The sequence below is a fragment of the Anopheles ziemanni genome, chromosome 2, assembly GCF_943734765.1.
Source record: "Anopheles ziemanni chromosome 2, idAnoZiCoDA_A2_x.2, whole genome shotgun sequence".
Classification (NCBI taxonomy): Eukaryota; Metazoa; Arthropoda; class Insecta; order Diptera; family Culicidae; genus Anopheles; species Anopheles ziemanni.
This window is the reverse complement of record NC_080705.1, coordinates 49993017-50065105: the sequence shown is the minus strand read 5'-3', so window position 1 is coordinate 50065105 and position 72089 is coordinate 49993017. Positions and strand designations below refer to the sequence as shown.

The 72089-nt window shown below is 42.9% G+C and overlaps 1 protein-coding gene across 1 annotated transcript; it reads right to left on the bottom strand.

Moving 5' to 3' along the window:
* Positions 1 to 38088: 38088 nt before the first annotated feature.
* Positions 38089 to 64527, bottom strand: LOC131293770 (uncharacterized). The gene is made up of 4 exons (XM_058321831.1): positions 59898 to 64527; positions 46051 to 46489; positions 38453 to 38669; positions 38089 to 38394 (listed from the first exon to the last, which is right to left on the bottom strand). Exons 1-4 carry the CDS (start codon positions 64525 to 64527, stop codon positions 38089 to 38091), a joined length of 5592 nt encoding a protein of 1863 aa, XP_058177814.1.
* Positions 64528 to 72089: the final 7562 nt, after the last annotated feature.

Genomic DNA, 72089 nt, shown 5'->3' with positions numbered 1-72089 from the left:
AACACGCGATCGCACACTATTTGAGGTATCCAACACAGAACATAGGATACCTACAGAATTTTTAGAGGGAATAATTTTGCTAGTGCCAAAAGGTAGTAAAAACACTAGAAATGCAACAACCATAGAAAATATTCGACCAATCACTCTGCTAAAATGTGATTACAAAATATTGAAGTGCGCGAATAACAAACGTAACATATTGCAGGCGCTTCTATCAATAAAATATAGAATTCTGCAACTGAACAATAAGAAAGTAAAAGGAAAATTCATCTCCTTTGATATAGAAAAGGCCTTTGATAGAGTGAACCATGACTTCTTAAATAATACCCTCATCGCTATGGGATTCAATGCAAGATTAATAGAGCTCTTAAAAACCATTCAGACACGTTCATTTTCAAAAGTGTATTTTAACGGTTGTCTCCAACCAGCCCTGCAAATCAAACGCTCCGTAAGGCAAGGTGACCCACTAGCAATGTTGCTCTTTAACATATACATACATCCACTGATAATTAAACTAGAAGAGATATGCCAAGGCCAAGACGACTTGATAAATGCATATGCTGATGACTTTTCAATAATAACTACGTGTCCGCGAAAAATTGAAAGCATCAAACAAACGTTTATAGAATTTGAATTGAACTGAGGAGCAAAACTTAACTTAAAAAAATGCGTATCCATAGATATAGGATTCATATCGGCAAGAAACAGAATGACAGTAGATTGGATAGAAAACTAAAACGCAATTAAAATTTTAGGATTGATTTTCACGAACTCTTTACGGCTAATGATCAAATTAAACTGGGAAGCGATAACCCATAAATTTGCGTATATTACATGACAACACAAGGCTAGGGAACTCAACATCCAGCAGAAAGTAATACTAGCCAACACATATATAACATCCAACTGTTTGTTCATAGGATCAATTATTTCTAAAGGAAAAAAAAAAACACTAGGCAAACTAACTTCAATGCTAGGGAGATTCATATGGTCGAAAGGAGGACCAAGGGTGTCAATGGAACAATTAGCGTTACCAAAAGCCAAAGGAGGATTCAATTTGTTAAACCTAAATTTAAAACTAAAATAACTGCTAGTAAATAGACACCTTAAAGAGTTGGAACACATTCCATACTCCAAGGCAATACTATTGAACGGGGGAAATCCACCCAACATAGCTGACATACCTTCAACCTATCCATGTATGATCATAATAAAAACTGAATTAGCATACCTTCCAAGAATGACTGTTCAACGGCCTTCAGCAAAAAAACATTTATAGCTCCATTTTGAATTCAATTGGGCAAGCTCCTATAGCAAAACAGCATATCACTCTAAAGTGGAACAGATATAATACGGATGTGAATAGCAATATGGGTAAAACAGAGTTACGACAAATGATATTGTAAAAATAGTTAGAAATAAGCGATGTAAATATAAAAAAACGGTCACGACTCAGACGGGCTCTAGTCCAACAAGGAGCAATCATAAAAAAAAATAGATCTGCAGCTTCATGGAAATTTGTAGTTTCCCTCTGTAGACCCAAAGTGACTGCCTGACAAAGACCCTCTTTAGAGTACCTATTCCAGCATTTAACTTGTTTTTGAACTGTCCTGAAACGTTCATCATTCAAGTTTAAAAGCAATGTTTCATGATCAGATATTTTTGCACAAGCATCTGTTATCACGCTAATTGAGTCTGTGTTGCAGTACACATGGTCAATCAATGTCCTGCTATTATTCGTAATACGAGTAGCTGCACTAACCTTCTGCTTCAGGCACACCGAGTCCATAAGTTTCTTCAATTTTTCGGACCTCACATCATTGAACCAATCAATGTTGAAGTCCCCAACCAAGACATTACACTTGCCAAAATCTAGAAATCTGTCTAACCAGTCCTCCAGAATTTCGACAAATCGTGAGTCACTTGAACTAGGTGAGTGATACAGAACGCCATAGTTTGCAGCCGCCATGCCTCAAGTCACAGTGAACCCCAAAAACCAGTTGCCTTCCAGCGACTCGTTTAGAATCACCTTCAAAGCAACCGAGTTCCCAGCATAAATTGCAACCCCTCCTGTGTGTCGTGAGTGAGACAAACAGGACACGGCCCTGTACCCCAGTATACTAAGCTGATCAAATGCTTCGCACTCCGTTATATGCGTCTGAGAAAGAAGGACCAACGCGGGTTGCATCCTTTCTACCGAGTCGCGTAACAGAACATAGCTTGACGATAGGCCAGCGACATTGCAATACATGATTTCATATCGCTGTCCCATCCCCAGCAATCTCTGATATTGGAAATGCTTAGCAATCTTCGATGCCTGTCTCTTGTATACGGGGCACCCGCTACTAGAAGCAGCATGTTCCGTGCTCCCCCTTGAACCCGCCAACACCCAGTTCACACATTTTAAGGCCGCCGACTTACATTCCGACGTCCTGTGTGCACCACTGCACCTAGAGCATATATTGATAGATTTGATATCGATTTACTGTCTGGCTAACTTCGTGTTTACTTAATTATGATTGGTAAGTTTGGTTAATATGATCCTAAACGTGCCTATCATGATTGAACATGTTCGATTGCGGAACTTGAGGTTCATTATTTTACCTGAAAGTGTGGGAATCCATACATTGTATTTGATATGTTTATAAACGTTCTTTTGCTCTTGAACTTAATATGCTGTTTATTGGCGCGATTGCATGTGCACCCGAAATCGCGAGAATTATCTCGCGGTGTCATATTGAGACGAGTCGTATGCTACCTAAGGGCGTATGCTCTTTTAGGCGTGGGAACACGCATTCCCAACTACGCATGCATTGCTTCTTTAACATTTGGTTTATTGCGCAAATTAATTTTGGTTTTTTCGTGGTTGAATTTGTTAGCGGTAAACAATATCAGGTTACATTATGCGTACATGCCTGTTTGGCTTTGATTGTGAATACGTTGTCCCTTTGCGTTTTATCTTGCCTTTCATTTGTTTTGCATTCCATATTGCATTCTACATTGTATGCTACTTAGAACTTGCTTGGAAGATTAAGCTCTGCAATGGAGCTTGAAATGTTAATTGTTTTAAGCTTATGTTGATCTGTACTTTTGGAAATTGCGCCTGCGTATGTGCTTGGTACAGCACAGTTGGAGCAAAAAGTTGACGTTTTAGCGAGGCGGTTCAACTTTAGAAACTGCATCCAAAAAAATCAGCCGGTGGCAGAATACATAGTCGAACTCATAGCGTTCGCACAATTAGGCGAATTTAAGTGCTGTTTGGGGGAGGCTTCGCGTGGCCAACTGGTTGCGGGTGTTCGCGATGATGGCCTGAGGAAGCGTCTTTTGCGTGAGACGGGTCTTACATTCGAAGAGCAGAAACCATTGGGAGGACATGGGAAGCAGCGGACGAGCAGAACGAAGCCTTTAAGAAAGGAGAAACCAGGAGAAATGGCGGCGATTAGATTTTCAGCCATGTTCGCTGAAAGGACGTCTGCGTTAGCCATTGTTGCTAGGAAACGACGAGCTGTTAAGAACGACGACCGGAAGAAAATTGTTCGTGCGTATGAGAACAAAGTTTCTGTAGCAACGATCTCGGCCAAGATGGATATGTCTGCATCCACAGTCTTTCCACAAAGTGGAAGCAGCTAAGCGCGGTGGGTCTAAGGAAAAGAAGATATCAGCAACACTGTCCCTACAAATCCAGACTTAGATGGATGAACATTGCTGCATTACGATCAAGACTATTTGTGAAAAGTTGCAAATAGTGTATAGGATAACAGTTAGTCAAAGAACAGTAGCAAGAGAAATATGCGGAATGAACTACACATTTAAGCGTTTAAAATTGGTTCCCGAACGCAGAGTTAACGAAGAAGCATTGCAGATACGTAAAGCCTATGCAATTGAATTTCTTGATCATCTTAACGCATTTTCTAGAGAAAAGATTATTTTGATTGATGAAGTCGGGTTTAATGCAAGAATGAGACCTACTAGAGGCCGAACAGCAGCCGTGAAAGTTGTAAAAAAATTACGTTCAAGAAATATTTCTGTTATATGCGCGATGAACAAAAAGGTATTTTGCATTACGCACTGCATAAGCGCTCAGTGAACAGATCCTTATTTCTTCAATTTGTAGTTGAACTCAAAGAAATATTGAGGCAACAAAACTTAAAGCGCACAGTCATGATCATGGGCAATGTTCCTTTCCATCGTTCCATAGAAGTACGAGAAAAAATGGAAAGTGACGATCAATTAATGTAGTTACCTCCATATCCACCGATTCTGAACCCAATTGAAAATATGTTCAATAAGTAGAAAAAAAACAGTAAGAAGAGCTTATGTTCAAGATGAAAACAGTATTGTACAAGCCGTACAATTTGCTTCTAAGTCAATTACCGAAGAAGATTGAGAGGGTTATTTGAACAATATGTTAAGGAATGTGCAAATGTGCATTAGGGAAGAACAGATAATGGATTGAACTAACAATGTTATTTTGAATAAAGTTGGTTTAAATAAAAACATCTAATTAGCCAGTAATGAATGATTTATCTATTTTATTGAATCACAAAACAAGAACCGAATCTTTTAGTCTCCATCGACCATCAACAATAACATCAACGCGTTCAATTCATGTACACGAAACCTCTACAATTTATGCAAAATTCATTTCCATTCGATTTAAACTGATATTACACCTTCGAACTTCGTACGTTCCTGATTTGATAGTCAGAATCAGCAAAACATTTTCTTGAAGGTAATACCTCCAATAAAAACGTTGCATTTATATGCAGAAACGAAAGACCCCATTTGAAAAACCCTACTTTAATTGATGAATAAAAACCAAAACAACAGCGCGCGCGTAATAGTCTTGCGAGAAAACGAAATCAATTTACACCGATCTCAAAAAACGATACGAGTACGCATGCAAGTAATAAACAGAATTTTCATCCTTCTGTTCTGCTCTTCTTCTTCTTGGCGTAACGACCTGTTGGTCATATGCCTGCTTGTTAAGGGCTTACGAGACTTGTTTCCCTGTTGTACGTGGATAGTCAGTCCTCTCGTACAGGGGAGGGTCCGGTCTCGGTTGGGATTCGAACCCACGCCGTCGAGGTGGTGAGTCCCGGCGCTCATGGGCCGATTTTCTTACCGGCGCTACCGCTCGGTTGTCGCGGACCCCCTATTCTGTTATGAAATTCTATACCCGATGGCCTGCAAGTCATATGTTAGAACGAGATCTATCTGTGCCGAATTGTCATTACGTTGACCGATGCTTGCAAGTCGTTGTTGACATTGACATGTATTTGAGCAAAAACGATAAATGGGTGTTCGCGAGCGCCAAACGATGCCGTTTCCTGTAATACAGGTATGACTACAGGTACGGGAAAAGGTAAAAGTTTTCATGTATTCAGTCTCATTAAAAATATTTTACAGAGTTGTTATTACAGAGCCCACATCTTCCAATGTCAATGAACTTATTAAATATGATCAAAGTTCAAATTCGGAAGCCGAGAATGAAAGAAACGAGAACGCAAAATTCACTGATCACAAGGATGCAATTTATGATAAATCGTCATGATGAATTCCTATTTTTCCTCCACAGATACGACGTGAGAAGTGTATCAACCCTCAAACTATTTTTTTTGTTATTAATGTACTTCCTGGTTTTCAAAGTAGCGGCGTATGTTTATGGCCAATATTGATGACAATTCATGGTATACCCGAAGTTCATCCAATGGTTGTTGCCGCTTACTGCGGTACTTCAAAACCTTACCCCAATTCCTTTTAAATTGGGGGATGAGCTGAATATACTATCGGAAAAAGGGTTTAGATCAAGGGACGTGCTGCTAGGAGTTTCCTTATTTTACATAGTAGCGGACGCTCCTGCGAGGGCTTTTAAAGGCAACTATTATTTGGTCGATCTTATGTCAACATATCTTCATAGTTTCACCTTTTTATTCATAGGAGTGGTTGGGCACAATGCCATCCATGGATGTCTTAAATGTACGTCGGTTGGCCAGCATCTCCCGGCTTCACGAACGGTGACGTATTCACATGTGACGGGTGTTCTTAGAACACATGAACTATTACGCTTGCAAGGCTATGGCCAACACCACTAATATCCGTCTCCGTTATTAAATTTAAGAAACTTTAATATTATTCAAGATATTATTGTAGCAGATAGGCTCCATTTAGTTGATTTAGGTCTAGTACGTAGAATAATTAGGAGTTGTATTTTTGGAGAGTGGGGTGTTCAAAATTGGACTACTGATGAATCCGCTTGTATAATGAAGCACATGAAAAAAAAAAAAATAATACTGCCGTCGGAAATTCATCGCCCCTTAGAAGGTTTCAAAGACGAAAAAAGTTCTATATTCTGATGAACTTAGACATCAGAATATAGAAGAAGAAGGCATCAGAATATAGAACTTTTCTGCATTATGCTGCCATTACGGCGTTTAAAAATGTGCTTAATCAAAGAGCATATAACCATGTTATATTACTATCTACTAGAATAACAATTTTATCGACAGAGTTTCATAGAAAATACTGGGAGCATGCCGGTAAAATGCTAGAACAATTTGTCAGTGACTACGCAGAGATCTATGAATCCGCGTATATTAGTTGTAATATTCATAATTTACTACACTTATACGATGATGTTAAAATATTTGGATCACTTGACGACATCTCTGCATACCACTTAGAAAATGCATTACAACATATCAAGGGTATGATTAGAAATGGCAATCATGTGCTTAAACAATTATGGAACAGAATTTCTGAATATGATCGTTTTCAAGCAATGATTGGAATACCAATGCCGGTAAATGACATTTTTTTAAGTGTACGGTGGTATAGTATACTATTATTGCACAAATTTTGTTTTAAAAAAAGGACTGCACGGCGGATGGTTTTTATCTGACAAAGGCGAGGCATAGGCGATCTCTCCGACGAACCACTTTTGTTCACGGCTTCTTGCTTACTACTTATACTTGCTTGTATGTTTGAAATATTAAATAGTTTTGTTTGAAATATTAAATTGATTGCATAACTCATGCGACACATCAAGACGGTTAAATGCGAATTGGTCTTACATTGCCTTGTTGAGAGAGAAAATATGCGCAATTATCTTTACAAGAAGGATTCTTCAAACCAACATATTGATATACCATAATAACTACATTTACTCAATAATTTAATGAATAATCTGAATTATTTTGTCACAAAAGTTGTAACTTGTATAACTTTCAAAGACTAATTGAACAACTCAAATCGTATTGAACAAAACTCACTGCACAAACTAAAACTGAGACAAATGGCTAGACGGACAGACCGATGGACGACTCCCAAAAGATTTGAAGAATACCACTCCAGTCGTATGAAGTTCCGCGAAAAATGGAAATACACGCATAACATGTACCCACAGTGTACCCACAGTGTGTCACACGGAATAGACGGGAGCGACCGACGTATGCTATGCCGACGTTCAGGACTTGAAAAAAAATGAAACAAAACGACAAGCAAAGACAAAATCGACAAAGCATGGGAGAAAAGAAATACAAGGGGGAATAGAGAGAAACGGGATTAAAAAGCCCGTATCGGAACGTAAATGTAAATCTGCTCCTTTCAATATAAAACTGAAGATCATTAGTGAGTAGAAAGTAAATTAAATAATTTACATAAAACAAATGAATTGCAAAATAAACTTCAAATTGAGCTATGCTTAAAAAAACTGTTCTTATGAACACCAAGTAGTAACAAAACTGAAAATCAACAATACTCACCATGTTTAGATTGATAGATTTTGAAGAAGCTCCTCCCACACCGTTTCACTCTTATGTCTGCGACAATAACAAGCCACACTCATGTTGGAATGAATTCTGAAATAGTTATGAAATAGTAAATTAGTAGAAACGTTTATCAAACTGAGAGAATATTTAAAATTAAAAATTAAACTTTAAAAAAGACTTATCAAAAATAACTCACGACACTTTGTGTGGGCCTCTGCATCCATTTCCTCACGAACATCACTAAAATACACTGGAATGATGAAACGGATACATAAATGAATTAGAAAACTATCTTCACATATTATTAACAAACATTAAACATTATTAAATGCTTATGAGTACCTTCAGCTATCTTTACAGCTTCAAATACCATGCATTAATTGTCAGTTGTTGACAAAATTGATCAATCATATAATACTACTGCGCAATCCAACAAACCGATTATCATATCACTTCTCCACAAATATGCTCCCAAACAAAACGTTCCTTGAAGCGTGTTACACAGCTTACTTACAATTGATCAGAAGACTTATTAAGCATTACGTTCAAACAGATTAATTCTACACAACTTACCACACTATACACTTTCTTCTTTAATGAAGTATTCATGTCTACTTGATCACAAAATACAGCTCCGTTTAATCACTTGTATCATGTAAGTACTTGTTTCGTGCAATGGGTGTTAAATAGGTTTTCAAGTATTCATTTCTGCAGATATCTTCATTTTAACTTGTTAGCTCTTTTACCCTGCACCCACAATCTCTCTATGCTAGAAATAGAAGAAAAAACACACAATTGAAAATGATACGTTAATTTATACATAACGAAATTCTACTACAAGTTGCTGCATCATTCGTTGTTTTTACAAGGCCTACAGAGAAGTCATGCAGTGAACGGGAACACTCATCTACATACCGTTGTCTGTCTCATGTTCGACGTGGCAGATTTATTTTGGTTTGAATCAACGACATTCCATCGCCTGGCAATACAGAATAAAAATATTATCTGAGCAGTTCGCATTTACTAAACACCATCAATTGGCATCTGTTTCACAACCGGAAATCTTCCAAGCTAACAACTTGACAGCTCTCGAGGATTCTATTTCTACTGCGACATTTCATTTCATGAAAAGGCGTTACACAAATGAACAATATGACATGTGGTTGTAGAGTTCTGTACTAAAGTCATATCCCATCCGCACCTACCCAACAAACATTAACACGTTGCGTACCAAGCGTTTTACACACTTGCGTACACACTTTTCAGTACAATTTTTTAAATTACAATTTTTTTTATAATATTTGTTAAATCGATTGTTTTCGAAGGCCAAGCAAAAACTTAGCTTAACAAAAAATGTATATAAAATATTAAAATAATTTTCATGTTGCATTTTCATTTATTTATGGGTCAACAACTTTCTAGAACTAAAACTGCCGTCACCCATATTTGGATGACGCGGTACGGAACGTGTTAAATCAAATTTTAACCGGTACCCGTTCAACCGCCTACCCGGGAAGTTTTTGGAATTTTGTTTTCAAATAACTTTTGATTGGATTGACATTTACATTTACACTTCATAACCTACCAAAGCGTATTCGGTACAATCGCCGAACGAAAGGACATGTGGCTTCGATTGCCAAAATTTGTTTTCTTTTTAATGAAATCGAAGCAACTTGTTCGGGAGCGCGAGTTAATAATAGCGCTTTCGCGGGTTTGAGTGTCGGAATCGGAGTGAAGTTATAGAACAAGTTTTCAAACAACATCATGGAACATGGTAGGAAAAGGGCAGGAAAGGAAACAGGATGAGACGATGACCCTTAGCGACAGGCTAAGTTAATAGTTGTTCGGTGGCGTTTGGACATCGCGGCGATCATCGGTTGTTACCGGGTGTAACATACCCTACCGCCAAAAGCTTCGGGTCGAGGTAGGAAATCAATGGGCAAATTAACATACTTCATGAATTTTTAAATTTATAAAAATTATACAATATTTTTGGAAACACCCTCAAGTATCTTTACTGAAAATTTCATATCGATCTGACGTCTAGATAAAAAATTATTAAGTCTTAAGTACAGGAAAACGGAATCTCCCATACAAAATGTATGGACTACCCGGGTAGTCCGGTTGAACGTTTGAGGGGTATCAACCGAAAATCGCAAATAATTTTTTTTTAATTCCTTGGAAAATTTATTTTCTTTAGCATAACGATAGAAAATGAGTTTTTCTAGGCATTCTAAAAATTTCTTGCCGATACGTCAATCCAATCAAAAGTTAGAACAAAACAAAACTCCCAAAACTACCCGGGTAGGCGGTTGAACGGGTGACGGTTAAAGTAAACATCAACGCGTTCTACGTGTTTTCACTGGCCATGACAGAGTGGTGCTGCACATCGTACATCGAAGGAGCCTGCTACGATCCGTGGTCGCTGTTTGCCAGCACGAACCAGAGGAGGAGTCGGACCATTTCTGGATATTTCGCCTGATCGCCTTCCGAACCGGACGATAGATATTTATTATTATTATCGAAATATTAGAATAATAAAACAAACAAAAATATTTTCCTGCATGAAAATAATTATTATGGGAAAGAAAAGATATCCTGAACTCAGCTCATATAATCTATTACGAATGGGTATACGTTTTGCCACGTATAGTCTGTAATAAACGCACAGTCACGTCAAAAGCGTTCTCTTTTGAGGCGTCCCGCAAGTACAAAGAGAATTGGCGGAAACACTTCTTTTCAGAAGTCGGTTTACGCCTAGATTGCATAGGAAATCTGCTTCAAAAGAAGGGGTAAGAGAATTCTGAAAAGAATTCAGTTGTGAAGAGAATTCTTTTACCAAAAAATAACGCCAACATTTCTTGTTGGGAACTCAAGCAATGCTATGAGCGGTCAGATGTAAAAAATCGCGTATTCGTGTATATCGAGTATAGCGTACAGCGGGGACCAACTGCACTTGACTTTTTTTGGGAAGTTACATAAGAAATTGTAAAAATAAATAAACTTTCAGTCGTTTCTTGCTTTCTTCATGCTTCAACTGGGAACAAAGTTTTGTCCGTTATTAAGTTCGTTTTTCGTCGGAAATGCTGTTCTTAGTAATCTTCTCTATCTCTTCTTTTCTTCTTCTTCTCTATATCTATAAACATGGATGTTTGTATGCTCGTGATGCTAAAACTCAAAATCGGCTGAACCAATCTTGATGACGTCTTCGTATGGTTTGTTTCTTTTTACCCAAGGAAGGTTTAGGAGAAAAGAGCACGTGAAAATTCCCAAAAAAAGCCGGAAAATGGTAAAATTCGGTAAAAATGGCTTTTATCGGTTATCGGCATTTGTTCGTTTTTATTCATGGAAGGTTCAAAGAAAAGAAAACTTTTAAATTCCCTAAGGAAAAGTCGGAAAATTTCCCACACGATTTCCAAATATACGATTTATAACTAAAACTAAGAAACCGCTTGTCCAACCTTAACGAAGTTTTGGGATGATTTTTTCTTCCTGACCCAGCGATTAAAATTGTGATAAATCACGAGTCCGAATTCACAGATAATCGAATTATTTCATCTCGGTTAGTCAACAAGCGATCGCCTAGATCACGTGTATTTGGTTTTGATAGGAGTTGACTGTATTTTGTTGAGTGGCAGAAAAAAGCTTTGTTGCATGTACACATTTTTCTATGGAAGGTGAACAAGATTCCGTCAGATCAAATAGCGAACATTTTTTATCCAATGGTGCATTGAGCTTGCGGACTTTACAATTCCTCTTCGTTAGTATGTTTTGTTCAGTGAATTTATTAAAAGCTCTCCATATGCATTATTTTGGAAAACACCAACTTCATATCATATTGGCCTTTTTTGTGTAAGGCATGCTAAACACATATGAATATTGAGTACAGGCTGGCCCCGGTTTTCGTCACCAAACGGGACTTTGACAGCGACGAAAACCGAGGCTAGCGGACTACACTTCTTACGTTTATAATACCTACTCAAGAATTGACTGGCACAAAACAAAAGTTGGATGTGTACACTCTTCTCGTCTGAATATTCAGTTGTTGATATGAAGGTGTTCTTGAAACTATAACAAAGTTTGTGTATTTAATCATCAAATCAATGGCCATCAACCGTTTTATATTCCGTTTTACTTCTTTGGTTTCCATGCCGTGTAGGTTTACAATAATACTTTTCAGTGCTTCAATTGGAAGATATTTTTGATTGAGCAAAGTAGTCTGAACCAGAAAACCTGTACCACTCGTTTATGAGTCCATGTTAATTCTTCTGTCATACAAAATGAATTGAATCATATGAGTAAAGAACAAAGCACGCTACTATAAACCAGCTTCGAACGATTTGTCAAACGACGAAAACCAAGGCCAAGATGATTAAGTACTGAATAGGTGACTTTTTAGGAGGTATTTTTTTAGAAAATGGCCTGCGTGGCTTTTGCCAGCATGGTGATAAACAGCATAGAATGTAAACAACTATGCGCGTAAAGAGAAGGTACGTGAGGTGAAACTTCGATACATTTCGTCGAAAAATCGGTGACCCACTACGGCCGACGGCTTCTTAAACATTTTCCATTCGAACAAAACAAAAGCAATTGAAGAATCGGTTTGTTTGGTTCTCGAGGGTTGTTGTTTGTTTATCTTCTAAGGATGATTCCCGCCAAATTTGAGTATCAGCATACTGTCAAAAGCTATTTTTCGATTTTTTGCAGTGTAGACGTCAAAATGCTCTACATTCCGCTACCTTATATAGTGTGTATTTATCTTCACCGAGGCTGACGAAAACCGGGGCCAGCCTTTATTTAAGTTCAGGGAAATCTATCAAACAAGTTTACAAGTACATCGCCGGAAGGAATATGGCGGTTTTTGGCATTGAAGGAGATGAAATAAGTATCAAATGAACCGATACGTTGTTGTGCGTTCCACAGGTTTTGTTTTTTATTTCAATGTTTAGTTTATTTGAAGAATGGTTAAAGAATTCACCAAGAGCTCTTGAGTCAGGATAACAGGAAGCAAAAAAAACATAATATACAAGATTCCAACTTGAAGCAGCGATTCTATTCCGAGATTATTGCTTGACGCTACCCAGGTGACAAAATTGACGGTTATTTTTGAAAAATGCAGTGAAATTGCCCTAAATCCCACCGATGTTTGAATGTATGGGTGCGGAATTTCGTATCGCCGTGTACATACACGGACTGATGAATGTTTTCTTCTTGAACATTTTTCTAAGCTGGCTGTGCATCAGTTTTGAGCTGTCATTGGTGTTTTCATTTGGTAATGCGACTGTGCATCGTGCGGACTTGTTCAGCGTAAATAAAAGATGATAATCTTTATTAACCACACATGTTTTCACGGAATAACAAGAAAAGCGGTAAGAGAAGCCTTTTTCCAGAAACATATTTAGCATCATCATCAACGTCGGTCGAATGTAGGTGTTCAATGAAAAAACGTCAACAAACCAGAGGTTTGTATCAAAACTTGTTGACACGGCGGGAGTGAATAAATCACAACCGTTGAAGGAAGTTTTGTTTAAAATGTTTCATCTCTTGAACTTCATATTCGATATAGGGTTTTTTGAGAAGTAGAGCTTCGCAAAACGAACTTGGTGGCTTCGGGAATTCTCTACAAACTCGCAACAAACAAGGAGAATGTGCTGATGAACGATGTGATCGCCATCGTCAGTTCGCTGCTGCAATAGTGTATGCTGCAATAGCAACGATTATCAAGGACGATCGGAAGTACTGTCGGCGTCACGTCAGTAGATGTTGGACGTGGTACAGGAGAATTTCGCGATAGGTACGACACTTCCGCCGCAGGATACCAAAATGGTACTGGAGTCACTGTTGCCAAACGTGAAGTGTTACATCCGAAAAGAGTTTAACATTGAAAAGGTTCGTAAGATTCAGGGGACAAGCTTATTCATTTTCCTATTTTTCTCGTTTTGGATTTCACTCGGGCTCACCATTACCACCACAACGAAGCACGAGGCTACGGTTGATGACACTTTGGCGCCGAGGAAGCTGATCAAGTTCATTACCAATATGCTAACCACGAAGCGAAATTCGAGCAAAAAAATGCTGTCCTGCGATTCTACGATCCATCACTTGAGTGCCACAACCTTTAATCGGGGTTGTTTTCCTTCACGCTGCCGTTCGAGCTGGAGCCGCACGCTATTTTGGGATTGCGGGATCTCGACCTTGGGTCCGACACCGAGATGGGATACGCCAGGGCACTCTGTTTGATTTATCACACCAATCTGGCCAAACTGTCACTGAAGCTTGCAAATGCGCGACGGTTGATGACCAACACTTTTACCAAACCGAAAGCTCCGCACATGATCGCGAAACAGATTGGCTGGCAGGAGTCGACTGCTCGATTGTTGAACAAAAAGCGGATGGAAAACCGCGTCCACGGAGGTGCGTGGGAGCAAAAGTAGAGTAATATTTTGATCGACATGGATGAGGTGGTCAAACGTGAAAGTGAATCGTCGGCGATCAATGGTGCTGGCGGCGATTTGTCATGGTACTCCTGCAGAGCATCAGCAATGACTGGACTGAAATGTCCTACCTGCGTCTCGGTCTACGAATAACATATTTCCACATCTCTCTCGATTCAGCCGTTTGCACTGTACCAAAAACAACATTGTGGTTCGAAGATAAACAGGGATGTGACTCTAATTTTCTCGATCAGAAGGCGGATTAAACAGCGAGTAGATCAACAGTATGAAAGCCAACAACACGTTTACCCAGGGCCAAGCAAGATTGTGATGAGGCAGTTTATCGATTATGGTAAGTTTATTGATTTATTTGCGTTATTGCTTCAGCACTCGATAATTTTTATTTGGAAAGTGTTATTTGCAACCGTCCAGCAGGTTTCAACAACAAAGGCCGGAAGGTTTCTGCATTGCTCGTATTGACCGTGGTGGAGCGTTTGCTGCTTGTAGAGGCTATGATTTCGGAAACGAGACAGGACATACAAGCCAAAATAATGCTGGAAAGCCAGGGTAGGCCAATATTTCCAGTGACTTTATCGACAAGGGATGAACTTTATGCAATGATGATGCAGACGCTCTGTTCGCCGCAAGATGCAGCTGACCCTGTGATACAGGACGAGCAGCAAGCTAGGAAGCAGGTTTACTCCATGGTAGCTCGATACATGCAGTGTTTGCGATTTTGTTGCATTCGAGTTCGTCGGGGAAGATTATCCTGTTTGCAAGCAAGGTAAATGTAAAAGGGTATTTTTTTGTATATTTGTACTTTTCTATATTTACCTTTTCGTCTTTTTCGTTTCATGACTACGAATTGTAACTAGACGGTTTTTGGAACACGCGAAGAAAATATTCCAGAACAACTGCTGAAATTGTTAAAATAAATCCTCTGTTCGAATTCGAATTTATATTTTGTTTTGATTTGATGGCTTTGAGCTGTCAGTTCCGGTTTTGGGATGGAAGGGTTCAATTTATAATAGTAAGGATCGGATCAGTGCACTCACGGTGGGTTCATTTTTCACGCACACACTTGCAATTTTGGCTTAATAAAACTGCTATTAATCTTCTATGCAGCCCCTTTCTAAGCCTGGCAAAAATTATCTAAATCGTGTTTTCTGTCACTTGGGTAACGGCTCCAACTGGATCATTGCTCTCATATGAATTGATTAATCGCATTGAAAATAAAAACTTTACTGGAATTTTTGAATTATTTGTTTCACATAATTGAACAGAAGCGGCTTAGTGCTGGTGCTTTTCGCGAACATTTTATCAACAACAATATCTGTAGCGCACTTTATTTAATATTATATATTAATAATTCCTGGAAATTTTTTTTTCTTCAGCAAAACGATGGAAAATTTGTGTTTCTAGGAATTCTAAAAGTTTAATGTCGGTACGTCAATCCAATCAAAAGTTATTTGAAAACAAAATTCCAAAAACTTCCCGGGTACGCGGTTGAACGGGTACCGGTTAAAATTTAATTTAATGTTTGTTGGGTAGGTGCGGATGGGATATGACTTTAGTACAGAACTCTACAACCACATGTCATATTGTTTATTTGTGTAATGCCTTTTCATGAAATGAAATGTCGCAGTAGAAATAGAATCCTCGAGAGCTGTCAAGTTGTTAGCTTGGAAGATTTCCGGTTGTGAAACAGATGCCAATTGATGGTGTTGACTAAATGCGAACTGCTAGGATAATATTTTTATTCTGTATTGCCAGGCGATGGAATGTCGTTGATTCAAACCAAAATAAATCTGCCACGTCGAACATGAGACAGACAACGGTATGTAGATGAGTTTTCCCGATCACTGCATGACTTCTCTGTAGGCCTTGTAAAAACAACGAATGATGCAGCAACTTGTAGTAGAATTTCGTTATGTATAAATTAACGTATCATTTTCAATTGTGTGTTTTTTCTTCTATTTCTAGCGTAGAGAGATTGTTGGTGCAGGGTAAAAGAGCTAACAAGTTTAAATGAAGATATCTGCAAAAATGAATACTTGAAAACCTATTTAACACCCATTGCACGAAACAAGTACTTACATGATACAAGTGATTAAACGGAGCTGTATTTTGTGATCAAGTAGACATGAATACTTCATTAAAGAAGAAAGTGTATAGTGTGGTAAGTTGTGTAGAATTAATCTGTTTGAACGTAATGCTTAATAAGTCTTCTGATCAATTGTAAGTAAGCTGTGTAACACGCTTCAAGGAACGTTTTGTTTGGGAGCATATTTGTGGAGAAGTGATATGATAATCGGTTTGTTGGATTGCGCAGTAGTATTATATGATTGATCAATTTTGTCAACAACTGACAATTAATGCATGGTATTTGAAGCTGTAAAGATAGCTGAAGGTACTCATAAGCATTTAATAATGTTTAATGTTTGTTAATAATATGTGAAGATAGTTTTCTAATTTATTTATGTATCAGTTTCATCATTTCAGTGTATTTTAGTGATGTTCGTGAGGAAATGGATGCAGAGGCCCACACAAAGTGTCGTGAGTTATTTTTGCTCAGTCTTTTTTAAAGTTTAATTTGTAATTTTAAATATTCTCTCAGTTTGATAAACGTTTCTACTAATTTACTATTTCATAACTATTTCAGAATTCATTCCAACATGAGTGTGGCTTGTTATTGTCGCAGACATAAGAGTGAAACGGTGTGGGAGGAGCTTCTTCAAAATCTATCAATCTAAACATGGTGAGTATTGTTGATTTTCAGTTTTGTTACTACTTGGTGTTCATAAGAACAGTTTTTTTAAGCATAGCTCAATTTGAAGTTTATTTTGCAATTCATTTGTTTTATGTAAATTATTTAATTTACTTTCTACTAATAAACGTTCTTCAGTTTTATATTGAAAGGAGCAGATTTACATTTACGTTCCGATACGGGCTCTTTACTCCCGTTTCTCTCTATTCCCCCTTGTATTTCGTTTCTTCCATGCTTTGTCGATTTTGTCTTTGCTTGTCGTTTTGTCTCATTTTTTTTCAAGTCCTGAACGTCGGCATAGCATACGTCGGTCGCTCCCGTCTGTTCCGTGTGACACACTGTGGGTACACTGTGGGTACATGTTATGCGTGTATTTCCATTTTTCGCGGAACTTCATACTACTGGAGTGGTATTCTTCAGATCTTTTGGGAGTCGTCCATCGGTCTGTCCGTCTAGCCATTTGTCACAGTTGTAGTTTGTGCAGTGAGTTTTGTTCAATACGATTTGAGTTGTTCAATTAGTCTTTGAAAGTTATAAAAGTTACAACTTTTGTGACGAAAATAATTCAGAAAATTAAATTATTGAGTAAATGTAGTTATTATGGTATATCACTATGTTGGTTTGAAGAATCCTTCTTGTAAGGCCGCGTCCACACGGCATCGTAGCGTAGCGATTTTGACACTCCGTCGTAGTGTCAACTATTTTTTATGGCCGTGACTAAGGCCTCTCGACCAACATTTACACTACGACGGAGTGTCAAAATCGCTACGCTACTATCCCGTGTGGACGCGGGGTAAAGATAATTGCGCATATTTTCTCTCTCAACAAGGCAATGTAAGACCAATTCGCATTTAACCGTCTTGATGAGTCGCATGAGTTATGCCATCTATTTAATTTTTCATACAAAACTATGTAATATTTCAAACATACAAGCAAGTATGTTTGAAGCCGTGAACAAAAGTGGTTCGTCGGAGAGATCGCCTATGCCTCGCCTTTGTCAGATAAAAACCATCCGCCGTGCAGTCCTTTTTTTAAAACAAAATTTGTGCAATAATAGTATACTATACCACCGTACACTTAAAAAAATGTCATTTATCGGCATTGGTATTCCAATCATTGCTTGAAAACGATCATATTCAGAAATTCTGTTTCATAATTGTTTAAGCACATGATTGCCATTTCTAATCATACCCTTGATATGTTGTAATGCATTTTGTAAGTGGTATGCAGAGATGTCGTCAAGTGATCCAAATTTTTTAACATCGTATAAGTGTAGTAAATTATGAATATTACAACTAATATACGCGGATTCATAGATCTCTGCGTAGTCACTGACAAATTGTTCTAGCATTTTACCGGCATGCTCCCAGTATTTTCTATGAAACTCAGTCGATAAAATTGTTATTCTAGTAGATAGTAATATAACATGGTTATATGCTCTTTGATTAAGCACATTTTTAAACGCCGTTATGGCAGCATACTGCAGAAAAGTTCTATGTTCTGATGCCTTCTTCTTCTATATTCTGATGTCTAAGTTCATCAGAATATAGAACTTTTTTCGTCTTTGAAACCTCCTAAGGGGCGATGAATTTCCGACGGCAGTATTATTTTTTTTTTCATGTGCTTCATTATACAAGCGGATTCATCAGTAGTCCATTTTTGAACACCCCACTCTCCAAAAATACAACTCCTAATTATTCTACGTACTAGACCTAAATCAACTAAATGGAGCCTATCTGCTACAATAATATCCTGAATAATGTTAAAGTTTCTTAAATTTAATAACGGAGACGGATATTAGTGGTGTTGGCCATAGCCTTGCAAGCGTTATAGTTCATGTGTTCTAAGAACACCCGTCACATGTGAATACGTCACCGTTCGTGAAGCCGGGAGATGCTGGCCAACCGACGTACATTTAAGACATCCATGGATGGCATTGTGCCCAACCACTCCTATGAATAAAAAGGTGAAACTATGAAGATATGTTGACATAAGATCGACCAAATAATAGTTGCCTTTAAAAGCCCTCGCAGGAGCGTCCGCTACTATGTAAAATAAGGAAACTCCTAGCAGCACGTCCCTTGATCTAAACCCTTTTTCCGATAGTATATTCAGCTCATCCCCCAATTTAAAAGGAATAGGGCTAAGGGTTTGAAGTACCGCAATAGTATTAAGCGGCAACAATCATTGGATGAACTTCGGGTATACCATGAATTGTCATCAATATTGGCCATAACCATACGCCGCTACTTTAAAACCAGGAAGTACATCAATAACAAAAAAAATAGTTTGAGGGTTGATACACTTCTCACGTCGTATCTGTAGAGGAAAAAAAAAGAATTTTTAATTTCATCATGACGATTTATCATAAATTGCATCCCTGTGATCAGTGAATTTTGCGTTCTCGTTTTTTTCATTGTCGGCTTCCGAATTTGAACTTTGATCATATTTAATAAGTTCATTGACATTGGAAGATGTGGGCTCTGTAATAACAACTCTCCAAAATATTTTTAATGAGACTGAATACATGAAAACTTTTACCTTTTTCCCGTACCTGTAGTCATACCTGTATTACAGGAAACGGCATCGTTTGGCGCTCGCAAACACCCATTTATCGTGTTTGCTCAAATACATGTCAATGCCAACAATGACTTGCAAGCGTCGGTCAACGGAATGACAATTCGACGCAGAAAGATCTCGTTTTAACATATGACTTGCAGGCCATCGGGTATAGAATTTCATAACATAACAGAAGGATGACAATTCTGTTTATTACTTGTATGCATACTCGTATCGTTTTTGAGATCGGTGCAAATTGATTTCGTTTTCTCGCAAGACTATTACGCGCGCGCTGTTGTTTTGGTTTTTATTCATTAATTAAAGTAGGGGTTTTCAAATGGGGTCTTTCGTTTCTGCATATGAATGCAACGTTTTTACTGGAGGTATTACCTTCAAGAAAATGTTTTGCTGATTCTGACTATCAAACCAGGAGCGTACGAAGTTCGAAGGTGTAATATCGTTTTAAATCGAATGGAAATGAATTTAGCATAAATTGTAGAGGTTTCGTGTACATGAATTGAACGCGTTGATGTTATTGTTGATGGTCGATGGAGACTAAAAGATTCGGTTCTTGTTTTGTGATTCAATAAAATAGATAAATCATTCATTACTGGCTAATTAGATGTTTTTATTTAAACCAACTTTACTCAAAATAACATTGTTAGTTCAATCTATTATCTGTTCTTCCCTAATACACATTTGCCCATTCCTTAACATATTGTTCATATAACCCTCACAATCTTCTTCGGTAATTGACCTAGCAGCAAATTGTATGGCTTGTACAAGACTGTTTTCATCTTGAACATAAGCTCTTCTTACTGGTTTTTTTCTATTTACTTAACATATTTTCAATTGGGTTCAGAAACGGTGAATATGGAGGTAACTACATTAATTGATCGTCACTTTCCATTTTTTCTCGTACTTCTATGGAACGATGGATAGGAACATTGTCCATGACCATGACTGTACGCATAAAGTTTTGTTGCTTCAATATTTCTTTGAGTTCAACTACAAATTGAAGAAATAAGGATCTGTTCACTGAGCGCTTATGCAGTGCGTAATGCAAAATACCTTTTTTGTTCATCGCGCATATAACAGAAATATTTCTAGAACGTAATTTGTTAACAACTTTCACGGCTGCTGTTCGGCCTCTAGTAGGTCTCATTCTTGCATTAAACCCGATATTTGAACCCCGATATCATTTAGAAATGGGGCACTTTGTATTGCGTGTATCTTTCATACCATTAATCCAATTGAAAAACTTTGTTTGAATGAATCATAATTTTTGATTTAATATATAACGTAAAAAAATTACGTTCTAGTTTTACGAAGAAATTCTCCAACTTTTTTGTTGATACCGCCCATCAACCAGCGCACAACAGTTTTAGTCACTGTTCTGGCCAGTAAATTAAAAAAAAACTCTTCATTTTTATTATGTCCTTTGTTACTGCTCTCTTCTTTAATTTTTGTTTCATTACTGCCCATTATCGCTCTATTGGGCGGATCTGGAGGCAATTCGGTGGATTCATCATTTTTAAATGAATTTCACAGCAGTATCGTTGTACCATGATAGCACGTCCTTGCTATAGTGGCAGCTTGCTAGATCAGGCCAAAACATAACTGGACCATCATGAGACCTAACAAATGGCAAAATTTATTTCATAAGGCACTCCTTCTTATACAAGTCCGAATTTATGTTCTTATTCGTCACAAACACGGCGGTCTTTTTGCCACATGTGCAGAATCCTTGCCAAATCGTTTTTTTTAGCGAATTTATCGGCGAAATAAAGTTTGAACCTCTTGGTGACGTTGCCACGAGCATAATTAAGAAATTTAATGCTCGGAATTTGTTTTAAATCGACTTTCATATAGGTTCCATGGGGTCCGCGACAGTCGAGCGGTAGCGCCGGTTAGAAAATCGGTCCATGAGCGCCGGGGCTCACCACCTCGACGGCGTGAGTTTGAATCCCAACCTAGACTGGACCCTCCTCTGTACGAAAGGACTGACTATCCACGTACAACAGGGAAACAAGTCTCGTAAGCCCTTAACGGGCAGGCATGACCAAGAGGTCGTTACGCCAAGAAAAAGTGTGCATGTAACGTGTCCATGTTGGGTAAGCCAATCGAACTCATAGCATCGAGAAATGGACTACAACCCCGATATACGGGCGTCGGTTGAATGCGATCCGGTATATTGGTGCCGTCAAAGCTCCATAGCAGCGAGGAATAATTGAAGTCGTCATATACAGCATACAACTGATCATCAGTGCCAATCATACTGTCCAGCGCGTTGGCTAGGGCAAGCGAAAGTTTGGCATATTAAAAAACAAATTTCGATGTATCTTGGGAGCTAGGCAGCTTCATTACGCACTAGAAAAATGCGAGCGAATTATAAATGTTTGTTGTGCTCTTCACAAAATGTGCGTTTTGAATGGATTGCTAACTGGTGTTTTAGACGAGCAAAAATATGCGGTATAAGAAATATTCACAAACAAACCCTTCGACTTGAGGAAGTTTGTACGAATTATGCAAAAATAAAATTAATTTTTCAAATGATATTACAAATACTAATCAATTGGTGAAATCATCTACAAGTATTTATTGAATCATTCTTTTCACATATTTTTGAGTTGTTCTTCATGATAGCGGATGGTGCTTTCGACAAACATTTTCCCATAATTTACACATTCCTGTAGCAAAGCAATTATGTGTGTTTTAATCCACAATGGTTTTTTTTTATAATTTATATTGTGGGGGAGAACTTTCGGCTTTTGGACGTCTTGCGGTGTTGTTTGTATTTCAGCTGATGCCGATATTACGTCCGATTCGAAATCCAAATTTATCGAATGCGTTCGTTTTCTCGGATTAGATGGTCTCTCTTTTCTTGGCTCCTCTAATGATTTATCGTTGGCCTCATCGGTGCTAGGAGCTTCCTCTGTTACTAATTCATTCTGTTCCGATGTTTCTTTTTCTTGGGGTTCTGTTCCCTCTTCCTCTTGGCATTCCAGTTAGGAATGGCGGCAACAGTCTCATTCAACTTCATTAAATGGATAATAATTTCGTCCATAATATATAAAATTTTCAATTTTGCTCTGCCTCCACCCGTCTTGTTCTGTTCTCGTTGGTTGTGGGAGAGTTTTTTTGCTCCTGATTTTTTTTCGGTCCATGTCTATACAAATATAAAATATATATAATAAAAAGTAAAATATAAAACAAAAACATAAATTTCTTCAAAATACTTACTCGTTTCCATCCCCCTGCTTCTTTACTAGGGCCTAACACATTCAGTTCAGCTGCTACCTCTTTCCAGGATGCACCAGGGTTGGACGAACTACTTTTTGCAACAGCTGGATTCTCTTACATGATGTCCAGCAGTTTGTCCAACTGGATGCGAGTAGCACAGCATTTCCTGTGACAAACAGTTTTGTTATATACATTATGCACACATACATTTTATGAAAAACAATTACTCGATCTCTGCACCCTTTTGATTCATGATGTCGGATATTCACTCTTTTCGCACTGAACTGTTTCGCTTCAGATTTCTATATGGGTGTAACGATAATCTTTTGAGAATATAACTAAGGAATCGAACCTTACCAGATGAAGTTCCCATCGCATTGCTCGATACCTTAGCAACCAGTTTGATTGACGTTTGATTTGACCAGATTTTGAGCAAACGAATACCTATTCCAACTCATGAAGGTCTTACTAGACTTTTTAAAAAGTTTTTATGCATTCACCTTCCCGGATGTCGCAAAATATGAATCGGACAGAGATAAACGATAGAAGATCAGTAATGAAAGAGTGTGCTAGCAATACCCGCATTTTTCGCTCCCAGATTATGACTGTGCGTTGGCGATCCCGTTCTGGCCCACTTGAACTGATAGCGTGCTGGTCTCCTTTAGCAGCTCTCCCGGGAGAGCGCTGTGCGACATTGAGAGATCTCATGTTGCGTTCTCTCGCAGCAGTGCAGTAGAACGAGAGTACTTCTTCAGTACTCATAGCAAACGTTAAAACAGAATGCAGTCCTACTCTTACTCCTTGATAATTGGTACTAGGACATCGCGATCCTGTTCACAGCAAAGTAAAACGAGTTGCGCCAGATCCTGCAGTAACAGGCAGTGGATTTCTACTCCTTCCTTAAGTTTGATAATGAATACTCTACGACTCTACTAACTTAATGACAATTTTCATATAAAAGAATCATTCCTGTTTTCTCTGTTCATGTAATACAGTTCAATGTAAAAAAGTATAAAATAAATTAAATGAAAAAATAAATTTCAAAACAAAAGTTTTTCCCTAAACGTACTAAAAAATAAAAAATAATGTATGTTAAATGACATATGTATCTATGTATCAGTTTTTCGTTTTTGTCGTTATTCGCATAGCATCGTAGATGGCGATCGAACTGAGAGCAATCTCGATGTAATGCGAGTAACGATAAAGACGAAAAACTGATACATAGATACATATGTCATTTAACATACATTATTTTTTATTTTTTAGTACGTTTAGGGAAAAACTTTTGTTTTGAAATTTATTTTTTCATTTAATTTATTCCCTTTGTGTACGTGGATAGCCAATCCTCTCGTACAGGGGAAGGCCCAGTCTCGGGTGGGATTCGCATCCACGCCGGCAAGTTTGTGAGCCCTAGTGGACACGTGTTGATTTTCTAACCGGCGACCCACCTTTTCAGTACAGCATCATCCAGTGTTAATCCGTACGCCACATGCGGTGCGTATAATTTTTTACAGATTACCCTTGAAAAATGAACCTTTTTTTTGGGACTTGAGTTTTTTTTAATCTATTCCATTCTATTATTTATTTCAGATATACTTTAAAAATTAAAATATATTTTAATATACAGTGACCGGCAGGAAAAAGTGCCCACTTCGAATTCTGTTGATTTTCGCTCAATATTTTTTTCTCAATCCAACTAAATATACTGCGAGTATTTTTCGTATATTGATTTACATATTTCATATAAGATCCACTAACGAGTAGGCGAAAACATACATATTTTGATTTAGAGAAAAAAATAATGAAAAAAAGTATCTAAAAAAACAGTGACAAGAAAAAGTGCCCACTTTGAAATTTTGAGTTTTGCATAAAGTTTTGCATTGAGGGCTAACCAATTTATTGCGTTTGATATCTTTTAAGTTTGTTAGCACTATTTCTGACATTTATACACGTATGATCACGTGTTTAATTCATGATTGGTTGTAAATATACAATTTGTTTATATTGGGTTTAGGTGTCTCATTAATTTGAGTGTTACAAGAAATTAAATAGCATAAAATTTGTTTTATGGCACTTATCTACATTAAAGTAACTTATTCAAAGCAGGAAATCCACAACGCAGCGGTAGGAAAATTAATAGTTACATTTTAAACGCAACGATCGGTGGAGGATCGCCCTCGTAGAGGAGACAAGCGCAAAACCGATGCGCGCATGGACGCTAAGATCATTCGTGAGGTCAAGAAAAATGCAAAAGTAACTGTCAGGGAGATCTTGGAAATACTTCAGCCATCAGTTTTTGAAAGAATTATTCGTCGTCGGCTTGTTGCATACGGGTTACAGAGCAGACTTGCTAGGAGGCTTCTTTAGATGAGCATGACCAATAAGGCCAAGCGTCTTAAGCTCGCTGAGGAACATGCTGCTATGCCTCTAGAGTACTGAAAAACGGTTCGGTGGTCTAACGAATCAAAATTTGAACTTTTTAATCGAAGATGGCCTGAACGTATACAGTGCAAATCGAAGGAGGCAATGCTGCAGGTTCGCCACATCCAGGGCACAGTATGCCATGAAGGAGGCAACATGGTAGTCTGGGGTTGTCCAGTGGAGTGGGGAGCCTTGGGAATATTAACGGTGTTAAGACTGCAGATTACAACATAAACATAAACATCCTGCAACAAAATCTGGAGATTTCACTGATCCTGACGGGCCTTGAAGAGAAGTTCGTTCTCCCGGCGGGGGCAAGTTCGACATACTACCAAGAAGACGAAGTCTTTCTTCCCGTCTTGTCGGACAAAACTGTTGAAATGGCCTCCTCAGAGCCCGGAGATTATGCATTTGTGGGCAGTTCTCGATGCTAGGGTGGACAAAACTGATGAATCGAATAAAAACGACAATTTGAAGCTCTAATGCGCGCTTCAGAAGAATAAAATCCCCAAAAACTAAAAATCCTAGTAGAAAGTATGCCAAAGCGCCTTCAGCAGGTTCTAAAAGCTCAAAGAGAACACATAAAATATCAAAATGCATTTATTATTTCTTATTTTTATGGATAATAATGAATAACTGAAGTGGGCACTTTTTCTTGTCACTGTTTTTTTAGACACTTTTTTTTATTATTTTTTTCTCAAAATCAAAATATGTTTGTTTTCACTTATTAATTAGTGGATCTTATATGAAATATGTAAATCAGTATACGAAAAATACTCGCAGTATATTTAGTTGGATTGAGAAAAAAATATTGAGCGAAAATCAACAAAATTCGAAGTGGGCACTTTTTCCTGCCGGTCACTGTATATAATATTTTGGCTTCTTATTTATTTTTGTAAATCCTGACCAAAATATTTAAAATGGGCAGTGGAAACTTCGGACTGCAGTGGACATAGAAATTAAATTAATTTTTGATATATTTTGCATAATTAGTTTTCATAACTTTTTATTCGGTAATATATCAATCATGGGGGTGCCCATGGCGCAGCGGTAGCGCGAGGAAACACCACACCACAGGTGTGGGATCGAATCTCGAGTCTGGCACCCTCCGGTATTACGAACGGCTGACCACCGATCTATAATATATCGTCTTTCGGTCACACAAACTCTCTTCGGAGAGAGGCCTTGTCCCACTATGGGACGTCGTGCCACATAAAAAATATATTTATATATATATATATATCAATAAATACCATGATTTTTCAGTTTTTCTTAATTGTGCATCATTTTTTCATAATTTAATTGAATACACCACTGTTGTGAAAACAACGGTCCGATAGGGCCAGCTCGAATTGAACCGGTTGGAGCCGTCAACAGAGGGCAGTAGTTGTGGTGAAGGGCCGCGTCCGCTAGCTGGTCCATATCCGTAGGGTCTATTGTTCGGAAGAAAGAGACAACCAGCTGACGGACGCGGCTGATAAGATGATAAAAGGGGCTCCAGCCGGGACAATGGCGTCTTTTCGGTTCAGAACAAAGAAAGGAAAAAACACTTGCAACTTGTTTACATTCATTGTCGCTTGAAATAAAAATAAATTAGAGTAGAGAATAAGTGTTTAAAAAACGTGTTCGTGAAGAATAAAGAGAAAGAAAGTAGGAATCGAACCGAAAACTGTTGCAGGACGCAACATCAAAAATGAGCTTTTAACTCGCTATCGACTGGTCCATAGCAGTGGATCGATATATCGATCGATCGGTATATCGATCGATAGGGTTCATCTTTGAGCGTTCGCGATAGCAATATCTATCGACATAGCAGCTGCTCGATCAATTTGTTCGCGTATGACAGCCGTTTTATCCACTGATATATCAATAGATAACTTTCAACGTTCGCGATTGCTCAGTGAACCAAGTATCCCGAAAAAGAACACTTGTCGGTCGATATACCATATCAGAAGACGTCTCTACGATCCCCGCTCCTAGATTTGAATCAGTTCCATTATCAAAGATATGGTCGTAGCTGACCAGCTGCATCTTATCGATCACGGAGCCACTCGACGAATACTGAAAGGACGCTTTGTTGGAAAATGGAGATTCCGCAGCTGGCCCTCGGATATCAGCAAAAAAATTTCAACTAGACTGTTGGAGATCACATTGCCGTTGGAAATCAATCGTAAGATTGAGATTGACAGACAACTTTGGGCAAAAGCTACAATGTTTCGTTCGGCAATATGGTGAAAAATTTGGCAGGGATTTCATTTCCAGCATCGTCCACAATCTACTGCATATTTTTGAGGATGTAACCAGATTCGGGCCTCGGGATAAAATTTCCGCTTATCCGTTTGAGAATGCAGCACCCGTTGAAACGACGTTTGTGACATGGAAACAAATGTCGAACCGTCAGTGCGGAGTGCGATCAAATTCGAATGCCACATTATCAGCTGCGTAGAACTGGACCGTATCTCATTCCACGAGGCGATAGGGTTGGATTGAGAATGAACGACTTTGAGCTTTGGGATAAACAGTATCAACGGATGGGTTTTGACCAAAGATCTTCGAGTTGTGCGCTATAGCAGCGTTTATTCCATTGATTCATACCTTGGTGCCATCGGAAATAAACACTTTACTTATTAAGGTATAACAAACTCTTTGTATTTCATTATTTCATTATCACAACTTTCTGCTAGATTCGTTTTTCGAATTTTCTCTGCTCTGAAAAATAAAAAAAATAATCGGCCTCGCAACACATTTTTCACGAAATCACTGGCAGCCGGATTTCGATTAGCGGCAACCCGAGCGATGAAACTGAAAATATGTTGATATTGGGCAAAAGGAATTTTACTGTTAGAACGCCCAGCACCTGTCTAGCTGCATGCCGCGAAGAGACAGCGACTAAAGAGGGAATCTATCACTCTTCTTCGGATCGAGAGATAAGATCCCCTGCTTTGGATGCGCCACCATCTCTGCGAATGGAGCGTCCATACTCAAGCTTGACAAAATTTGAGGGTCTTGTGGCAAAACGTTGCACCGTCATTAACTCGCCGGTTTGCTCTAATGCCACCTGAAGTTTGATCACGGCCTTTCGGAGGACGCGAACTTCTTCTCTCAGTTCCCTTTGGCATGAACACTCCACAACTGGACGAAGGGGTGGGTTAGAAGCAGGATCGGGGAGAGGAAGAGGATAGGAAATTTCAATAGTTGGAGAAGCAAGGCGTCTTCTGGAAGGGGGCCCAAAATTAAAAGGATCTGGATCAGCTTCGAGCCTCGCTAAACTGTCCGGAAACGGTGTTGGTGATGTTCCATGACTGAGCGACGGTGAAGCAGCGGTGAAGCGTGTGTGGGGTGGTGGCGATCTCGGTGATTGTATGGCACTACGGGATAAAGCAGGCGGCGCAGGACTAGGCGACGGCGATGTAGCGGTGAATCGTGTAAGGGATGGTAGCGATCTCGGTCGTGTTATGGCACTACGGGATAAAGCAGGCGGCGCAGGAATAGGCGACGGTTGATGGAGTGGTGAAGAGTGCTAGGGGTGGTGGCGATCTCGGTAGTTGTGTGGTTGATGGTGAGACGGAAAAGGGCTGGAACCAACCGCTTTTGATGATCCATGGCACCGGAAACACGCTAAAATAAGCTTTCAACGTAGGTATCCATGGCAGGAGCCATGGTGCAAAGAGTAGCGGCAAGTCTCACATCTTCCAAAGTATGCCCGCACAACTACGATGTTCAATACAAACTGGCTGCCAGCGAGAAAAAATTGTCTCAAAGCACCCTCTACTGAAAAACGAAAAACGTAAGTAACAAAATTCATACTAATTGTCACGAATGGAAACGAGGTAGGGTTGAAATCGCTGACATTTGTCAACAAACTGGCGCCAACTACGGTGTAGTTACGCCGATCACGCCGATTAAGGATTACGCCTACCCAAGGTAGGAGTATAAAAGCGACAGCACAGCACCGGGTCTATGTGCCCGGGGGTCCACCTACCGGGATAAAACGTAGAGAGAAAAAAAGAACAATCGTACTACTGGTAGTAGTCGATGCTGACTATTATTTTATATACGCTATAGGCAAGGGTAGGATATCCGACGGGGGAATATTTAAAAACACACGGCTGTACCAGAGGTTGGAAAACAAACAGCTTAATATTCCACCTCCATAACCGTTGCGGGTACCCTACCGAACCGCAATTCCGTATTTTCTCCTCGGTGACAAGGCATTTGCCTTTACCGATTACTGCATACGTCAGTATGGTGGCGTGCATAGTCCTGACTCCATTGAACGAGCGTTCAATAAACGATACTTAAGAGCTCGTATGCCAGTGGACAACTCCCTTGGCATATTAACTAGTCGCTTCCTGGCCATCTAGAGCCCGAAAAATGTTATTTTAATAACAATTTTTTTCATAATTTTTTGCGTAAGCGGGCCTCAAGAAATACATATACACCCTTATCTGCTTTTGCTAGAGTCGTAGATGGACGACTAGTGGAAGCCGAATCGAGGAGTGGAGAGCCTATGCACGGTCTCCAGCCTGTTTCTGTGAGAACTGCAAATGGCCTACTGGACATACACATGGCTCACGATTTTAAATTTAATAATGTAGTTTGGGTTTATGTTAGAAACGAATTATTATTCAAAACTAATAAAAAGAGAAACTTCAAATGTATGATACTTTCTAAATATTTACACCTGTGAGTAACACTAGACTAACCATGCTAAACAAATGGTAGGTTTCAGCCACTCAGCGTTCCTAGCAAGTTAATGAGTAATAATCGATAATCCTAAATATTAACATACTCTCAACTTCAAATACATTACATACCTACATTTAAATTAACATTATTAGTTCAAACAAATAATAAAACTCAAACTGACCGTGTCAACATGCTCGGCGTCTTGAGTAGCTTCACCGAAGAAAGGCATCGCAGAATATCCAAACCATTTGGGGGTGTAAACTTCGTCATGGGCTGAAAAATATATGTGTTCTTGCGCGAGTTTCTTTCGGGATAATTTCGGATTGTTCGTGCTACGATCAATAGTTACCCGGGTGGTTTTTTGGTAGAAAAGGGAGATTTTTTATTCTTACTATAAAGGCTAGTAAGAATGAAAAATCTCCCTTTTCTACCAAAAAACCACCCGGGTTTTTTTTTCATTTCATAATTTTTCTTACTCTTTTTAATTACTCTTTTTTATCATGACGGGTTCGGTCCCATAAATTAATTATGGCCGTAATTGCCATGATGGCTTATGCAGTGTTTTTGTTTACAAGTGTAAATTCCTGCCTCATATCAATATGGTTTCAACATTTATTGGAAATAAAGTAAAAATTTAAGCACCTTACAAACATACCTGCACCACTTTTAAGGCTATTTCGAACTTTTTGGCTATTTTTTTATGTTCAAATTTTTGTACGCCTTGTGCTTTTATTACCACAAAACGAGCCGCTTCTGCACTTCGTCAATTAAACGAAGGCTTTTTTCTGCATCCTGCAATAAAACAAACCATTTGTATATGAAACAGACTATTTGAACACCACGAAGAACTCCCGCACTCGATTTGGTTATGATTTAATCACACGCGTGGCAAACGTATGGATCTAGCTGTACTTACCAACTTTTCGTAACTTCGTCGATTTTATTGGCTCATTGTTTAAATCTTTTAAAATAGCCAAGCAATAGTTAAAAACAATGCAACGCAACAAAATAGCTTCTACTCGTACAACACAATCGAAACAACTGCTTTGTTTGTTTACGTTTTTTTTTTTTTTTTAGTGATCGATCGCCTTCTGGCGATCGCACGTACCCTGTTCCCTATGCGCATGTGCACCGTCGTGGTAGAGCGATCATTCGGGGGGGGTTTGGAAAGGAGAAAAATCTCTCTTTACGGACGCTGTGGCACCCCCAGACCCTTGAAGAGGGTAAGGGGATGTTCCTGAGGGACTGTCGGGCTCCTTACCAAGGTAAGGGGTACCACGCCCTGGGGAACGGACTCTGTGAGATACAGCAGACGGGTTGCCCCCGCTGATTGACTCCCACCACTACCTCCTAAAAACCTTTCCGAGCTGGTTGTTCCGTGTGCTTTGGTGCGCGTCTTGCTCCCATGTTTGGCTCAGTTTACCCCTGCCTTCTTTCTGCTGTCATCGGGATGTCCTCACGGTGTCATCGCTGATGACGTCGTTGTCGGGACCGATTTTCCTGCTGTGACAGTCTCCGTTGGTCCCTTCGGATTTCTACGAGCTCTGCTTCCGCTGCTACGAGGTCTCGCTGTGCGTCTTGCAGTTCCTGCTGGTTCGTAGCCTCGTGTCGCCTCAGCATTGCGAGCGCGTGGTGCGTAGCTCGCTGGACAGTCCTGTTCCTCAGGCGACGGATTCGCTCACGGATGTTGCGCAACTCCCGAAGCCAGTTTGATCTGTCCACGGGCGTCATGGCGTTGAGTCTGGCGGTGACTGCCGGGCGACGGCGCGAGTATCCGCCCGGTCGACGCAGCCTGTTTCTCACTCGCCTCGCTTCTGCTGCCGCAGCATCCGCTCTCGTTTCCGCTGCTGCCGCCGTTGATCGGTGCTGTTGCTCCGCTCGCCAGGAGCGCTGCAGCTCCCTGGTGATGCTGTGTACTGCCTCGTTTGCTCTGTCCCAGTTTCGGCGACTACTGAGAAGGTGGCTCACCAGCGTTTCGGCAGTGAGTACGAGGTCCTGTTGGTCAGTAAGGAGTCGTTGCCGTACATCTGCGAACCGCGGGCAGGAAAACAGCACGTGCTCCACGTTCTCTACTACGCCTACGCAATGGGTGCAGTCCGGGGATAGGGTGAACCCCTTAAGGAACTCTCGGAAGAATCCGTGTCCCGTAAGAGCCTGCGACAAATGGAAGTTCACCCTTCCATGTTTCCGTGCGATCCATGGCGTTATTTGCGGGATCACTCGATGTGCCCACCTCACATACCTGCTGGCGTTAGGCTGCTCGGCTAAGTTGTCCCACTCGTCCTGCCATCTCCGCATGGTCTCCGATCGCTGATCTTTCCTTATCTTGCCAGGAGCAACGTTGGTGGTTCTCCGCTGCTCGTGGCAGCGATGGTCCTCTTCTATCAATGCACATATCGGGGGCATGCTGGCTACTACACTGGCCACTTCGTATCGAACCGTCCTGAACGTGCTTGCCACCATCTTTGCGGAGGTGCGATCAACTTGCTTCAGCAACCGACGGTTTACTTGCCGCTTCAGCGCCCCGTGCCACACAGGTGCTGCGTATCGCATAGCCGATGTCGCCACACTGGCCAGCATTCGTCGCCGTGCACTCGACGGTCCCGTGTGATTCCTCATCAGAATTCGGAGTGCTTTAACCTTTACGTTTTGATCATATGTTTACAACCTTTTATACAGATTACGTATGGATGAGCCAAGATTATTATGACAAATCACGAGAGGGGGAGAGGGATGGATTACATGTGAGAGTTGTTAAGACGTGAACGAAAGGAAGGGATGGAGACGTTGAAGTCAAACAGGTGTTTATTGCTATTGAAGGAAGACATGGCGCGAATAAATGAATCGTTCTGGGAGAAACGCGTACGGCGCGAGGGAATAAGGAGAGGAGGCCTTTCCCGAAGGTTATGGGAAGGGACATATAGCAGGATATGAGAGAGAAGTTCCGGAGCGTCAGTGGAGTGCGGGAGAAGTTGGGCGATGAAAATAGCCTGAGCGTTCCGTTGACGGGTCTGAATCCCCCGTTGACAGAGTCTCTTACGCTCTCTCGATTTCATCACGTCATCCCTTTCCAACACTCGAAAAAAATTGTCTTTCTCCCTTTTCTGGGTGTTAGTTTTTGGACACGATCAGTTTTGCTCTAGTACACCAAGTGCACTCTCGGTTGCAAGTCAACTTTGAGCGAATCTGTCAAAGCAGCCAGCGCACATCTTCAAAGGTATTGTTTTGTATTGTTAAAAGTGTATTCAAGTAGTGAAGTGTGAAAGAAGTGATTGTCAGCCGGTACAGACAGCAGTTGATGTATGAATTGGACCACGGCGAAGATGCGGCTTCGAAGCAGAATGAAGGCCTAACTGCACCACCAGGGACGGATTGGTGATCGTGGTAAAACTAACGGATAAGTATTTAAACAATATTGGCAGTAAAATATTGTATCAATATTGTATTGTATTTGATTGTTTTAATAAATTATCATCCTCGCGATTTTATAAGAAACCAAAAACACATGCATTTATTTGACAAGAAAGAAATGGGGTGGGAGAAGAAACAGCAGAGAGCAAGCGAAGCGTGAGCGAGGAAGCACAGAGACCGATGACGTCACAGCGTGCATTCTCTTCTGGCTTATACTTTGACTGTATACAAGCCGAGTAAAAGCCGAGTTAAAGCCTTTTTTTATATGGACTTCTGTCAGCGGGGTTGTGGATAGCCCCAACAATTGACACCGCGACTCGTAAGGCGGGAAGGAGCAGGCATTGTAGCCGAGAAGACGCCTCACCGCTAGACGCGTGAAGCGTCTCGTCACCGCTTTGGGATATTTGGAGGGGGTGCAATCAGTTGGGATCCATACCACGGAAACATACTCGAGGATCGGTCTGACCCAGCAACAGTACAGCGCTATTAGGCAGCGCGGCTTCCGCACCTCCGATGCCAGGCGAGAAATAAGCCCCAACATACGGTTGGCCTTGTATACCACCCGGTCAATATGCACACAGAAGGACAAGGTGGCGTCAAGCCACACCCCTAGGTCCTCGAAAACCGACACCCGCGACAAAGCAACGCCACTAATACAGTAGTCGTAGTGGGTCACCCCAGCGGAGCGATTGAAGGATATGACACAACACTTGGATGTGCAGAGAGTCAATTCATTCGCGGAGCACTAGTCGGAGAAGCGGTGGAGGGATTCTTGAAGGAGTAAGAAGTCGGAAGAAGAGGATATGGGAAGGAAAAATTTGACATGGTCAGCATACAGCAAGTGCCCGGTACGTGGCAGCACAGTGACAACACCTGATACACCGAAGTACGGATCAGAGAGGACACCCCCCCACCCCCACTGAGTAAGATCATCCGCTAAGGAACGATCACATTCAGGAGTAAAGAGGCCCCCCCACCAGGCAGCCGACTGAGTCGGGTCAACGAAAACGCTAGAGAAGTGCTTTGCGAAAAGTTTGCAGACCCCATGAGGAGTGGAACCGGTCTCTCCATTGAGCGACATGGAATGTGGAATGCAGGAGGAACCGCACCGAGGGTTCATCAATCGCTAAAAAGAGCATCAGTTCGTCGCCGGGTACCATCCGCTCGGAGATACGCGAGACGCTCTCAATCACACCTTTTTCAGATATGGGACCGATGAGATACGATCCGGTGGCACGTAGCAAACACCGATGTCGATCGAGGACCGTGGACATTGCACACGAATCCACATGAGCTCCAACGACGGGGGAGTGTGTGGCATACGGGACGACGCCAGGTGACTTGCGCAAGCGACAAGGACGCCACCGCCACGAGATTGCGTACTGATACACCGCTAAGCTATCCTCGAAAAGCAACGAAGAGGGCAACGAGTCGTCCAGCCAGGTTTCCGTGGCGATAATGACGTCATACAGCGCGCCGGAGACTGACTGACGAAAGTCGCTTGTTTTGGTGCGTAGCCCTCTCACGTTCTGGTACAATACCTGCAACGAGGAGCGGGCCAGCGGAGCGACTGAAGCAATAGGACAGCGGCATCGGGCGAGCGCGTAGCATCAAGCGCACGAGATCCGGCGGTCGACAAGCCGGCGGATGAAGAGCAGGTGGATGCAGGCAAGCAGGAAACAGCCGGCGAACTCGAAAGCAGGAACTGAGCAGTAGTGGTGAGTTCTCGGAACCGCACCCACCGCCCGGAACCGCTTCCGTGCATCTTTAAACCGGCTCCGATTCCGGCTTAGTAAAACCCACGATTCCGTCCGGAACCGTCCGGAGCCGCTAGTGGGCAGATGGAGCCGGCTCCGAACGGCTCCGGCTCCGGTCGGTTCCGGACGGTTCCGGACGGTTCTGGACGGTTCCGGACGGTTCCGGACGGTTCCGGACGGTTCCGGACGGTTCCGGACGGTTCTGGACGGCTTCGAACGGCTCCGGACGGTTCCGACGGCTCCAACCGCTCCGACGGCTCCGGCTGCCGACTAGCGGCTCCGGACGGTTCTGGACGGCTCCGGGCGGTTCCGAGCTCGGAGTATTGCACCCACCTCTCAAAGCCGCTTCTGTGATTGGTGGAGTCCATTCGGAAGCGGTTCCGATTTTTTGTTGAATTTACCCATCACTACTGAGCAGGAGCGTGCGATACGGCGAGCGTGCTGGTGTGAACAGGTGCAGGATCGATGGAAGTCGTTGATATTACGGCAAATGGGGGCCGGTAGACGAGTGGACGGCATCGATTGGCGTGTGAACCCCAAACTATGCGTCTGTGCAAGACGGAGATGTAGGATTATTGGCCAATCGGCAGTCCTTGCGCATCCGCTTTCTGGGTGGGGCTGGTGTAGGCTGCAGCATCGCCATTAAATTAGCCGGTAGTGTGGTGAGCGTCAAATCGTCATCCGGAGTGGAAATAAACTCGTGGAAAATCAACGCAGGCGGCAAAGTGCCAGGTGATGGGGCAACACTCTGCATTGATGCAGGCAGCCCAACTTTGAACGACACAAAGTTGAGGGTGTTGCAGTCGGTGGCACGTTTCACAAGTTTGCGCACAATGATATCCTCTTCTTTGAGCGAGTGGCGGCTGCAGACCATGGCTGAGATGTCATCTTCCGTTACGGATGGTTCAAGCCGGGTAATGAAGAGCCAGAATTTTGGTGAATTTAGTGGGATGCATTTAGGATCCTGTGCATCTGGTGCTCCCGTGCCTCGGCGGTGTGTTAGTCGGATAGAATAGGAGCTTTCAGCCTTGAGAGGTGACATTATGAATTACTGGCAACACTGATGAAATGTCAAATAAATCTATCTTCTTGCCTAGAACGTCCAAGCGTAAGCACGGGTGTTTTAATTGAGTTGTACACGGTGGTGATAGATGATCAGCAATGGCGGTGTTTACCGGGCGGGTAAAACGCCCGGTTGCTTTTTGTGTTGGTATCAGTGAGATGCGATCATTAGTTCCGTTATTCGAACCTGTAATAGTCGGGGCTCGAGAAATGAGTGAGCGAAAGCATATCCACTCTCATATCAGTCACTGAGAGTGCCAGTTTGTTTATGGTTTGTTAGCATTTCAAGGCGACTGGCGCTTGAACTTTTCTTTGGGCCAGCTGATCCTTGAAAGATGGTAAGCAAGCCTGGCACAGCCAAAACACTCCTACTTCCTTGGCAAGCTCCCTAATCAACGAAGTAGAAAGGCCCGTGCATTTGCGATGAATACTCCCCTCGCAGTGCCCAGAACACAGCATTGGGTTGGCGTCAATTTCTAGGGAGCACAAACGGCAGGGCACAGCACAGCCAAAAGGCACAGGACAACAAGAAATACGCGTTCAGGCGAAAAAATATAGCACACAGATTCGCGGGGTCCAAAACATTACTACAAAATTATTTCTATAACATTTTTTAATCCGCTCTCCAAACCTTAATGTTTTGTTTCATAAACATTATCCATCTTGTCTACTTCGTCTTCGTCTTAGACTTTCCCCAACCAACTCGCCATAAAAGCTTTGATATGTTCGTAAATTTGAAAAAATAAATTAAATGAAAAAATAAATTTTCAAAACAAAAGTTTTTCCCTAAACGTACTAAAAAATAAAAAAATAATACATGTTAAATGACATATGCATTTATGTATCAGTTTTTCGTCTTTATCGTTATTCGCATTACATCGAGATTGCTCTCAGTTCGATCGCCATCTACGATGCTATGCGAATAACGACAAAAACGAAAAACTGATACATAAATGCATATGTCATTTAACATGTATTATTTTTTTATTTTTTAGTACGTTTAGGGAAAAACTTTTGTTTTGAAAATTTATTTTTTCATTTAATTTATTTTATACTTTTACGTATTACATGAACAGAGAAAACAGGAATGATTCTTTTATATGAAAATTGTCATTAAGTTAGTTGAGTCGGAGTGTTATAATTCATTATCAAACTTAAGGAAGGAGTAGAAATACACTGCCTGTTACTGCAGGATCTGACGCAACTCGTTTTGCTTTGCTGTGAACAGGATCGCGATGTCCGAGTACCAATTATCAAGGAGTAAGAGTAGGACTGCATTCTGTTTTAACGTTTGCTATGAGTACTGAAGAAGTACTCTCGTTCTACTGCACTGCTGCGAGAGAACACAACATGCGATCTCTGAATGTCACACAGCGCTCTCCCGGGAGAGCTGCTAAAGGAGACCAGCACGCTATTAGTTCAAGTGGGCCAGAACGGGATCGCCAACGCACAGTCATAATCTGGGAGCGAAAAATGTGGGTATTGCTAGCACAATCTTTCATTACTGATCTTCTATCGTTTATCTCTGTCCGATTCATATTTTGCGACATCCAGGAAGGTGAATGCATAAAAACTTTTTAAAAAGAATGAAATCGTTGGTTTCCAGGAATTTGATCAGTCTTTCGGCATCGCTGCACATCCCAATAACAAATCGAATTATAGATTTGATACCTCCTATGGACAATATCCTGACAATAGCCTCCTCATGGTAACTTAAATTTTTCTTTCCTGAATGAATCATCACGATCGAGTTATTGGTGTGTTTAATACTAAAAGAAAATAAATAACTGATTACAAATGAAATGGAGTTACAACTATTTTCAACTTACATTTTGCCACTTTGATTCATTTTCCCTTCCATTATTAGAATCAACGCAGTTATGATTTTGCGTGGAATATCGTACGATGCATACCAGGGAATGGGGAAATTCCATGAAAATATCAAGGAGCTACAATCAAGGTTGCCTTAAACGTATTTATTGTTTTGAATTTTGTATGTAGCTTTTGTATGAAAAGTGAAAGATACAAAACGGAGTAGAAGATTGCTGAACCGTTCCTGGAATAGCTGATTGTCCCGCGTCGGAACCAACAGCATCGACCGTTCCTGGAATAGCTGATTGTCCCGCGTCGGAACCAACAGCATCTGCAGGTACGCCGTTCACGCCTTGCGCTTGCGGAGCTTCGGAACCAACAGCATCTGCAGATAAGCCGTTCACCGGAGCTTCGTCAGAATTACCGGATTGCTGATCGTCATCGTCATCGAAGCTGCCAGACGAATCAGTCTGCAAAGACGTCCAGAACATTAGCATCCGGTGCTTGTACATTTCGGGGCAGCAATACTTTATCGGTGTATGCGAAGACAGATGGTTCATCATCATCATCATCCGGAGCTGCTGCCTCAGATCCCATCTGAGGCTCCAGTTCGTCCGGGGGTGCTACGGCAATCCGCTGCTGATACATTGCAAAGGAGGAATTGTCATCGGCCGGAGAATAACGCAAGCGTCGGTTACACTGCCACAGCACTGTCGAGCCGCAATCGCAAAGACACTTACTCATCCTATCGGTTGGGAAAAGAAAAAAAAGAAATGTAACGCACGAAGGTTGAAAAACAAAACACCTGGCAACACTTACTTCCGCGAAAAAGCAAACTATTTTCTTCTCTCAAAAAAACAAAAAAACCCAAAAACAAAAAACGCCCTAAAACGTGTCACACGTCTGTCTGGCTAGCTAGGACGAAATGAACAGCCGATATCGAACCGGTGCGCGATTGTTCTACGCCACCCAAAAATTTGCGCACGCACACCAACGCACTTGTACACGCGTTGCAGTGCTGGCACTTGTGTGTGTTGTTTTGCAAGTGACTTGTCAACGTTGAAACAAAAAGTGCATCCTGAATTATCGTGTTCTTGGTAAATACCGAGTGTTTTTTTTGGCAAAATAGCAGGCTTAAAATATTCTTGCAGACGAAAAATACCGTCTCGTTCGGGTACGTTTTGAGCAGCGGTTTGGTGAGCGAAAAAAAGCGCCGTCGGTGGCGGTCGTGATTTCTCACGCTCTCTCGCACCGCACCACGCGTTGGAGAGAGACTCAGAGGAGGGAGCTGGTTCTGTTCTTCTGCGGGTTCTAGATGTAGAGTTCTGTGATTCCATATTTATACATCAGGTTTCAGGTTTGTGAAAAGTTTCTAGTGGTAGCCGTTCTACCAGTAAGGTTACGGGACAGTTGCATGTGGCGCGCTCTAAGTTGTTCATAAAAACAATGGATCGTGCAATTACACTTTTTTCCCCAGCTTATTTACGTTTCTCTCGCATTTCTATATTGCTCCATTTTTTCTATCATAGCGTTTGGTGCAGCTCTTGGCAATTGTTTTAACCATGAAAGCATGCATTTCAGTTCTAAGCGTCCGTGCGCGTGGATTCAAATATTTGATTACTCAGTGAATGTAAATTCATACAAAATTAAAATATCGTTAAATGATCAATATTATAAAATATTGTTTTAAAAATATTTTTAGCAATAAATAGCTATTTTAATCATTTCTAGCAATCGTGGAATGCAGATTTTTGTCCACCAGTAATTGAATATTTTTGTTCGAAATGGTTTAAGCCCAGGGGCAGAATGCACCACGTTAATTATTGTTCGATTTGCTGTTCATTGTTCCAGGAATATGCAATTAATGAAAGTTATTTTATGTTTAATAGTTTTTGAGAATCTGATATGATGTTACACAGTCGGCATTTTACTTCCGCTCACGCCTCGCGCCCCCTCTCATTCATTTTCGGATAGGAAATGGTGTGGGCTACAATATTATTCAATGTATTGGAAGCACATGTAACTGGCAACTGATCTTAAGTTGGGGTTTTCAAAGAGCATTCATAAATATTCTTCTCCAAATAACGTAGAAACACGCTCGTGCAAGAAGTTCAATGCATCGGGCGATAGTTCTTCAGAAGGGCTACAGATGCGGATAGTGTTGAACCTGCTCGACGATAACAACGCGCGTCGTTTCGTATCCACGCATCGTCTCGACACGTAGGTGGCGTCGTTTTGAATCGTCGAGCCATTTTTTCGATTTTTTCAAAGTGTTGTTTACATTTTGTTTTGGACATCGTCGAGAAGTCTGGCAGTTTGTGTCGTTTCCGTCCTCCCAATTGTAATACCCTCAATTTTTCATCTCAATGTGCCTGGCGCAGCTGTCACTTGACAGCCCCACCTCTGGTACCATAAAAAAAAACACATGGAAAGTGGAATGTGTGCAGTGCAGTGAAATTATCAATTCTAACTAGGTTTTTTAGGCGAGGTACCGGGCCCTTCGGCTCCCCGACCGCCCCATAGAAGGCTTCATGCAGGCCAGGTTACACTTTCTAGGTTTTCTGTAGAAGGTCTATTGTGCTCGCAATTGTCGAACGACGGTAAGCGAAATAAGATACGAAACAATCTGGCTCGGGTAGTAGGAGGTTTTTCACAGGCAGCCCTTTGCACCGTAAAATAATTTTAAACTTTGCAAACGGAAAAATGCTAATAGTTGGTCAGTCAACTGTAAAAATGTGCGCAAATTAGTTTTTCGGTCGGCGAAGCGATTAAAAGACAAAAATCTACGCACCGGGTATTGATTACAAGCGGATAGAAAATAGTTGTTTGTGATAATGTTTAATGTTTGTTGATAAGATTTCGGTGAAAACATTACCTCTCTGCTGTTTTGTTTTACCGTTAAGCACTCAAATGAACACTGCATACGCTTTCATTTGGATCGGATCACGAATAGTGGCGTCGGTACGAAACAAAAAAATGACAAAAAAACTGACATTAGCGCGTGTATTATCAGTTTTTGGCGTATCGTGTAAACTAAGCATTAATCTGCTGCTTCGCATGATAATCCACATTGGACACTGTTTGAGCCAATGGAAAACATCCCCTCAAACAGGAATAAAACAATTCAGAGAAGAAAAGAGTATTGAATTGAATCCCTGAATTGCCGGTAGACATGCTTCTCTCTCCATGCCATCCGTGCCGCATTGCGCTGTTTCGGACGGTGTCACTAAACGCCTTGGCCATCGCGCTAAACAGTGGTAAAAGGTGTAATTTTTGTCGGTTTTGCTTGACAGGCCCATTTTCTGATTTTGGCAAAGTAGCGACATCGAATCAACCTGCGAGTTTCTTGTACGAGCGCGTGTTTATTGGGCAGTGGTCGACCCTCGGAAGGAACAATTTGACAACTTGCTTTTTCATGTTCGCCGCGTTTCCCGATGCATGCGGCATATTAGTTCGAACATCGCTTACACATCGAAATCATGCTAGTTTACACTCCAGAGCTGTAGAGTTCACTGGTATGACAAGTAATAAATTCATATTTGAATCTATAACGCGTAACACTGACGCAATTGATAATTGATTACCGATAATGAAATCATCACCTAAGAGCGACAATTATACGGACATAAGCACAAATACAAGACCGAGGTGACGTCCGTTCTAGTCGGAGGTCTGTTGCAGAAGAGAATCCGCCTCGTGGTTTATTTCGACAGATGTCATAATTCAACGTACTTAAGGTGTTACAGAAGATGGTCTTTAACAGTGCTCTAGTTGACGGAATCAAAGGAACGACAACCAGCTTTCTTTGCCTTATCTTAAACAACTTTATGTTACACGTAATCTTCGTTTTGTGTTTCGTTGTGCCAAAAAATCGTTTGGCTTTTCCGTCTTTCGTATTGAAAAAGAGGTCGAAGCCGCATCCTTCGATCCTTTTTACAGCGTGCCCGAGGTAAATTTGACAGTTCCTGAGGGAATAGGAAAAGAATTTTTATAAAATTTATGTTAAACATTAAAAAAAAATTTTCTTCTACAAAGTTTAGCTTACCATTACCAACCATGTCTCTGGGGATGGCCGCAAACACGGCCACCATTCTGGCCACCAGCTCCGCTTTGGTATTGCAGGAGGCCTTGTTGGTGTCCCGCTCAACTGTGCCGCACACAAAATAATCCATAGGATTAAGGTCAGGGGACCTGGGTGGCCAAACGTCGGCCACTTGGGCCGAACAGTGGTGAAAATGCAAATTTGCGGGAGGAAGGAGGGGTCGGAGGGGAAAATGTCCCTTAACCAAAAAGCCTTATCTCATCGAGATCTACAACATTGCCGAAGACCGCAAAGCGCTAGCTCGCAATCGAAAAATCGAGATTTTGAGAACTGGCCTATGGCCGGCACGAACTGCCCACGCTTGCCCGGGGTTCCGGAAGCGGGGGCAGGCAGCCATCGGCGCGGAGGGGGGGTAAACAAAAAAAATGCGGCAAAAATGGTAAGCTAAACTTTGTAGAAGAAAATTTTTTTTTAACATTTAACATAAATTTGACAAAAATTCCTTTCTAAACTGTCAAATTTACCTCGGGCACCCTGTATATGTTCTAAAAACATCGACGTCTCGGCGTCGTTTATGTTCGGCCAGCTTCGTTGAACCGAAACGTTTCCAACATAAGGCTAAAGGTTAGGTTTACATAAGGTAAATAAGAGGTATAAACATGATCAAGACACAAGGAACTATCAACACTCTGACGGCCGGCTACATCTATAGATGTAATGGCTCCGTTTCATTTTGCATCCGATCACATCATTTTGGTGTGCTGTCAACGCTGTCACCAGACACGCACCACAGACTACTGAATGTAAACAAATATCAAATAGAAAGTAAACAAATTCCACAGGGTGCGTTGCTCGTTCGTTCGTGAAATCTAATAAAGATTGAAAATGAATGATCAAACAGGGCGGCCAGATACGGAGGAACTAGTGCAAACGCGCCGGTCGCAAAGCGTTGTGACACCGTGAATTGTGCGGCCGTCAAAGTGTTAAGCCGAAAGAATACTGTTGAGATGATTTTCTCTAACCAGGCCTCGGGCACAAGGGTACAGGGCACAAGGGTTCTCAAAATGTTTATTTACATATAGTATGTTTTTTTACATGTATTACATTATTCCTTGCTTGTCCTTACTACTTACTCCTCTCCCCCTCTGACCTTTTAATTTCGGTGGTTCTTTACTAACGTTACTCACTCACTGCTTTCACTCTGGGCACACTAATCACGTGTATTGCTATTCCGCTACTAACCGATTGAGACCCTGCCTTTCCCTTTTATATGGTGCAGGATCCCAATCGGGTAGGAACACTCACTCCTGGGGTGTCGAACGATCGTCGCAACATACCCCCGCCCGTGAACTCACCTTATCTTCTACTTCATTGGGTTGGGTTCACCGTCCCTCAAGACGTCCAAAACAGCAAGCCTGGTTGCTGATCTTCTTTTCAGGCCGTTCGACGTACGAACTAAAGCCTCTCTAGCACGTCCGTCTTTTCCGATCACTACCTTTTCGATTCTTCCTCTCACTCACTGGTCTCTCCCTGTACCTTCCACTATTAGTACTAATTTCCCTGGCTTTAAGTCCTCCACCTCGTCAAACCACTTACTCCTTCTTGTTATCACGGGAAGATATTCTTTGAGCCACCTCTGCCAGAACTGGAACCGGTTTAGTACCTAGCTAGCTTCCAACTGCTCCTAAGTGTTGCCCTCTGGTCTAGGTTCGACGATGGCATTGGTTTCGTTCCGTTTGAACTACCTAACAGAAAATGGTTTGGTGTTAGAGCTTCCTGATCGGCTGATTCCAAGGGGATGTAAGTCAGAGGTCTGGAATTAATTAATGCTTCGGATTCGAGGAGCAAAGTCTCTAGAGTCTCGTCGTCTGGTTTCCTAGTTGAGCCTTGCACCGCTCCGCATGACCATCCTCTCACACGCTCCTCCCATGTGTGGAGTCGCGGGCGGAATAAAGTTCCAGCTTGTCGTGGGTATAGTAAAGGACACTGCAAAGGCATCCCGAATCTCTGCTTGCAGCTCCTTGGAAGCAGGTGGCATTGTCCGTCCAGAACTCTAGCGGTATCCCTTTTCTGGCCATGAAGCGTTTCACGGTCATAACACATGATTCTGCACTTAGTGAATGAACTACTTCCAGGTGTATGGCCCTAACCGTTAGACAGGTGAATAACGCTACCCAACGTTTTTCCTGCCTGCGCCCTACTCGTACTAGCACGGGCCAAAGTAGTCTAATCTTGTATAACTAAATGGTCTAGTGAACGCGGCTAAACGCATTTTTGGGAGTGGTGCCATCGGCGGTGGGTTTGGGGACGCTCTCATCACTTTACAGTACGCGCAGGCATCGGCAACCTTCTTCGTAAGTGCTCGGAGGTTGGGAATATCCAGGTGTTGTCGAATTTCGTTCACTATTGTCTCCCTGTTGGCATGCCGGTAGTTTAGGTGGTACCAATCTACAATTAGGAATGTCATATAATTATTTTTTGGGAGTATAGCTGGGTACCTAGCGTCGAAGTTTGAATGGATAGATGCTCCGACTCGTCCTCTCGTCCTTAAAATTCGGTCATCGTCCAGGAAAGGCCACTTCTTGTAGATGGGACTGGATTTAGGGACAACGTTGCGTCTTCCGTCGGGATTGCCCTTCGTTGTACTCAGTTCAGCTATCTTGTCGGGGAACGCATCCTTCTGGGCATTCTTCCATAATGCCAATTCTGCTTTCCTAAGTTCAGCTTGTTGGAGCACACCGAGCTCTAGTGGTTTGTTATCACCTTTGCGTCCCAGGTTGTCCATGTAACGGTTGATGCACGCTGTGACTCTAAGTAGTTTTCCCCAGCAGCTGAACCGCGAGAAGTCCATCGGTTGTGTTTTTGTTGGTCAGGCATGAAGGTGTATCGCTCTTACTTCCTCGTTGGTGTCGGGGACTGACCGTTTCTCTGGCCAACTTTCCTCTGGTTCGTGCAGGAATTGTGGTCCTACGAACCAGGGGTTCTCCATACTCAGGTCGGGGCCGTTGTTCCACTTCGTCGCCAGATCCGCCACGTTTTGCTTTGAAGGCACCCACGTCCATCTACTACATATTTTAGCTTTTTTTTTGTGTATGGAGTTCTATGTACACTAAAAACTCGACCAATACTGAACCGTCGCTTCTGAAACTTTTCACACATTAAGTTTAAGTACTGCAGATGTTGTTGAAGGTTTGCTTGATCACTATTTTTTGATAAAATTATCTAAATTTTACAATTTAAACTCAGTTTTATTAACACTAACAAAACAAGCATGTAAACAAATGTCAAGGTGTATCCAACATAGTTACCCTAAGGTTTATACATCACGGGGAAATTCATGAAATTTTATACATTTAAATTTGCCGTTATTGTAACTAATAAATTAATTCAAACTTTCAAGTAAAGAGTAAAACCATAATTCTTTTCTCAATCCCTCAATCCTCTAAAACCGAGCAACGCCGGGGCGTCAAGCTAGTTATTAATATTTCTGCTACTCGTACCGAAACGAACTGCTGATAGCGTCGGGGATTTGCCGATTTTATCCAGGCTAGGCAGACACCGGCGTCACTCCACAGGCACTGTCGGTGTATCGTGAGGGTATGTTGTTCCTTTATCCTCGCAAGTAACCGACATCCTAGGACTGCGGCTTTCAGTTCGAGTTTAGGTATCGAGACTGTCTTGAGTGGGGCTACCTTTGTCTTTCCGCCTACAAGTCCAACTTGGAATTTTCCGTTGGTTTCTATCCGGAAGTAAGCTACCGCACAGTACGCGGCTTCGCTTGCGTCCACGAATACGTGCAGTTGTAGCTCGGCATCCTCTCGATAACCGGTCCCGAAGTAGTATGTTTGTAGTTTCCCTAGATCTGGGAAAAGGTTGGTCCACCCCCACCATCGTTGTCATAGATCTTTCCATGGACTAGAAAGAAGGACACGAGGCCCATGGGATCAAACAGACTCATCACGACCTTCTGCACCTCTCTTTTCGTAGGGATATGCTTGGCTTGAAGAATATGCTGGATGCTCTCACTCGAAGACAAGGAGAACGTGAAGACGTCTTCATCTTCCATTTCATTCCTAACACCGACTCGGTGTTTTTCCCTTGTTCCAGCATGAGGTCTTTAGTTGATTCTTCCAATGGGTCTCCGATACCTTGTAGTACAGCTGACGAGTTGGAAAGGAATCGCCGGAGCGTAAAGCCTCCTTTAGAGTGCACCAGTTTTACTTCCTTCACGATTCTCAGCGCTTCCTCCACTGTCTTGAAGCTTTGAAGATAGTCGTCTACGTAATGGTTTTGAAGGATAGCATTAGTGGCGTCCGGAAACTCCTTCTCCTGCTCCTGGGCGTTTAGATTCTTTACGTATTGTGCCGATACAGGTGAGCATGTAGACCCGAAAGTCGCCACGTCCATCACGTATACTTCGGAGGCACGGATCGGAGGGTTTCTTTCGGTAAACGAATCGTTGCGATTGGCGATCAGGATGGCGGATCCTGATTTGATGGAACATCTCCATAATGTCCCGAAGGCTGTGAAGATATTCGGTAGGGGTGTTAAAATGTTGATAGTCTTCCTGTTGGACCAATGTATCAATGGATAGGAACACCTGCTCTTGTTCAGGTAAGCGCTCGAGTACAGCATTGTTGATAGAATGCACATTCATGTTCAACGGCGAAAGAATAGCTCCATCCGAAAAGAAAGCTGGGTCGGTGTAGTGCAGATGAACGTAACACGATGTCGCGAGGAATTTTAGCATACGAAGGTTTCAGACCGGGTACTGTGACATGCCGTCCTTCGCCTATTTGCAACAGGAAGTCTGCAAATTCTTGTAGCTCGATAGCCTGTCCTGCATTTGGCGCTGTTTGCACACGCATGCTGATATGCAAACGTAGCATGTGACAGTGTCACCAGAGAATACTCTTTTTAATACATGCATTTATTATTTCCGCATCTGTCCCTTTGGGGACCACTGGCAAAATTTGTCGGAAATCACCGCATAGTAAAACCACTTTCCCTCCAAACGGGCGGGTATCTTCCATAATGTCTTGTAGTGTACGATCAACAGCTTCAAGTGCATAACGACTACTCATAGAAGCTTCGTCCCAAATAATAATCTCAGTTTGTCGAATTAAGCCTGCCAGTTTCGAGGGAACTGGAATTCCACAGGTACTGTTATCATCTAGATTGAGCGGCAGCTTAAATGTTGAATGTACAGTTTTTCCTCCTGTTAATAGCAACGCGGCTATACCACTCGATGCCGTTGCTAGGGCGATTTTTGACTGGCGACGTGTGTACGCCAAAATTTTCTCCAACACAAACGATTTTCCTGTTCCTCCAGGTCCGTCGAGGAAGTAAAAGTTAGCTTCATTCTGTGATGGGTTGTCAATAGCTGCCTTAATAGTATCGTAAACGACACGTTGATCTTCATTGTGCAAATGCAAGGAAGAAAGAGTTTCAATATCTCGGGTACTATACGATCGCTCTGCAGCAATCAGCACGATATTATAGTCTTCAATTTGATGTTGAATATGGTCATAATCGGTAAGTTGTGGCATATCGTTGAACAAACTGAGGGATTTGGTTGGCGTAGTTCCTCGTATGGTCTTTTCAATATCACGCAACGCTTGAAACTGCTCTATATCACGAAGAAGCTGGTTTAAATCGGAATCTTGGGATGTGTACCGTTGATGATGTTGTCGATGAAAATCTTCGCACAATTGATCCTTTAAAGTATCCCAAAGACGTCGTGGCTGTTGTGGTGCGCCTTCCGATAGAATAAGGGCAAAAAATTGACGGAGAAGAGCTGGCATTTGAAAAGAAGCAGCTTCACTGAGAGCTCTCTCCCATTCAGAGTCATCTTCGAGATAACCTCGCTTAATAGCAGCTTCTTTATATGTTGCGCAAATATGTTCATCAACAGTCCGAAGATCTTCAAAAGACGTTGGGCCTTTATGGTAACAAAAAAGAAGGCGCAAACAGTATCGTTCTATCAGCACCATGGAACATGATACCATCCGGCCAATGACCATCTTTTGGTCTCTAACGCGTCGAATCCAATGCTCGCCAGACCCTTGCCACGGCAAACGTAGGCTGCTGGTAGGTGTGCTGTATCGGTAGTATCGCGGGACTTCTTGATATAGTAATCTTTTGGCAAATTCATCATTGGCAGCCAGTTCGAAAAATCTTGTTAGCCTTGTGTGACGGCCGCGTTCCAACACAGCGGCCATAGTGTCAGTCCCGCGAGTACCGGTTTATGGATTATTAACGGTTAATTGATAACAGTCTCACTGGTCTTAGACATCGCTATCACAACATTTGTGACGTAACTAAAAACGTTCAGAAAACCAAATAAACCCAACTTGAGAAACAACTGGTGCTTTGTTAGGCTCTGTCCCCAACATACCTAGCAGTATAATCCACAGAAAGTCCCTGGCGGGTAGCGATCTGTGGACACTATACTTGCGATGGCTGAACATAACTGGAAAGCAGGATAAACCACAATTTGATAAATATTTGATAATCTTATAGAATAGTGAAAATATTATTGTTTCTTTACTTACCGAACATTTTGCTTTAAAACTTTTCGGACTCCTGCATTCCAAAGTTCACCTCCCTGGATTTTGACGATCTCTTTACCGCACTGCTTTGTTTTCAAAAATGTACGCGAATCTTTCGGCAGCTTTTAATCAGTCACGTCGCGCAGAATTTTTAATAACTTAGTTAGTGACCAAAGCTTCTGATTAGTTTCCAAGGCCCAGTTCAATAGCCTCCCTTCGCCACTGTTTGGATCCACTGGCTCCATGAAGTCTTCTTCATCCTCACTGCTATCGACATCTTCACTGGCCTCTCTGTCGTCGATGTTGATCCAATTTCTTTGGATATAATTTGTCGATTCATCTACAACTGATTCTTCATCATTGGTTTCCTAATTAGATGTGGATACATCTTCAAGCGTTTCAAATTCCATGCTGCTTGGTCCTGGTGAGCTCCTTGGTCCTGATGAGCTGCTTTCCCCAGATAATTCTCTTTCAAGAGCATCTTCATAACGCTTAATTTTTTTTGGCAGGGATCCTTTTACACGAATTCTTTTCGCAGACATCTTTCCAGTAGTATTTTGCACCTTACACAATCAAAACTCTATTTGCACTAAAAACTCACTAAGCAGAATTGACACAGTGAACCGTTCCGTAACTGGTAAACATGGTAACCGTTGTTTCACTGTAAACCGTTCCGCGACACGTATTATTCTTACCAGCTGTACATTTTTGTTGTAAATTGACAGAATTAGTGCCCCGGGGCAGTATTTATTAATGCTCACAGGTAGGGGTGGCTGGGGTAATACGCACCCCTGAGGCAATACGCACCCTTTCCCATTTCCCTTGAAAAACGAGTTTTCAACGCGTAAAAAGTAGCAACCCTGCAAGATCAACCTGAAATATGGTCACCCTGTGAGTTTGATAGCTCTACATCAACAGAAACGCGAAATAAACGCAAAACAAAATGATTCTCAGCTCAGACAGTTTTTGTTATAATGTGACTTACCATTCCGCTAAGGAATATTAAGTGCAAAAACCAATATTTACCAACGGGGAATACGAAATTTAGTGAATTGAGAATCAGTGCTCCTCGCCTTCTTCAATTAGTAACTGCACTAATGTAGCCAGTTCTGCAGCTGCAGCAGTCAAAACTGTGTTGAATGCCATTTTAATACTAATTGTTTTAACTAAAATACCACAACGAACTCAACGAACAGCGCACGGCACAACGAACTCAAACCACTACTCATAAACACAACAAACCTTCATTTGGCATTTGCAACTGCAGCGATTGACAGCAACATCTGCGGTACCACAGAAGCCCTCCCAAACGTGACATATTTATCTGTGGTCGCCATTACGGAAAGAACAAAGGAAAAGCTGTAGACGTCAAAGATCTGCATAGATTAATATGTAACGTCTACATCCAACTTTAACGGTAAAATGCTGTCAGATGGGCAGTCAACTGTCAAAGTAAGCGAAAATCTGTTTTTCGGTCGGCTAATGAAAAATAGATTTGCAAAAAATTGCGCACCATGTCCATCGCCTGAAACTCCGCCCTGGCCACCATCATTGACGTACAGAAAATTGTAGTCCGCAGCAACTAGCACAACGGTGCTGTGAAATCTTTTGTAATTGAAATATTGCGATCCGCTATGCTATGAGCTTTTATATGTGGATGTGTTTCCCATCAATCGCTATGGCGTGAGGAAAATTCCATCGCTCCTCAAACTTTCGTGAAACATCCAACCACTCTTGTTTGTTTGATGGTAGCTGAATATATAGTGAAAAAGCAGTTGTAATTAGCGAAAGTAATGCAAGTTATGAAAAAGTTTGAACTGAACCAGTTTTTTTTTAAGTTTTCTTGCATTTACCTTCCCGGATGTCGCAAAATATGAATCGGACAGAGATAAAAGATAGGAGATCAGTAATGAAAGAGTGTGCTAGCAACACCCGCATATTTCGCTCCCAGATTATGACTGCGCGTTGGGGATCCCGTTCTGGCCCACTTGAAGCGTGCTGGTCTCTTTCAGCAGCTCTCCCGGGAGAGCGCTGTGTGACATTCAGAGATCGCTTGTTGTGTTCTCTCGCAGCAGTGCTGAAGAACGCGAGCACTTCCTCAGTGCTCATAGCAAACGTTAAAACAGAATGCAGCCCTACTCATACTCCTTGATAATTAGTACTCGGACATCGCGATCCTGTTAACAGCAAAGCAGGATCGCAGTAACAGCAAGATTCTGCAGTAACAGGCAGTGGATTTGTATTCGTTCCTTAAGTATACTCCGACTCAACTAACTTAATGACAATTTTCATATAAAAGAATATCCTGTTTTCTCTGTTCATGCAATACGTAAAAGTATAAAATAAATTAAATGAAAAAATAAATTTTCAAAACAAAAGTTTTTCCCTAAACGAACTAAAAAATAAAAAATAATGTAAGTTAAATGACATATGTATTTATGTATCAGTTTTTTGTCTTTGTCATTATTCGCATAGCATCGTAGATGGCGATTGAGCTGAGAGCAATCTCGATGCAATGTATCATATTTACAAACCCAACTGTTGCTAGATGTGGGATCCGCCGCTGGTTGATTTGACCACGCAAAGATTGGTCAATCCAAAAATTCTCGCCAAACTGAAACTTGGTGCTGCGTCTTCAGATTGACTCGGATCGGACGTTAGGTTTTTTTCTGGATATCCAGGATTAGTTCCTTTGGATCCAGGATTAGTTCCACTAGTGGACCTCCGCTCAACTCGTAGGTGTTGTTCGGCCAGTTGTACGAGGGCTGACAATAAAGTAAGGTCTCCAACGCTGCAGGCGAAATCTGGCAACACCGCCGTGTTCCTTGGTTCCCCCACTACCACTTTGCTGCTGGGTGAGGCTTCCCCGACCGCTCAGTCTTGGCTGAGCAGCCGTCAACGATGGAGGTACCCCTCGCGTCAGCGTCCAAGTGCGAATTGCGTTCTGTAATACGTTTTTTGAGTGCGAAAAAGGTAAAACCTATTGAAATCCATCGTCAACTAGTTGAAGTTTACGGGGAAAAGTATATGGACATAAAAAACGTGCGTAAGTGGAGCCGCGAGTTCAATTCCGGGCGCACTAATGTTCACGACGAGGAGAGAAGTGGCCGACCGTCGGTCTCGGATGCGATTGTTCAAGCAGTGGAGGCAGAAATGCTCAAAAAGCGCCGTGCGACAATTAGGGACTTGGAAGAGAAGCTTGGAGGAGTGTGTAGCAGCGAAACAATCCGTCGTATCCTTGTGAACAACTTGCAGTATCACAAATTTTCTGCCCGATGGGTTCAGAGGTTCAGAAAGAAGTCAACACCTGGCTGCGCGAGGCGGACGGAGAGTGGTATTCTGCCGGCATAGACAAGTTCATCGTGCGGATGCGCAAGGTGTTGGAAAAAATGGCGATTATGCAGAAAAGTAGCCAAGACCTTGGCCTTTCCAACGGTGTATCGCTTTTTGTAAATAAATGTCATTTTCTATGAAAAAAAAATTGGAGACCTTACTTTATTGTCAGCCCTCGTAGTTTGCAGTAGTGGCTAACAGTATTGTGCAACAAACAGGATGATAGTTACAAAATTGGTACGAAGCAGGACCATCCATGGCGCTCGACTGGCGAGGATATTATTTTTTTTTTTTATTTTATTTAATATTGTTTGCCTCAAGGGCTTTACCATACATTGCTTACACGGAACGGATAGGGATAGGTGAGAGGATAACGTATGGAGGAAGAGTCACAGGCACAGGTGAAGGACGGTCACATAGAATGGGACAAGAGGCGAGAACGGAAACTGGCGATGGACATGCTATGGTCGAACAGTTCACTTACAGCATTAAAGGCACGAAGGGCTCGCACTGAGCGAACAATGAACGTCGGGTGGGGATGAACAGGGGAGGGCGCTTGCGGAGTTGGAAATAAGGAGCATAGAGAGGGATTGTCGCAAGCAGGGAAGGGGAGTCGATATTGGATAAAAGGATATTGGCAATAAACAAAGCGCGGGCCCTACTACGACGGTCTCTAAGCGAATTTAGCCCCAGAAGTTGGCACCGCGCTGGGTAGGGAGGAATGGCAGCACTGGGGTCTTTCAAAAGACGCCTCACGGCGAGCCGAGTGAACTTCCTTTGCACCCTCTCCAACCTATCCAGCGCCGAGACACCAGCGGGAGACCAGATGACGCAACCATAATCCAGGATGGGACGCACCCAGCAGCAGTATAGTGCCCGTGGGCACAGGGGATCACGGATCTCGGAGGCCATACGACTAATCAGGCCTAGAATCCTGTTCGCGCGCTCTATCACCGAGTCGAGGTGTGGAGCAAAAGACAAGTGGTCATCAAGCCACACCCCTAGATCTTTAACAACCGACACACGCGGAAGCGGCGAGCCATTCAGGGAATAGTTGTGTATCAGAGTGTTCTGAGAGCGGCTGAACGAGATTACACAACATTTTGGGACACAGAGAACAAGGCCATTGGAAATGCACCAAGTTGAAAAATCATCAGCGAAACGTTGCAAGGAGAGGAGATCATTAGACGAGGATACAGCCCACTAGGCAAAAACTTGCATGCAAACTCCTAATTTGGGTTCACCTCGATTTCGGCCATACAAAATTTAGGAGAAGTTAGGAAAAGTCAGCAGTTTGAGCCACGGGCTTATGAGCGTGTGTAAGTGAGAACGTACAGCCCTGATCTATGCATGTGTTGGTGCGAACCATAGAATTTATGTATGTAGTAGTGATAAATGATTTCTTTCGGTTGATGCCGCAAAAAAAAATGTCAGACACAAATAGCTAAAATTATGAAACATTTATTTAACACTCAAAACATATTGGAACACTTTTACACTTTTTTTCACAAATACTCACGTATAATACTCTTTTATTAGGATTATTCTAGGATTGGCGACACCGATTGCGTTGGAACTTCCGACTCCGACTTTGCTGCCTCGGATGTAGTTTCCCCGGTCGCTTTGTCGGCTTCCTGAGATGCTGCTTTCCTTACTTTTTACAGTTGAGTGTCTCCATCGAACTGAAGATAACAACCCAAATAACCTTTTGCGTGCTTTAACCTCGCGATGAGTTGATGTCCGTTCAAAAACCGAGGGTTCTCCGTTCAACGGATAGTTGTGACAATAGCAGCTGCATCCGTGCAATTTTTGAGAGGTGAGCGCGCGAGAGCCCCAGGCCCGAGAGTTACTTCCGAGAGATTTTTTCTTTCGCTTCTACGCGCGGCTGTGACGTCACAGCTCTTGCGCGAATGAATACGCTGGACGAAATGTGTTGTTGCGTTTTTACCTTTTATTAGCTATATTTTTTTTGCTAAACTACTTCACATTTTTCTATCAACGGGATCCAGTGATACACCTGGAAAGAAAAGTAGGATAAAATATGTTGATTAATTATTTTCATTCATTAATCGCCATCATCAATTGGCAAACACGTAAACCACCAGTGCCAACACCGGGTGTTCGCAAAGTTGATATCTTTGGATAACTGTATCAAAACAGCAGTGTAGATATGCCATATTTATGGTATCAGTACAGCATAGTTGATAATCTAAATTAATAATATGCTGCTCAATCTTCCAGATATGGTATCTTACAACAACGTACAAATATTAATAGTCAAAATCACCGTTAAAAATTGGTAATTGTTAATCTTAAAACTGTTAAAATTATCACATCTGAATAAAGCCTATGTTCCGTAATGTAGACATCGTATGTATAATGAATAAATAAATCTCAACATACCAAAGGTTCTGTCTTATGATGGTCGTGTAGGGTGTTGGCCGTTGTACAAAATAAATGAAGAAAATATAAAGGCGATGTATGAAAATAGATGACCGCAAGCTGTGAGGTGTAATGTTTTTTTATTTTGATCGGATTATGAGGCGATTGAACGCTAAAACACTACGAAGACAGTAGCTGCGCCGTTTTGAGACTGGAAGAAAAAATAACATTAAATCAGTAACGTGTGGTGTCAATGAACTTTTTTGGAGAACACAATTACACTAATCAACTTACTGGTAAAGCTGTCTCTAATCATCTCTTTCTGCCAAAAAAAAATGTATGCAGACGATCTACAAATATTTGATGGAATATAGATAAATTAAGTATGCAATTTAATAGGCGGCAGAACATACCCGGTTGATAAAAAAGTGTGAAAAAAATCGAAACTGTTCCGTTACTCCAATAATTATAATCGGAGCAATAATTAATTTGCCAACCTCGAACCTGTGATGGGTTGATGAACCGAACCACGAACATGAAAGATGAACATGCAGCTGGAATGAAAAACAATCATTATGTTAATAATATGAGATTTTAGAGAATTTTTTCGAGTCATCGGGAAGTACGTTCAATCTCACGTGACATTCAGCCCAGCGAAAAGCTACTGCTGGGATCATCCGATAGCAATTGCTGATTTTTTATCTTGAAAATAAGTGTTTCAACAAGCCTAAACAAAAGTTGTGTTACTCCGAAGGCTGATGTGAACATGCTTCAAGCAAATGAATATCAAATACACCAACTTGATTTTCACAGCACGGATGTTTCTGCAAAGTAAAGACTTTGTGTTACCTCTGCACAACAATGTGTTCTATAACAAACACTACAGTGCTAACCTGTTTGGGACGAATTGCATGGTTGAATATGTTGCTCCAAAGATGTGGAAGTGGCTACCGAGAAATTTCGCAGGATGTTACAACCTGGAAGCACAGAACCACATTGAATCAATATGGAATGCATTAATATAATAAAGATAAATAAAAAGACAACAGAACACTATCACTTCACATCTTACCTGATTGTTAACAATGTTTTATCTAATGTTCATCTAACTCAACGATAAATGGGCGAAACTTTCGGGTAGATCACGAAAGATGTAAGGTTTGTTGTGTAAATGCAACAATCGACAGATGGTATCAATCGCGTCACTGATTTTTTTCCGTGGTTGCTTGATGCAGTACAACTAATCTTATCCAAATAACACAACACTGATTCAATATTCAAAGGCTACAAAAACAGAACATAATATTAGTAATGATAAACTATTTCGGAAGAAACACTTTCACATTACAGCCCACCTGATTGTTTATGTTTTTACTCTATGTATCCATCGCCGCAATGCGCATGCGCACTTCGATCAGGTCGTCCGGAACTTATCATCCTGCAGTGAAAAAACCTCGCGAACTGGTCAGGGTTGTGCATTGAATAGTTGATAGTTGATTGATGGTGTGAAATACTATCATGTAGCAACTGGAATGATAAAATAACATGTAATTATCACCGAAAAACTTTAGCGATCTTACCTCGTTGCTTTGTTTACGTTGATCTGTCAAAATCGCTCTACGCATTAGATGAACGGAGCGAAGGAGAAAAATATTCACGTCTCCATCGTTCCAATGGAGAAATGCAAGCATGAGATGCACGCAGTGACGGAGACAAACGCACATCGCGGTGTTCCGCAATGGAAAATGTTGAGCTCGGTGCGCTCCTCGTGTACGGGAGCGAGCGCGATGCAGGGTGCGCGCGTTCGATCACCCAAAAAAGATTTCTCCATCGAAAAATTTGGCTAAGTCCGCGAGCGACGGGTCTCCGCCACTGTCGCGGCATCTGCGGACGGCAATCATCGAGAGTGGGATCGCAAAAATCGGCTAAGTCCGAGAGAGCTGGTTTTTTTTGTATGGAGTTTTCTCTGGCATGCTCAATTTTCAAATGGAACCCAAATCCAGGCTGGTTGGGAATGTTCTGGAATCACTAAAACAAAATTACCAGGCACAAAAAGACCAGGAGAAACTAAAACAATTACCACGATTAGATTTGCGTTCGCGTATGTTCAACTCATTTCTTGTTGTGATACTGATCCGGCGTCATTTGCTCACTGACTTTCTTTCCACGCACAGTTCCACTAACACAGACAAATTTTTGAATCGCTGTGTCCAAATACGGGAAGTTACGTTTATACCACCCGGGTTGGATCCAACAGAACGTTGATTTATACAGATGAGCGGGACAGACGATGACGAGCTGCACGCTAAAAAGAGATGGCATACTCGACATGTTGTGTGCAAAGGCCGAAGTATGGGCCAAGAGGGATCGGGGGTGGGAAAACTTGTATGGTAACGGCTAAATTGACTAGTGGGAGGAAGATATAGCTTGACATCATCCGCATACATGAGGCAGCCACCAGGTGGAAGAACTTTAGCACAGTCGGCGATGAAAAGCGAGAAAAGGAGAGGGCTCGGGACGCTTCCTTGAGGTACACCCGACAGCCCAACGAAAGGATCGGAGAGGGCTTCCTCGACCCTAACTCTGTAGGTCCTATTTGCTAAAACGGATCGGAGCCAGAGAAGGAGAGACCCCCAAAACCCATCCGTTCGAGCTTGGCAAGGAGCAGCCTGTGTGACAAGCAGTCAAAGGCTGCCTTGAAGTCGGTGTAAATAACATCAACCTGTTTCCCGGCAGCAACAGGTCGAGCATAAGGGACATAAGGTTCGAAACAGTGGAGCGTTTGGGCATGAAACCATGCTGGGCCGGAGGGATCAGAGAGTTAACAGAGGGGAGAACGGAGGAATGGACGATAGATTCGAGGACTTTAGAGACAGCACAAATGAGGGAGATGCCTCGATAATTGGAAGGAGTGGAAAGGCAGCCACTCTTGTGCAACGGAGTCATCCAGGCAGACCGCCACATGGTGGGAAAAACCTCGTCCCTGATCGTCCTAGAGTATAGGCGAGGCCAAGGCCCGACCACCATGGATGAGAACCGAAGAGGGAATACCGTCAGGACCGGGAGAGAAGGAGCATTTCAGCTGGTTGATGGCAGTGAGAACCGAGGCCTCGCTGATCTCAATAGTGCACAAATTGACTGCGTCACAAGGAGTGAAAGCTAGTCCATCGGTGAGAGACGTGGAAGAGCTGGCGGTGTCAACAAAGAGACCGGCAAAATGTTCAGCCAGCAGGTTACTTATTGACATAGGAGTGGAAGCAGAGCGGTTGCCAACGGACATGGAAGAGGGAATGCGGGAAACACCACGACGTCTGTCCACATGCCGCCAGAAAGATCGCGTGTCCTAAAGGAGCCTCGATTGAATGCGCGCAATGTGGCAACCGTACCGGAAGCGGTTGTAAGCATGGTATGCGGATGCTGCATATTTAAAAACACGCAGACGGAAGACGCACCGCTGCGCACGGTAAGACCGAAGCGCACGTTTGAGGTCTGCCCTCAATGCGCGCAAGTGAGTGTCAGACCACAGCGGGAGAGGAGGGGGTTTACGGATAGGGCAGCAGGAAGACAGGAAGGACAATATCGTGGACGTGAAGTTGGCGGTGGCTGCATCGAGCGATGTGTCCTGCTCCAGGAAAATCCAATCGTGGTTCCGGATAAGCTCATTGAAGCGGGCGTGGTTCAATTTCCTGAAGTCCAACTCGCGAGGGCGTCCAGGTGGCAGGCGAGGGACGGATACCGGCGGGCTCGTCATCAGGGGAAGTTCCAGAGCAGGATGGTGTGAATCCTTGGGTAACAGCGGCACAGGCGCAGGGATGATGGTACCACAAAACGAAGCAGCAGCAGGGTTACCAAAGACAAGGTCAAGCTGACGGCCGAAAGTTGCACCAGTCCATTAAGGTGCACGCCGTCGATGAATACAGAGTCACGAGGCCCGAAAGCGGGATCAGCTCTCCAGCGAATGCACGACATGTTGAAGTCCCCAAACACCAGGAGACAACCGTTAGGAGCCAGGCGCTCGAGGGCCACGCCAATACATTCGTGCAAAGACTCATACGTGTCAGAACGGGCGTTTGGGGGCACGTATACAACACCCAGAAGTATGGACACTGCACTAAGCTGAATGCGCACCCACACAGCCTCCAGCGATGGGAACGGGAACAGAACAGCAATAACGGGAAACGACGCAGCACACGTAATTTAAAACACCGCCGCCACGAGTACGCTCGCTATTGTGTGGGTTGCGATCGCACCTGAATACTACATAAGAGTCGTCGAACATCATTGTGGAGAGAATTGAGTCCTCCAGCCACGTCTCAGTCAGGATGATGATGTCATAATCCGATTGCATTATAGCTAAACGTAAGTCATCAAGTTTCGTTCGGACTCCGTGCACATTCTGGTAATAAACCCGTACGGGGACGGAACGGCGGGCGACTTGACGAGGCCCAGTGTGACGGTGTCCGTCCGTAACGGTGGCAGCAGTGAATGTGTTAGTGGCAGCGGGCAAGTGTGGAGCAGGAGCCGAAGGAAGCGCGGTCGTGATGGATCGTAGTTGACGTGGGACACCAGACGAAGGCTGCACACGCTACGCGACAACATTAGCCGTAAAGTTCAGTTCGTTCCGTGCAGAAGGAGGCTGGTCAACGGCATCACGTGAGTTGGTCGGTCGATCCTGCGGAGGCGTCGGGTGCTGGCTCGGGCGCCAAACCGGCAGAGGTGCGACCGACGGCCGATCGATAAATTCCCGGAAAGCTATTCCCCGCGGACACGTGGCTGGTAACAATGCAGTCCCACTCAGTTCTACGGGAACCCCGACACATCTTCCGTGCCAACCTGAGTCAAGACCATGGTCCGGACATCCTCATCCGTCACGTCCGGAGCAAAACGGCTTAGATATATCCAGGTGCGTCCCACCAGCCGTTCAGCTTAGTGAGAAGTTCAAGATATGGGCCTAGATGTTTCCTTGCTTAAAACCATATGAAAACATTTGAATGGAACAATGGAAGAAGGTTGTTGAATCTCGCCAAACTGGAGCAGGTAAGAAAACGATGGTGATATATTACATTTTTAGCCGCAATCCTAATCTATAAGCCAACTTGGTTTGCGTTTGACGCTGGAGAATCGATCCATTCGGTAAGCTGATTTTTTATTTTTCTCATGGTGTTGTTGTGAGATATATGCTGCGGGTTGGGATGGAGTAGTGTTCCTGCAAGTGACCGGATCGTTGGTTGGCGGGACGGTTATTGTGCTGCTATGGATTCTTCTGTACCGTGAAATAATAAGAAAACACTTGTTTCTAGTTTGATTCTCGGCAGACGCTTCTGCATCAACTCAGCTGATGGTCTGGTTGGTACGCGTTGCAAATTTATTAAAGTTATGCCATTTGCGTTAACTTGGTCGTCGTTTTCTTCGGTATGATCTGGTTCCCGGTATGGGTTTGGTTTTCGAAGAAAGTTGTGGAGGTACACTGTCATCATAACAATTTTTCTGACCATTTCTGGCTCTAGGCAACCTTCTACCTGCGCCAACAGCGTGACCATATCTTCATACGTGGCTGCTGCGTCTCCCAATACACGATGTAGGTGACGCTTCATCGACTTAACCGCTGCCTCCCAAAGTCCTCCGAAGTGGGGAGCTCCCGGCGGAATGAAACACCATTTCAAACCTCGTTCACTGCTCCAAGTTGTTACCTCTGCCTGAAATTGAGAGGAACTAAGCAGATCATAGAGTTTACGCAGTTCGTTGGCGGCTCCCTTGAAGTTGGTGCCATTGTCGGAGTGCAGTTCAGCCACTAATCCTCGCTTCGACACGAATCTTCGGAGTGCCGCTATGAAGGCTGCCGTGGACAGAGAGGAAACCAACTCCAGATGCACTGCCCGCGTAACGAAGCACACAAACACTGCGATGTATGCCTTTGTGGGTGCTGCCTTCCTATGACCGCCTTTGATGTACACTGGGCCGCAGTAATCCACACCCGATATGGCAAACGGTCTCGCTTCCGCTACTCTTGCTGCAGGTAACTCTCCCATTGGTTGCACCACCAGCTTCGGCTTATTCTTGAAGCAGCTGACACACTGCCGCTGCACTTGCCGAACCATTGACCTCACTCCCATGATCCAAAATCGTTGTCGTAATGAGGTCAACATCAACTGTGGCCCAGCATGAAGCAAATTGACATGGTAATGTAACGCCAACAACCTCGCCAACGGATGTCCTTTGGGAATTATTATGGGATGCTTTGCTGCCTCACTCATACGCGCGTTCTGAAGCCGTCCCTTGACACGAATCAATCCGTCTTCGCCCAGAAATGGATCGCAGAACCTCAAGCCCGAAGCACTCGGCAAACTCCTTCCTTTCTTCAACGTGTCCAGCTCTGCCACCAACTGCTCCCTCTGTGCCAAGTGGCAAAGCGTTGACTCCGCCTTCCTTAAATCCTCCGTGGTCAACGGTGCCATTTCCTCTGACGTTGGTTTTGCATGCGACCTTAGAGCGTGGAGATATCGCTGACAATATCCCACAACTCTGCGCAGCTTCGTGTATGTGGAACACAGGGAGTAGAGTCGGTCACTAAAGTTCTCTTCGTCAAGCGAAGAGGCTAGTACCGCTGTTGCTCGTTCTTCTCCTGTAGGTTCCAATGCCTTTGCATTGTTTGGCAATGCTGGCCACGATTCTTCCTCCAAGGAGAGCCATGTTGGCCCCGACCACCATTGCTTGGTGTCGATAAGTGCCTCCGGATCCACACCTCTAGACACCAGATCCGCCGGGTTCTCGACTCCCGGCACGTGTCTCCATTGAGCTCCTTCTGCGTTCCGCTGGATCTTTGATGTGCGATTCGCTACGAATGTCTTCCAATTTCCATGAGGAGAATTCACCCAATGCCACACAGTCATGGAATCCGTCCATAAAAAGGCAGGTGCTCCTTCCGGCAGGACCTTCTTCACTAACCGATATAAGTTGCTGCCCAAGAGCGCTGCACATAACTCCAATCTAGCGATCGTTATCTTTTGCTTCAACGATACCAACTTCGATTTCGATATAAAGAAGTTCACTGTCGCCTTTTCGCCAACTTTCTGACAACGGATGTAACAACAAGCTCCATACCCCCTTTCCGATGCGTCGCAGAATATATGCACTTGTTTTTCCATACTGCTATCCGTTACCACTGGTCTTGGAACTTCTATCTTTGATAGTGCCGTAAGTTGGGGAAAGAACGCCATCCATTCTGCAAACAAGCCTTCTGGTAACACATCGTCCCAGTCCCAGCGTTTTCCCTTGGCATCCTTCAAAGTTACTATACGTTGCAAAAGCAGCTTTGCCTTCATCTTAACAGGATCGAGGAATCCTAATGGATCATATACTTTCGCGAGGCATCCCGATACCTGCCGTTTCGTGCGTAGGGTTTCGATCTGTGGCGGTAGCCTAACTTGAACACTCAAGACGTCCGACGATGTGTTCCACGACAAGCCCAGAGTAGACACCGTACCTGTAGGCTCCGTCCCAAACTCATAATTTCCTGCCTTCGCGATGTGCTCTGGTGTGATTGCTGCAAGTGCTTCTGGCTCATTGGAAGCCCACTTGCGGAGGCCAAACCCTCCCATGCTGAGCAACTCACTGAGCTCCTTTACCATGTTTCCCGCTTCCTCTATGGTCGCTGCGCCGGACAAGATGTCGTCAACATAGAAATCATTTGCGCAGCGTGACGCCATGGGAAACTGATGCCCTTCATCTTCGAAAATCTTAAATAATGTCCTGATTGCTAGGAAGGGTGCACACGCGGTCCCATACGTTACCGTATTCAGAACGTAGACCCCAACTGGATCATTGGCGGTTTCTCTCCATAATATTCGTTGTAGATTTTTATCTTCTTCCGCCACCAAGACCTGCCGATACATTTTTTCTACATCAGCCACAAAGGCCACAGGCCTCATCCTGAATCTGAGAAGAATGACTTCTATGTCGTCTTGTAATCGCGGTCCAGTCAACAAAATGTCGTTTAAGCTTAGCCCGGTACCACAACGGCATGATGCATCGAACACCACTCGACACTTTTTCGTCAATCCATCAGTCTTCCAAACTGCATGGTGCGGTAGGTAAAACCGTGGCGTGCCCTTTGCCATCTTATCTTCTACATAAGTTGACACCTTTGTCATATGCCCTAGTCTGATGTATTCGGACATAAATTCCTTGTACGCGGCACCCAGGTTCGGCTCCTTGATCATACGCCTTTCAATGGCCGCTAACCTTTTCAATGCTGGTTGAAGTGAGTCTCCCAGCCTTTCTTCGAAGTTGACTACCTTGGGCAAGTTAACGACATACCTTCCCGACTCGGTGCGCCTCGTTGTGTTTAGATAAAGGTTTTCACATTCCTCATCTTGCTCGGACCGTACACGTTCTTCCGGTATCGCTTCCAGGCTAGCCAGCTTCTCAAATATTGCCCCAAGATCGTTGTCAGCCAAACAGGAACAGACGACCTCAGCTGCATCTTCAGAGACTCGTTCTTCCCTGCCGCATACAATCCAACCAAGGCTGGACTCCAGGAGCTTTGGCAAGTGAGGTGCTAACTTTAATTGACCTTGTTGGAGCAACTCGCCAAATAACTCTGCACCAATCAGAAGGTCTATCCGCTCACTCCGGAAGAATGCTGGATCTGCCAATATCAGTGCTTGGGGAATGTTCCAAGACTCCGTGTTCCGAGTTTGCGCTGGAAAGTTGGCTGTTATGTTTCGCAGCACCAACCAATTCACTCGAGACACAAAGGTTGACGCTCGTGATTTCATGGTAGCTACCACCATCGTCTCTGCCTTTAGCGAAACTGCTCCGATGCCGGACAAAGGTTTATTTAGTCGCCTTTTCTTCAGCTTCAACTGCTGTACCAACCGTTCGCTCATGAAGTTGGATTGCGACCCCTGGTCCAGCAACGCTCTAGCTGGAAATTCTCTACCTTCATCATTGCAAATCAACACCTGAGCCGTTGACAACCAAATCATTTTCTCTTGTGGAGGCTGCGAATCAACTGGAGCTTGTATGTACGTGGTGGCGCTTATGCTGCTCTCTGTTCTCGGGGTAATCGGATTGGTTTTGTTGCATACTAAGGTGTGATGCCGTTTCTGACAGTTTCCGCATCTTGACTGGGCCTTGCAGAATCTTGCTTGATGCTCCTTTCCCAAGCAGTTGAAGCACAAAGACTCAACCTTCGCAATCTGTTGACGCTCTGACAACGACATCTTTGCAAATCTCTCGCATCTTGCGATATGATGATCAGCCTTACACAACACACACCCTCTGAGCATGTTGCCTGTCTGAGCTGCACCTGACATTGAAGCCGGATACGGTCTTTGTGTAGGCTTTCGAGTACCTTGATGGTCAGGATTTGCATTTGTTCCCCTGGTTGCCGGCCTCGTATCGATCCTGTTTTGCGTGTGGACGACCGAGTTTGTAAGAATCTTGATGCGCCGCTCACAAAACTCCATCAATGCCTTAAAGGTATCCGTCTTCTGCTCGGCTGCAATAAGTTCGAAAGCCATTAGTGTTTGCTCGTCGAACTTGTATCTTACCAGACTTGATAATGGGGTATCCCAGGAAGATACAGGCTCCTGCAATCTGTCCATCCCAAGCACTAAGCGCTTCGATTCGTTGACGATACGAGTCAATTCCTCCGCCGTTGCGGCAGCCATCGGTTGCAGATCCACCAACGCCTTGAAGTAGTCCCGTTTCAGCATCTTCGCATCATCAAACCGATCCAACAACGCTTGCCACGTACTGTTGTAGTTTCCTTCTACAAGCTTTACGTGGTCGAATAACCTGGCAGCATCTCCTTTTAGCGAAGCCAACAAATATTGCAGCTTCATTATGTCCGACAACTCTGCATCGTGAACCATTGCAGTGAAGCGGTCCTTGAAGCTCATCCATTTTGTTTTGTCACCATCGAACGCCGGTAGATCAATTTTGGGAAGCCTCACTTGCGAATTTGTAAAACTTGCATTCGCCATTGTACTATTTGCAGCCGGCCTATGGCCGTCCGCCCCATCTTGCTTCTCCAACAGAAAGCCCTTCACCCGATGGAACTTCCCATAGAAGGCTTGTTTTTCCGTCAAAAGTTCCACCGTATCACATTCTTCATGTTCCGTAAGCAACCTTTCTCTCGCACTTTCGAAGTTAATCTTAGCCTCTTCTAACGAAATGTGGAGGCTGCTTATCTGGCATTGCTGGTTTTCGGTATAATTTTCGATGAACTCATAAAAAAAATCAACTCCCGCTAACTTGTCGTTGTATACGCGTTTCAACTGACGCGCCATTTTGTCCGAAACGGGCATTTTCCTTATTATTTTTGTCCCGAGAAATGTAAACCTTTATACGCCAACCGCTAACTTTTTATGCCACACTGTAGCGTCGACTCAAATTCACGCGCGCTTTGCTGGATTTGGTTGCCGCTTGACACGGTCGTTCACGTACAGGTCCAAAGTTCACAATTTCACCACGGCAACCACCATGAACTAGTGAATCTAACTACCATCCACTGAACTCAAACTCTTTCCGCGAATCAACTCTCTAACGCGGTTTACTCCGGATGAATGTTTCAAGAATCCAAATTCTATCCGGTTCGAAGGACCAATGTTCCGATAGCTCAAGTCGATGGTTCAGCTTAGACTAAAATACATTTATTGATGTAATCTTACAAGTTATCTTAACGCTAGATCTTATCTCACAAATACTTATTACTTATCTATCACTAACATATCTACTACTGCTAACATAATTATCTTATGCAAAGGACTGTGCTACTGGGGCATCCTTTGCCTACTTTACGGCGCTAGCACTTCTGTACCGTGAAATAATAAGAAAACACTTGTTTCTAGTTTGATTCTCGGCAGACGCTTCTGCATCAACTCAGCTGATGGTCTGGTTGGTACGCGTTGCAAATTTATAAAAGTTATGCCATTTGCGTTAACTTGGTCGTCGTTTTCTTCGGTATGATCTGGTTCCCGGTATGGGTTTGGTTTTCGAAGAAAGTTGTGGAGGTACACTGTCATCATAACAATTTTTCTGACCATTTCTGGCTCTAGGTAAGTGTAGTACCCTAAAGCAGATGCATAAAATTCCGAAAGCAACTTCAGAAGGCAGTCGGTAATTAAATACCGGGGGGTCCGCGACAGCCGAGCGGTAGCGCCGGTTAGAAAATCGGCCCATGAGCGCCGGGGCTCACCACCTCGACGGCGTGGGTTCGAATCCCAACCGAGACCGGACCCTCTCCTGTACGAGAGGACTGACTATCCACGTACAACAGGGAAACAGGTCTCGTAAGCCCTTAACGGGCAGACATGACCAAGAGGTCGTTACTCCAAGAAGAAGAAGGTAATTAAATACAGTTCAATACCCCCATATGGCCGGACATACTGGTGAATGAATACCCCCATATGGCCGTAGGCAAAATATAGAGCACACGACGCCTTGTCTTCCAACAAAATTACGCGAGCATTACTCAATCAGCTTTGGTTCCGGAATGATTAATTCGTTCCTTATGACTTTTTGATGAATTTTACTGTTCCGAAAAAATCCTGAGCTAGACACCCCTCCTTTGCCTCCAATATCAACGTATAAAAAGATATAGTCTGCAGCTACAATACCAAGCAGAACAATACTAAACCTTTTTTTATAATTGTAATAAACGCTATCGGATTTTTTCGGTTTTTTAATTTGGATATGCTTTCCATAGACAGCACCAATAGCATGGAGAAATTGCCACTTTTCGTCAAATCGATCTGATACTTGTTTCCATCCATTTTGGGTATCCGGTAACTGAAAAAGGAAGAATCATTCTAAATCAAATTTATTTTATAATGTTACGTGTCATTCTCTTTTGTAGATAAGCCAGGCCCGGAAGTATTCGTTGATACCACGGCAGTCGCCAATTCACCACAGTGCTTCCCTGGTTCAAGGCCCCGTCGCAGCCGAGCGACGATCACCGGTCACAAAATCCTGAAGTATTTGTTGTTTATTTTATCCTATATAATAATTTTCCTTCCGAGGGTCGACCATGGCCCAACAAACACGCGCGCGAAAAGTATCCCTCACTCGATCGATGTCTGATTCGATGTCGCTACTAATTCAAAATCAGAAAAATGGGCCCGCTAAGCAAAACCGACCCTACTGTGCGTAATTGTTGGAATTTTGTGCTGTTAGTGTGTGTAAGAGTGAGAGAAAGAAATTGGGAGAGGTAGAACGAGAAAGTGAGAGAGAAAGAGAGAGACATACAGTAAAGATAGAGGTAGACATAGTGGGAAAAAGAGAGCCAAAAGTGGAAAGTATGACAAGGTGAGGCATAGGGATAGGGATAGATATAGCCAGAGGGAGATATGAGGAAAGAGAGAGAGAGAGACAGTTTGAATGCGATAGGAGATGAGGCAGGCAAAGTAAGAAAGAGTATGATGGGGAGAAGCGAGATTGTTGATGAGGGATGGGAGATGGGAGATGGGAGATGGGAGATATGTGGTTTGTGGTTTGTGGTGGTAGGCGGGAGGTGAAAGATGGGAGGTGGGTGATGGGAGGTGGAAGGTTGGAGGTGGGTTTTGAGTGTTGTGTGGTGATTGGTGGGAGAAAGAGATAGAGAGAGAGAGAGAGAGAGAGAGAGAGAGAGAGAGAGAAAGAGCGAGGGAGAGAGGGAAAGACAGAGAGAGAGAGAGAGAGAGAGAGAGAGAGAGAGAGAGAGAGAAAGCATACGGCATTAGACGGTATGTCCGAGCTGAATAAGCGATTATTTGAGAGGGAGTGAGAACAACCACGCTCGCATACCGGATTAGCTTTTAACGCAGCCGATCGATTCGTACTCGAATCTCAACGCATGTGTTTACGGATCTACGAATACAAGACAACAAAACAAGAATGCGAGAAGTGGGGACCGCTTTCCACGGAAGAGTATACGGACGACAGATACGAGAGTACTGTTGTTCGGACAGGTAGCTACGCCTTTAGCGAATCGTCACACACATGGAAGGAATTCTCCATTACAAACGAAAGAAAGGAGAAACTGATACGTGGGGAATAGTGAGCCTCAGAATGTGCAGTGAATGCGGCGTGGACGGCATGGAGAGAGAAGGATGTGCACCGATATTATTCGTTTTTCTATAACGTCAGGTAACAAGTAACCAATGCAGTGCTCTCGCTTTCTCTGAATTGTTTTAATCCTGTTTTAGGCGATTCTTACTATTGGCCGAAAGAATGCGCAATTCGCATCGCAATTCTGCGGATTATCATGCGTTATATGAGTGTTTTGCTCGGTCTACACGAGGCGTAAAAATCTGAAAATACAGGCGCAAATGTCAGTTTTTCTGTCACTTTTTTTCGCTTCGTGTAGACGTTGCTACCCGTGAGCCGATGTAGATGTAAGCGTGTAAGAGATAGTGTGTATACTGAAATGTTATCAACAACCAGTGTACATCATCACAAAAAACTTTTAAATTTTAAATTTAAAGTTTTAAAAAATTTTAAAATTTAATTTAATGTTGCAAATCTTAAAATTTATTTATGCAAATCTTTTTTTCATACGCTGGCCGAAAAACAAATGTGCGCAGATTGAACAAATGTGTGCATGTAAGCTAAGCATAAAAAGTGGCGCAACCACAGGGCATGCGCTGTGGAGCACAGAAACGGGTACAATATGCTGTAACTCGGAACAAGTATTCGTATTTGAAAAACTTCCTACTAACCGAGCTGTTTGATAGACGCGTTTGGTGTTTTGGTAACATTTTGCGATATTACAGTGCTTTTACATTTATGTCCATGGGGGCTTCAGTTAAGTGGTCGAACAGAGAGCGGGTCAGATTATTTTGTAATTTTTGATCCCGCAATTTGTATTTGTATTTGAACCCGCTTACCGCTCGGCAATTATCAACACAATTTATCTTCTGCAGACCTAGAAATTGTAACGGGGATGGGATGGAACCTACCAAGGGGCGGTTGGTGAGCAAGGGACTGCTGACGGGCCAGGTACCTGGCCTAAAAAACCTAGTCCTATATAATAATTTTCCTTCCGAGGGTCGACCATGGCCCAACAAACACGCGCGCGAAAAGTATCCCTCACTCGATCGATGTCTGATTCGATGTCGCTACTAATTCAAAATCAGAAAAATGGGCCCGCTAAGCAAAACCGACCCTACTGTGCGTAATTGTTGGAATTTTGTGCTGTTAGTGTGTGTAAGAGTGAGAGAAAGAAATTGGGAGAGGTAGAACGAGAAAGTGAGAGAGAAAGAGAGAGACATACAGTAAAGATAGAGGTAGACATAGTGGGAAAAAGAGAGCCAAAAGTGGAAAGTATGACAAGGTGAGGCATAGGGATAGGGATAGATATAGCCAGAGGGAGATATGAGGAAAGAGAGAGAGAGAGACAGTTTGAATGCGATAGGAGATGAGGCAGGCAAAGTAAGAAAGAGTATGATGGGGAGAAGCGAGATTGTTGATGAGGGATGGGAGATGGGAGATGGGAGATGGGAGATATGTGGTTTGTGGTTTGTGGTGGTAGGCGGGAGGTGAAAGATGGGAGGTGGGTGATGGGAGGTGGAAGGTTGGAGGTGGGTTTTGAGTGTTGTGTGGTGATTGGTGGGAGAAAGAGATAGAGAGAGAGAGAGAGAGAGAGAGAGAGAGAGAGAGAGAGAGAGAAAGAGCGAGGGAGAGAGGGAAAGACAGAGAGAGAGAGAGAGAGAGAGAGAGAGAGAGAGAGAGAGAGAGAAAGCATACGGCATTAGACGGTATGTCCGAGCTGAATAAGCGATTATTTGAGAGGGAGTGAGAACAACCACGCTCGCATACCGGATTAGCTTTTAACGCAGCCGATCGATTCGTACTCGAATCTCAACGCATGTGTTTACGGATCTACGAATACAAGACAACAAAACAAGAATGCGAGAAGTGGGGACCGCTTTCCACGGAAGAGTATACGGACGACAGATACGAGAGTACTGTTGTTCGGACAGGTAGCTACGCCTTTAGCGAATCGTCACACACATGGAAGGAATTCTCCATTACAAACGAAAGAAAGGAGAAACTGATACGTGGGGAATAGTGAGCCTCAGAATGTGCAGTGAATGCGGCGTGGACGGCATGGAGAGAGAAGGATGTGCACCGATATTATTCGTTTTTCTATAACGTCAGGTAACAAGTAACCAATGCAGTGCTCTCGCTTTCTCTGAATTGTTTTAATCCTGTTTTAGGCGATTCTTACTATTGGCCGAAAGAATGCGCAATTCGCATCGCAATTCTGCGGATTATCATGCGTTATATGAGTGTTTTGCTCGGTCTACACGAGGCGTAAAAATCTGAAAATACAGGCGCAAATGTCAGTTTTTCTGTCACTTTTTTTCGCTTCGTGTAGACGTTGCTACCCGTGAGCCGATGTAGATGTAAGCGTGTAAGAGATAGTGTGTATACTGAAATGTTATCAACAACCAGTGTACATCATCACAAAAAACTTTTAAATTTTAAATTTAAAGTTTTAAAAAATTTTAAAATTTAATTTAATGTTGCAAATCTTAAAATTTATTTATGCAAATCTTTTTTTCATACGCTGGCCGAAAAACAAATGTGCGCAGATTGAACAAATGTGTGCATGTAAGCTAAGCATAAAAAGTGGCGCAACCACAGGGCATGCGCTGTGGAGCACAGAAACGGGTACAATATGCTGTAACTCGGAACAAGTATTCGTATTTGAAAAACTTCCTACTAACCGAGCTGTTTGATAGACGCGTTTGGTGTTTTGGTAACATTTTGCGATATTACAGTGCTTTTACATTTATGTCCATGGGGGCTTCAGTTAAGTGGTCGAACAGAGAGCGGGTCAGATTATTTTGTAATTTTTGATCCCGCAATTTGTATTTGTATTTGAACCCGCTTACCGCTCGGCAATTATCAACACAATTTATCTTCTGCAGACCTAGAAATTGTAACGGGGATGGGATGGAACCTACCAAGGGGCGGTTGGTGAGCAAGGGACTGCTGACGGGCCAGGTACCTGGCCTAAAAAACCTAGTCCTATATAATAATTTTCCTTCCGAGGGTCGACCATGGCCCAATAAACACGCGCGCGAAAAGTAACCCTTATTCGATCGAAGTCTGATTCGATGTCGCTACTAATTCAAAATCAGAAAAAAGGGGCCTGTTAAGCAAAATCGACCCTTCTGTGCGCAATTGTTGGAATTTTGAGTTGTAAGTGTGTGTAAGAGTGAGAGAAAGAAATAGGGAAAGATGGAACGAGAAAATGAGAGAGAAAGAGAGAGACATACAGTAAAGATAGAGGCAGTCATAGTGGGAAAAAGAGAGACAAAAATGGAAAGTATGACAAGGTGAGGCATAGGGATAGGGATAGATATAGCCAGAGAGTGAAAAAGAGAGAGAGAGATGAATAAAAAGGGAGAGAGATTATGAGAGAGAGACAGTGTGAATGCGATGGGAGAAAGGAGATGGGAGATGGGAGATGGGTGATTTGTGGCAGGAGGTTTGTGGTTTGTGATGGGAGATGGGAGGTATGTTGGTGGGAGGTGAAAGATGAGAGTTGGGAGGTAGGTGGTGGGAGGTGGGTGCTGGGTGGTGGGTGTTGGGTGGTGGGAGGTGGGAGGTGGTAGATGTTAGATGTGAAATGGGAAATGTAAGATGGAGAGGGGGAGAGAGAGAGAGAGAGATAGAGGGAGAGGAAGAAAGAGAAAGACAGAGAAAGACAGACAGCGGGAAAGACAAAGAAAAAGAGAGAAAAGAGAGAGAGAGAGAGAAATCCAACGGCATTGGACGGTATGTCCGAGTTCACTTCGCGATTATGTGAGAGGAAGTGAGACCAATCACGCTCGCAGACAGGATTAGCTTACAACACAGCCAATCTATTCGTATTCTAATCTCAATGCTTGTGTTTGTGGATCTACGAATACAAGAAAACAAAAGAAGAATGCGAGAAATGGGGACCGCTATCCACGGCAGAGTAGAAGGACGACCGATACGAGAGTACTGTTCGGACAGGTAGCTTTACCTTCCGCGAAACGAACAAGGCAAGAGATGGGGGTCGTTCCTTCCGCGAAACACAGGAAATGCGGGATAGAAAGCGGCAGAGTGTGCCGAACGTCGAGTCGTTACTGCGCCTTTCGCGAATCGTCACACACATGGAAGGAATTCTTCATTACAAACGCAAGAAAGGAGAAACTGATACGTGGGGAATAGTGAGCCCCAGAATTTGCAGCGAATGCGGCTCGGATGGCATGGAGAGAGAAGGAGGTGCAATGCAGTTGACATCTCTGAATTGTTTTAATACTGTTTGAGAGGATTCTTACAACTGGCCGAAACAATGCGCAATTCACATCGCAAATCGCATTTACGGATTATCATGCGTAGTAGGAGTGTTATGCTTAGTTTACACGAGACCGAAAAAACATTTTTTGGTAAACCTTTTTTTCACACGCTGGCCGAAAAACAAATGTGCGCAGATTTTGACCGTTGACTGACTCACTAACAACATTTTACCGTTTGCAAAGGTTGCTTTGCGGTTCGTGTAAGCTAAGCATGAAAAGTGGTGCAACCACAGAACATAGTTCAAATGTTTGAACCAGAGCCCGGGACGGAATATAAAAGGGAAACCCGAAAGGGACTGGGGGTTAGGATCAGGAAAACGGATGAATTAACTTAATTTTGACGAGTCAGTTGACTAAGTCTAAAATAATTATTCACTTCGAACTTCTTCGAAATCCGAAAGTTGTAGTTACAACACAGTGCTTTTACATTTATGTCGATGGGGGCTTCAGTTAAAGGGATAAATTCTGTGCGCCAAGACCAGGCACTGGTCGAACAGGGAGAGGGTCAGATTATTTCGTTAGTTTTGATCCCACAA

Bases quoted from the DNA above. Each gene is read 5' to 3' on its own strand.
- LOC131293770 (XM_058321831.1), bottom strand. From the start codon at position 64,527: ATGGCGCGTCAGTTGAAACGCGTATACAACGACAAGTTAGCGGGAGTT. The intron at 46,490-59,897 runs GTTTGAAATGGT...ATATCTTCACAG, and splicing joins AACTTGGAGCAGTGAACGAG to CCTTCGGGACATTATGGAGA. The intron at 38,395-38,452 runs GTATTGCTGCCC...ACGTCTTTGCAG, and splicing joins TCTTCGCATACACCGATAAA to ACTGATTCGTCTGGCAGCTT.